Genomic DNA, 72,089 nt, shown 5'->3' with positions numbered 1-72,089 from the left:
TTTTTATTTAATTATATCAAACTTTGCTGAAAAATATAATTTCTCTGGGACTATTTATAACCTATATTTCAGAACTCTGATTGGTATTTTCTATTTTGCCCTTCTAGTTTTATTTTCACACCTTTGAAATCCTCTCTGTGCCCCACAAGTCTGACATTGAGGGATTAGATCAATGGACAACCTTGTCTTCTGGCTTCTGGATGGGGTTGTCCAATGGAAAGTTCCTGCAATAGGTTAGAGGGCAGGATGAAAATGAGACCGGGTGTTCATTCCCTGTGTTACCTAGTCTTCAAAGGTGTCCCCCGACAGGTCTTCCCCTCCTTGTACTTAAATGCCACTCTTCACATCGAGAGATGGAGCTTATTTCTGCTTTCCTTGAATCTGGGCTGGCCTATGATTTTTACAGATAGAATGTAGCAAAAAGACATTCTGGGATGTCCAAGTTCAAGTCCAAGAGAACTGGCAGCTTCCACTTGCTGCCTCCTGGAATAGCCTCTATGCTTTGAGAACCCAAAGTAGACAGAGGAACCACAAAAATGAGAACTGAGACACTCTAGCTACATAAAGCACTAACTGACAACTATGTAAGTGAGTCATTGTGGTAGCCAGTCTCCAGTATTGCTCCCAGTGAAGGCTGCTTCTTATTATTCTCATCCTTGTGTAGTCCCACGTTGTGCTAGTGTTGGTTTGTATGACCAATTGAATGCCACAGAAGGGATGATATGTCACTTCCAATATTACATTATACTCACACTGTGGTTTTCATCTTAGTGGCCCTCTTTCAGACCACTCACTCAGGGAAGTCAGCTGCCCTGTCATGAGGACACTCAGGCAGCCTATGGAGAGGTTTATATGATGAAGAACTGAGAATTGCCTGTGAACACATGAAGTTGATTTATCAGACTTTAGATGACAGCAACTCAACCAACAGCTTGACTGCAACCTTAGGAGAGACCCCAAGTCAGAATCAACCAGCTAAGCTGCTCCCACATCCCTGACCCACAAAAACTGTGATAATAAATTTTTGTTGTTTTAGGCTGCTAAGTTTTGGATTTACACATTATACAGCAATAAATAACTAATGCATCCATCTTAGCCATTTATGTTTAACTGAGGCCCCAGGGGGTTGCACTGCCAGCTGACACGAAGAGCAGAAGAGGCCAGCTGACCCAGTTTAACATATAGAACCATTACAGATGATAAAATGATTATTTTAAACCAGTAAGTTTTGGAATGGTTTGTTTTGCAGCAATAATTAACCAAAACAGAATTTGGTAGCTAGAAGTGAGGTGCTGCTGTAACAAAAATCTAAAACATGTGGCATTGGCTTTGGGACTAGGCAATAGGTGTAGGCCAGAAGGACCTCACAGAGACAGTCAATGGAGGCTGGTAAGACAGTGAGGAAATCGTTATCTGAGCCTGTAGCAAAGGTGAGTTTTTGCCTTGTTATGTAGAGGCAGAATGTTTAACAATGCTATAACTTATGACAATATGAAAGATAGAAAATATTTCTAACAGACTTAAGTGTAAGTTGATTATGTGAACTAATGTGTATTTGGCTAAGGCAGTTTTTAGACAATATTGTGTCAACTGGTTTCTTTTAGGTGTATCTTATCATAAGTAGGATGAAAGGCACTAAGGAAAGAACCATTCAATTTTCAAGCAGGATAGGCTTTTCAGGCTATATGGCATCTGTAGCAACTACTCAACTCTGCAGTTGGAGCACAAAAGTAGACACAGACCACATGTAAGTGAATGGGTATGGCTGTGCTCCAAGAAAAAAATTGACAAAAGCAGGTGACAGTCTGGATTTGACCTGTGGGCCATAGTTGACCAACCCCTGATCTAAAGAAACACTTTCAAATAAGGATTTGCTGAGTTGGGACATAAATTATTCTCATCTCCAAACCCTCCAGCCCACAAAAGAGTTTTCAGAGTAAATCAACATGTGGGGACAAAGATCAGATCCAGGGTGCTGCCGGAAAACCAGCCCCAGCATGAAGATCAGTTGAAGAGTGTAGTTTAAACTCTTTGTTCAGCGTTCAGGAAGATTAAGGATTTGTCCCTTCGATCTTCTCTGCTAGACAACAGGGCTTTTGAGAATCTTAAGGGCTTGCCTTGTTGACCTTCTCAGCTAGACAACAGTTTCTAAGAATCTTAAGGGAGTGCCTCTTAGTCCCTTTGGGCTGGAAAAAAAGGAATTTCAAGAATCTTAAATATATTGTCCTTACAGCACCCTGATTCTAATCAGCACTCTGATTATTAACAGAAATTCTAACAGCTTGGACTAAAAATGACAGAGATAGTTCAAAATGAAAGCAAGGTCAATGTATTATTAATCTCTTATCAGCAGGGCACAGGCTGGGAAAACTCCTTAGGTCCAAACACATTCCACTTCTTATGGAAAATTAAGGATGACACAGGAGGCAGAGCCATGGAGACCCATTCTCAGGGAGTAGAAATGGGCCCCAGTCAAGGGACGTTTTCTGTCCCTGGAGAAAGAGGAAATGGTGACATGTCCTGCTAGATTTCAGAATTGCTATGAACCAGTAACTGCTATGTGTTTCCTGTTTCACCCTTTTAGAGTGAAGGATTCTATTGTGGCTGCCATGGCCTTTCCTCATTATTGTATGTTGGGTATTTACAGGGCAGATAATGATTTTTTTTCTTTCTTTTTTCTTTTTTCTTTGCTGAGGAAGATTTACCTTGAGCTGAGCTAACATCCACTGCCAATCTTCCTCTTTTTGGGATATGTGAGCCACCACTATAGCATGGCCACTAACAGATGAGTGGTGCAGGTCCATATACAGGAAATGAACCTTGGCCACTGAAGGGGAGGGTGCCAAACTTAACCACTAGGCCACCAGGGCTGGCCCCAGATAATGATTTAGTTGTTGATGCTTCATCTTTTGGTTCACAGGTGCTCCTGAGGAGCTTGAAGATTCCACCCCCTCTACACCTGGCTCTGATATACCTGATAAGGGCCTTGGATATGAGCTGATACCATAAAGGAATGGGAATTTGCAGAGGTCTGGGAAGGTGGTGAGTGTACTTTGCATGTGAATTCTAACAGCCAGAGGGCAAACTCTAAAGTGCTTTTCCAAATTCCTCACCTCTCTGTATATGCATGCTACTCCTAAAATGCAGTGGTGGAGTATTTCCCCTTTCCTTGTATATGGGGCTGCTCTTCTGACTAACTTTGATCAATCAAATGGCTGTGAAATTGATGAAATTGTTTAGAACCTAAAAGCCTAGGCTTTAAGAGAATTGTTAGTGTGGCAAATTGAAGAGTAGCTGCTCAGATCCCACTTTAGGGAAGAACTTGCTGTTCAGCAGTGAGGAATGAAGACATCAGACAGACCAGGTTGTTGGCTCCTTTAGCATCTGCCTCAGTGTAGAGACCTGGCTCACCGAGGTCATGCCCTTCCTGAGGACTAAGCACAGGGAGGGTATAAGGAACTGGACATTTTCCCGAGGTGAGACAAGTCTGCAGGTTCACCAACTGCATCACAGTTTGTCTTCTCCTTTTACCTAATCCTGCTTCTTCCACCTTTTTTTCCCCCTCTGGTGTTGATCCCTAATTAATATCCTGTATCTCAAACTTCTTGTCAGAATCTCTTTCTGGAGAATCCAACCTATAACTAGTAGGTTCTACTTCCTGCCCCTTAGACTATAGTAGCCATATTGTGAAAAGCCGATTCTATATGGAAAGGCCACATGGAGAAGAACACTCTGGTTGATGAACCTAGTGGAGTCCCTTGTCAATAGCCAGGACCAACTGGAAACTTTGGGAATGAGCCATCTTGGATCTTCCAGCTCAGTTGAACTTCCAGATGACTGTATACCTTTCTGACATCATGTGGTTCTGAAGAACCACGAAGCTGAACCCAGTCAAACCACGGAAATATGAACAACAGTAAAATAGTTGTTTTAAACCACTAAGTTTTGGGGTGGTATGTTGTGCAGCAATAGTTAACTAGACATTTCCCAGCTCTCTCCTTGCTTGGTAAAAGTTGTGTTCCCCTATTGAGGGCCCATCAGTCTGGCAAATTTCCCCTGCAGCTACTTCCTTTGGACACTGTTGACAGTAACATATTGCCCATCTTGCTACCCCCAGGTGATCGTGCATCTATTGTGAAATTTAGTATTCCTTTGTCTTATTTGCTATAAAAGAAAAAATAGCTCCCAAATGTTATAAAAATCAAGCAAACAATTTCTAAATACAGGAGGTTTAAGCAGAAATCTTTTAGACATTGGTCTTTCTCCTTCTTTCTTGCAGGTACGTATCTTATCTCTGGAAAGAGGTACTTTGGTTTACCCCTGCTTAAAAACAACAGGCAAGGGGCCAGCCCCTTGGCTAAGTTTCTACTCTCCGCTTTGGCAGCCCAGGGTTCACCAGTTCGGATCCTGGGTGCAGACCTACGCGCCACTCATTAAGCCATGCTATGGCAGCATCCCACATGGAAGAACTAGAAGGACTTACAACTAGGATATACAACTATGGACTGGGGCTCTGGGGAGAAAAAAAAAGGGGGAAGATTGGCAACAGATGTTAGCTCAGGGCCAACCTTCCTCAAAAAACAAAACATAAAACCCAAAACCAAACAAACAAACAAAAAACAGCATGCAAGAGATAAGGTCTATTAATCTTATGTCCTTTCCATAAAAGGAAAACAAATGTTAGATGTCTGTATCAGAATGTCTTAGCTCCCAAGTAGGATATTTTCCTGGGGTTCCGACATAACCGGTAGTATTTGACAATTTGATATGCTTTGAACTGGCTTTGAAAAACATGCCCATAAACAAAAGCAACTAACGTTTAACGGTAGTCTTTTAGGGAACTTGTTAGGTGGTTAAATTTAGAGCAGGAAAATCCTTTAAAGATTTTCAATATATTTTTAAATTATTCCTTAAAAGAAAAAAAATTTGCTGTCATATTTAGTTTTCCAACTTTTATTAACAAACTAAGATCAAGTTGTTCTAATTATTACTTTGAGTGAATATCAGCAGTTTGGTATTAAATAAGTTAGTTATTATCTACTATAAATAATAGATCCTTATATTAGTGCCAATCAATGCTAGGTATTTTATAAACTTTTCAGTATCTTTGGTAATGTTTGACTCAGATTTTTTAAATTAAGATTAGGTTTAACACTTTGTCCAGGTTGGCCCAGAACAGACTCAGTTTATGCCCATTGTCTCATTATTACCATTATCATTATTAATATTATTGCCCTCTCTTATTCACAAACTGTACTTGTTTGAATGATAAATTATATGGTTACCTTATCTCAAGTGGTAGTTATATCTAAGATAAAACTATGCACACTTAGAAAAGAATATTAGAAATGTTTAAATATTTTAAAGGTTAATAATTTTTTTTTGCCAAATAATAGGATCAAAGTATCTTTAAGTGTATTTGAAATCTTAAAAAAAGGTTAACATGAATTTTAAAAAGAATCTATATAACTTTAGACCTAATTAGTTGAAAATGCACTTTTTCAAGTTGAAATAAGCTTAATATTAAAATTATATTCCATAAATTGACTTTTACAATTTTTGACCATGGAATATTTTCCTATTACTTGAAGAAGACAAATGAGGTTTGAAACCACAAAGTAAATTAAAGGTTTTCTTGATCAGTAGTTACATAAATTAGAGGGAATGTCAGTTTTATATTAATATTTAATAATATGTTGATTAAACTTTGATTGAAAGCCTGTTTGTTTACATATTACATAAATTGATTTTGAAGTAAAGTTTATAGATTTAGATGATGTTTACATTATGTCAGTTTCCAAGTTTGTGTATGCCACATAAATTTTAGTGCCAATATGACAGCACCTAAATAGGTTTGAATTTGGGAAAACATAGCAAAATAGAATTCTTGATTAGGAAGTCTTTCAAAGTTAAATTTTAACCTTCTTTATTCCATTAGCTTCATTCCTTTGTAATTTAAAATAAAAGAAAGAGATCATGTGTACTGACATGAAAAGAATCTTTATGATGGTCATTCTCTCTTTTGGAACCCTGTTTGCCAGCCCTACCCCCTACTCACAATCATCCTCTGATCTTCTTTGCCTTGTGAGTCGTATCCCTGTGAACTGCACCACTCAGTCTCTCCTGCCCTGCACATCAGATAAAGGACTGGTATCCCAAAGATGCAAAGAATTCTTAAAACTCAACAATAAGAAAGCCAATAACCCATTTAAAAAATGGGCAAAAGGTCTGGACACTTCACCAAAGAATATATACAAATGGCAACGAAGCATATGAAAAGATGCTCCATATCATCTGTCATCAGGGAAATGCAAATTAAAGCAACAATACGATACCAATTCACATCTATTAGAAAGACCAAAATTCAGAACACTGACCACACCAAATACTGGTGAGGATGTGGAGCAGCGTCTCATTCATTGTTGATGGGACTACAAAATGGTATAGCCACTTGGAAATCATTTGACAGGTTTTTAGGGTGGTTTTTAAGCATAGTATTGCTACACCTAGCAATTCTATTCCTAGGTATTTGCCCAACTGGTTTGAAAACTTATGTCCCCCCAAAAATCTTCATGTGAATGTTTATAGTAGCTTTATTCATAACCACCCCAAACTGGAAGCAACAAAGATATCCTTCAATAAGTGAATGGATAAACAAATTGTGATACATTCATACAATGGAATATTATTCCATGGTAAAAGAAATGAGCTATCAACCCAGGAAAAGACATGAAACATCTTTAAATGCATATTGCTAAGTGAAAGAAGACAGTCTGAAAAGGTTACATACCTTATGATTCCCGTTATATGACATTCTGGAAAAGTTAAAACTATCGAGACATAAAAAGTCTAGTGGTTATCAGAGGTTCAGGAGGAGGGGGAGGAGGTTCTAAAGGGGAAAAATAGCTTTTTATTTGTAGGGGTGAAACTATCTTGTGTGATACTGTAATGGTAGATACACAGTATTAGATATTTGTCAAAAACCTATAGAACCTTATAGCACAAAGAGTGAAAGTTAATGTATTCAAATATTGAAAAAATTATCTAGATTGTTGGAGAATCCCAGGATGTAATGCAGATTGTGACAAAAGGATTACAAGTGTATGAAAAAAACCTCAATGAAGGAGGTAGGGATGACAGGTGCTAAGGTAAATAACTTTGGAAATGAGTGAAGCCTATAATGCTTAAGGCAAAAGGAATTGCACATAAACACTGTACTTTAGTTGATAAAGCTGTTTCCCATAGGGGTATGAGTTAACAATGCTGATACTGCTACACGTATATATATTTGAATTGAACAATTAAATAAATGAATAGAAGATGATGAAACCCAGTTTCTCACTGTTCGAGTGGAGGTTAGAGATAAGAAAGGGAAAGAGCTAGAACAATCCATGTGGTAAAGGATAGGCACTGGAGACATCAGTATGAACTCATGTCTAGCTTAATATAGATATAGATATAAATATTACATATAGAAATACTTCTATGTATACACATAGGGGAGTATATGCAATTATATTTTCTTGCTCTCTCAATTGAGAGATCCTAGAAGCAATGACACCTCAGTAGCAACAAGCACATCTAGCATCCAGATTTTGATTTCTAATACCATTCTTAAATAAGAGGAACCAGAGCTTCTTAGATAAATGGTTGATTCTAGGACTGGACCAGGAAATATATTAGATAAGTCATGTAGTGCTAGAAAGGAAGGAAGTGTTATGGACTGAATGTTTGTGTCTCCCCCCCAAAATTCATATATTGAAATCTAATCCTCAATGTGATGGTAATTGTAGGTGGGCCTTTGGGAGGTAATTAGGTCATGAGAGTGAAGCCCTTATGAATGGGATTAGTACACTTATAAGAAGAGGCAAGAGAGGTAGCTCGCTCTCTCTGCCATGTGAGGATACAATAAGTCGTCAGTCTACAACCCAGAAGAGGGTCCTCACCAGGACCTGATCCTACATGGACGGAGTATATTGAAAGGATAACAGGGCCAAATGAAAGAATTGCAAATGGCCAAAGGCGGAAAAAATTTGTGGGACAAAATACAGAAGGGCTGGATTATAACGCAAAGTAAAATCTAAATGCCCATGAGCCCATGTTGATATAAATAAAATGAATAAATAAATGAAGAAGAAGAGACAAATCTCCCTTGTAGAAGAATTATAAATAATTTATGTGGATACACTGTATTCATGGAAGGGGAACGTTAAACCCCCACTCATGAAGTGTGAGGTCTGTATAGTGACTTTCTTCCTAAGAAAACAATATGGAAAGGTGGGAAAACAAGCAATAAGAAAACCTGGCAAGGTTTTCTTCAGGCAGGTGATCAAGGTCAATATCAACTTCAATATTAGGTTATAAATCAAGTTAATAGTACGTAGCCTTGATATGATGTGATAAAATGGCACTCTACCTCTGTGGTTTTGCTCCCTAAAACCCATAGCCCCAATCTATTCATGAAGGAGTAAGCCAGACAAATTCCAAATGAGGAGCATTCAACAAAATACCTGACATATATTTCTCAAAACTGTCAAGGTCATCAAAAACAGGGATCTGAAAAATTGTCGCAGCCAAGAAGAGCCCAAGGAGATAGGACATCTAAATATCATGTAGTGTCCTGTATGGGATCTTGGAATAGAAAGAGAATATAAGGTAATAACTAAGGAAACTCAAATAACATATGGACTTTAGTTAATTATAATTGTTCAACATTGGTTTGTCACTTGTAACAAATGTAGCATACTGATATCAGATGTTAATAGTGGGGGAATTGTGTACAGGGTATAAATGAACTCTGTATTATCATCTCTGTTTTTTCTGTAAATCTAAAACTGTTCTAAAAAAATAAACTCCATTTTGAAAAAAGATTACTATCATAGAGTCTGGCACATAGTAGGTTGATAATGCTAGCTTAAGAAAGGAAGGGGATCAATAACTTTATGCATTCAAGAATTGTATTCTTGAGAACAGAATAAAATATTACACCTTAAAATAACCCAAAGGACTATTTCCTTCAACTTCTGTATAAAGAAGGAAAATGAGAACATGAGATGTTAAGTGACTTGCAGAGCATCATGGAGTTGTCAAAAAGTAGGTGTCTTTCCCAAACAGAATTGCTCAGGTAATGAGATCCCAAATTATTGGAGTATTTATCTGCATATCCATATTACAAACTATCCTTTCTGATTTGAGTAATTTTAACATCTTGAGAGGGAAAAATAAAATTGGGATCCACAGACAATTTAGTTAGGGACCTTTAAGAGAATCTGGTTGTACAACTGCAGATTTTAGAAAAGAAGACCCTCTCCCCCGCCATGTAAATTAACCATTAAACAATTGGAAAAATACATATTCTACATGTTTCCACATTCTGTTTAGACATTGGGAAATTATCATTCAGTGGAGTTACTACAGGGCTCATTAGAAGAATTGAGGAAAAAGCAGTAAAAGCTTTTCTTGAAAAGGGTGTACAGTTAGTGAAATTTTTTTCCTTTATAAATCCAAAGTCTGGAATGATTATGGACCAGGAGAAATTCCAAACACAAGAGTCTCCTCACCAATAAATCCATGGTTGAGCTAAGGAAGGTATCCATAGTGTTGGGGTGCTGATATTTATTTAAATATTTTATATGTTACAGATCTTCATTCAGATTTGAGTCATTAAAATAATTTAGTCATTTTCACAGTTTATAACAGAAAAAGCTCAAGTCTAGAAACTTGTGCTCCATTTTTTCACATCTTTTCCATCCAGTTTAGAAATAGGTCTCAATGCTAAAACGATGCCATCCTAAGTAAATGTCACTCTCCAAACAATGACAAAAATAAAAATTGCAGAGGAACTAACTAATTTTCAGCGTGCTTGCCTAACAAATTGACCCTCTTATGCAACATGAATAGGTTTGATGCATAGGTCATCAACATCTTGTAGAAAATATAATTGGTAGGGATGGTAAATTCTAGTCACCTCATTTTTTTCTGATCGTTGACATCTGCTTACACAGACGATAGCAGTTATTAAGTATTGCATTGAGAGTCATATATACGATACAGCAATGTTAGACATCATTTGGGAATAGAGGAATGCTTTAAAAGAAAGATCAACAAGTCAAAACATTTGCTGTTGAATCAAAGCTTCAATAAATTTAGAAATAGGTCATAAGAAGTCTAAATGTCTAGAGAAAGAAACATATGCCAATTCAGATTTTTAAACTAACAATTTTTTAAACTTTTCTGGTGTAGAAGCTACTTTTATTCTCCAGTTTTGATCATTCAACTTTTTACTTGTACTCTGAACGCATTTATAATATAATCCCAGATACTATTACATTTTACATAGTTTAATTATTAAAGTAACTTTCCGTAGCTCATAAAAGTAATAAGGTTTTTAAAGAATGAAAGTCAGAAGACTGTTCAGCCATACTTATACCATTACATCTCTGCCACACAGATCGTCATCCAGATAAGCAAAAAACAAAATAATCTTTTATAGAAGTTAAATAACTCAATATAAGGGACTCAAATTGTTTTCCAGTTGGTTATCAGGGAAGTTCCCTTCATCTTCTGCTTTTTATGCTATTAGGTTGCTCCATCATATTTAAATACTATCTTCTGTTAAATACCTTTCACAATTAATTCAAAATCTCCTTGTCAAATTACTTATTCTGTAACTCAGTTAATAAAAAAATGTTTCAAATAAATTAATTGTAGCCTTAAAGAACCCATCTAGAAATATTGATCTGCCGTCCTGACATCCCGTGTTGCGGAAGATAAGCAGTTTTCTGCCAGGACTGCTAGCGCCCACTTCTCAGAAGGCGCTGCTGCTGGAGCTCAAGGCGCTGCAGGAGAGGCCGGTCGAGGGTTTCCAGTTAACCCTGGTGGACAAAGGTGACCTGTACAACAGGGAGGTGGCCATCTTCGGGCCTTCCAACACCTACTATGGGGAGGGCTACATCAATGCACGTCTCAAGTTCTCTATCAACTGCCCTTACTCCCGGCTGGCCTTTCGTTCCCGACCACTATCGACTTGTCACAAGACGTGTACATCTCCATCCTCCACCCCTGATCACGGACCCCCAGTGCGGGTAGCTGCCCTGGGAGCCGCAGAATCCCACCCACCAAGTCAGGACTCTCCTCTGAGCGTCATCTCCCTCGTCAAGGAACCTGATACCTTCCTCCCCTACCCCCCTCGACGTGGAAGCCCGTGATGTACCGGAAGTAGGAGGAGAGCGAAGGCTAGGACGGATTAATTTGCGGCCGCTTCTTCTCTCTGCTTTAGTTTCTTTGGAATCTAAATAAAACGACTTTATGAAAAAAAGGTCACCTCCTGCAATGAGGCTTTGGAGAATAGACCAATGGGAGGATACGACCAGTAGTTTTCAGATGTGTTTGGTCAAGGTCAAGGAAATTACCCTTTATTTACCAATAATGTTATTTTATTGTTGTTTAGACCACAGTATACCAAATCAGAGAAATCGTCAGTGTGGTTGCTTAGTTACAATGGATTTTCATTTTCAGTAATTCTTCAGCAAGTAGGATTGGAAACTGTAAAAGTTTTTTTTTTTGTTTTTGGTATTTTTCTCATTAAAACAAAGAGACTGTCAGTATCTCCTTTTGAATTCAAGTCTGATTATTTCTTTACATTTATTCCCCTTTATCCATTTTTATTGTTGCTTTTTCTCCAGTTAACTGCCTTTCCTCATTCTAAAGTTAGCTTTTCTAAACTTGACTATCTCCTGCCAAAATAATTTCTGGCAATCTGCCAATGTTTTCAGCACCGATGGGTGGCAGCTTTCAGGATTTTTCAGTCTGTTGGTTTGTTTCTCTTTGAATTCATCTTCCCTCCCCCCTTCCAATAGTTCCTGTATTGTAAATTTCAGCTTGATTTCTACTGGAGGGAGCCATATTCCCTACTTAGCAGATAAATTAGAGAATTCCTTCATTGCCAGAAGCCAGAAAGATCAAGGCCCAATCACACGAGTCTGATCATCAGCTAAACTTGGGGGCAAACTGAGCAGAAAGGAGCTCGCTGGTTCCATTCAGTTTTATTCTTGCACACTCAGTGAACCAAGAAGATGATTTTATATTTATCCAACTAGGCGTTTTATTATTAGCAAAAGCTCCAATTTAGTCTTGATTTAAGTTTCTTTAATTCACCCACAAACCACAAAATGGAATTTTGCAGCAGTGGTAGCAGCAGCAGCAATGTGGGGTCAGAAATTCCCAGATTGTTTTGCTGATAAAGTCCAAAAACTTGGCACGTGGTGCACTGTACTACTAGATGCCCCAGGACTGCATTAGATTTGCTCAGTATTTTCATAGACTCCCCAGAGATAGCCAAGGTAGGTTGTAGTATCAAAAAGTACTAGCATGTGTAATGTTTAATTTGGTCTTTGCCATTGTCTCATGGGATCTCAACCACTTACTACATCCTTCCTTATTGTTCATTCTAGTCTTGAAGAATACATTTCCATAAGATCCTATATTTCTTCTGTCTGAAGAACATTTTCTTTTGTTCAATACTTAAGAGTAGCATGTCATGGTACAAAAGCCACTGGACTGAGAATTAGGAGACATGGGTTCCTAACCCTGCTATGTCTTGACTCATTTTTTTTTTTTTTTATTAACGTTATGATAGATTACAACCTTGTGAGATTTCAGTTGTACATTTTTGTTAGTCATGTTGTGGGTACACCACCTCCCCCTCTGTGCCCTCCCCCCACCCCCCCTTTTCCCTGGTAACCACCGATCAGATCTCCTTATCAATATACTAACTTCCACCTATGAGTGGTTGACTCATTTGTTTTTTATCATACCTTTGCATTATTTAGGTTGCTTTTGTTGTAAGGGATAGAAACCCATCCTAGCTAATGTAGGCAGAAAATAATTTCTTGGGAGGGTATAGGGAGATATAAGGATAGCTTTCTTAAAAGGAAATCTGAAAAATCTAAAAGATAAGATTCAGGGCAACTTTTGGAATCCTGATAGTAACAGCAAATAGACAGTCTCATCGGGTACTGCTGTTGACCATCTTCATTTCTTCTTCCCCGCCCCCACTGTCTCAAATTCCAGAGAAGATCCATCTTATTGGTCTCAACTGAAGAATATGGAGGCAAACAGAGCCTCTTGATTGATCTAACCGGACTGTATCTAGTGGGAAAAGACCATTTCCTAGAAGCAAAATTCATGTTAATGGAAGAAGAAAAAAAGATGTTAGTAAAAGAACAAAATCCAAAAGGATGTGACAAAAATAACAAATTATTCACTTAATCTTTACGCTTCCAAAGATATATGCTATGTCTTTGCTATAATACTACTGTGAGTTTTGTATGAAATATTAGAGAAGTTACATAACAATTCAACTTCATAATTATCTATAAACTGGGGCCTCTTTCCAACCTGTCTGTCACTGCTTTGAGCCAGTCCCTCGTTCTGTCTTTACTAAGCTGTAGTTGTAGCTTCCCATCCAACCACACGGCATCTAGATTTAGTCGTGGTCCTCCCAACTGCTCCTCCATAACTGTTACAGTTATCTTTCTAGGATACAATTTTGTCTCTTGGAAACTGTCAGTAGCTTCACTATTGTCTATAAGATACTTAATACCTGTTCTTATCGCCATGCTGGGCAGAATTGGATGCGCATTCTACTTAGCTATGATAGCACTTTATACATAGCTTATTTAGAATTCTTGATTCACTGGATAATTATTGTAAAAGAGGGAAAAACGTCTATTTAAAACAATAAACAAATTCTCAGATAAACACACATAATCTGGGCTGTCTTCCTGCTTCTGTTTTCTAAAGGTAATTCATATCTGTTAAAAAAGATCCATGTAGTTTCCTCTCAGTTACTGAGCTAGATAGAGGAAGAATAAAAATTTATATGTGTTTAAAGGGAAAAGACCAAAATTTCAAAACCTCTGTAGCTTCTTCTGTTCTGCTAAGGAGTTCGTACCTGGAGTGAACATTCTTTCATTTAACAGGCCACCTGTTTGTTTCTATGCAAAACAATTGTATGTATGTAAAACTGGCTTGAAGTTAATTTCTCTGCACAGTAAAGTGACAAGTGATAGGAATTTTGAATATTCTAGTGGCAACACAGAGGAGAGAGGTTTAGGGAGCCTGAGAAGTAGTATGAAGAGGAAATATGAGAAAGATTTTGAGAGAAAGGAGGTTAGGCAATATGGAACTCCTTTTCTGTTGGGGAACCTCAATTAAAAAAAAAAAACAGCCAGCGAGATTTCCCCAGGATAGGAATTGCCAAAGGACTTGTAAGAATAGTTGCATCCAGTATTTAATTTTTAAGTCATTTGCTCTTCTGCACATTTATGGTGGGCACTGCGCCTGTCTTTACAGCATCTATTCCACTCTTCCTGATTATGTAGCAGCCATTTGGTTTGGGTGGGATTAACCTTTCTTCCTCCTCCAACAGTGATAGCAAATTGGTCTAAACAATCAGGTAATCCCATAATACCATTTAGACGGTGATTAGTTTGAAAGTAATCTAAGCTTAATCCAGTCAACTCTTTTCCTGACATTTTCTGAGGCACAAGAGTTGGGTTAAGAAAGATCCATTCAGCAGAGTCTCAAGACTTTTTGTCTTATGATTGTGAGAATTGCCCTGCTATCCTACTGCATGTGAAGATAGATAGCTCTAATTTTAATGTCAGTTATCCTTTGACCACATGGGGAGCCATTCTTAGGAAGACTCTGACTATGAATAACAGAGATGGAAAGATGAAAAGAAAATGTTGAGTTTTTTATGACTTGATTGCATCACTAAGATGAAATGATCTGTAAACTGATGCGAAGCCTGCCAAACCTCTGTTCTTTCTAGTTAGATGACTCATGAATCTCATTTATTGAATAAAACCAAATTCTTGACTCTCCTCCTTCCAGGTAGACTTCTGTAGTCTTACTAATTTTATTAAATGGCACTATGAGGGATCAGAATTTGCCACCCCAAAATGTGTCTCTTTGGCTGGATTATTTTTAAGAACAAAAGACTCTGAAAGAAACTTTGACCTTCCCCCAACTGCCTAAAAGAATTTAAGATAGAAGGCCTGTTCCAGGAAGGAGCTAACACCATGAGATAACTATAGTATAATATAAACTAGATGTGATAGACAGGAAGGAACCTAACAAGGGCTTTTTAATCAAAGTCCTCTCTATCTCTCATTGTCTTTGCAAAGCATGGTCCACATTTGTTTATCAAACATTTGCTTGATAAATGTAAGTTGCCTTCCTCCTCTTTGAAATCCCAAACCACTACCCCCAACATCCTCCTTTGTACTCAGCTAAAGATGATGTTTAAGGTAGTGGCTTTTGCTGTTTGGGCGAGTTACTCAGATTTTCTGGGTTTCTCCCATGTATACATCTTATTAAACGTTATCTGATTTTCTCCTGTTATTCTGTCTCATGTCAGTTTCTTAGGCCAGCCAGAAGAACCTAGAGGGTAAGGAGAATAGTTCTTCCTCCCCTAAAGCCCCTCTATCCTCTCACTTGTTCTCCTGTTTCTCTTACATCTAATCCATTAGCAAGTTTTGTCAGCTTTTCCATCAAAGTATATTCAGAATCTCACCACTTATTGTTTCCATTACGACTACCTTAATCTAAACCAACATCATCCTACTGAATTATAACCATAGCCTCCCAAATGCCTCTCTGCTTTCACTCCTGCCATCCTATTCTCTATTCAGTAAACAGAGAGATCCTCTGTAACTGTAAGTCAGACCATGCCACTATTGTCATACACTTCCACTATGAATAAAAGCCCAAGTCTTTCGATTGGCCTAAATAGCTCTCTCTGATATAGACCACCGTTATCTTCCAGGCCTTCTATACTGCTTTCCTGGTCTGTCAGTCTGCTGAGGACATGCTGGTAGCCTTTTTTTCTTCAAACATGCCAGTTTCAGTGTCTCTGCACTTGCTGTTCCCTCTGCCTAGAACTCCATCTCCCAGATGTCCCCATGGCTCACTTCTTCAGTTCCTTCAGCTTTTTCTTTAGCTGCACCTTTTCAATGAGATTTCCCTTGACTCCCCTATCTAAAAGATGCACTATACCTCATGCCCTTCTCTGCCCTAACCTTCTTTCTAGTATAATCACTGTGCACCCATATCTGTTTATTTAACTTGTCTATTATCTGACTCCTCCAAGAAAAATTCATCTCCCCAGGAACAGGGATTTTTGACTGTTTTTTCACTGCTAATTCCCCAGTGCCTGGACCAAGAACTGTTTATTGTATGAATGAATAGTTTAGGATTGTTTGAGTTTTTTTTCTTTTATTGCTTACAACCAGAAGATCTTAAAAGCTACAGCTCTGATTTAATCCCATTCACTATACCTGACTTTTTAGGAAACCAAGTTAAATATTAAAGTCTTACATTTATGGGTGCTTTGGGAAATCTGAGATAAATTATCTCTATTCCCCTGTTAGAGTGATTTGGTCACAAAAGATAAAACGACTGTGCAAATTTATCAAAAGCAGGAAATTAGAGCGAATTTCAGTAGGAGAAATATGAACCTCCAGAGAAGTCAATAGATGGTAAAGAAAGCTATGGTTTCCAAAAAATACATGATAGGAGCTTAAGAGAGTTCGTTTAAATATTAAGGGAAGTGTGGTAGCTCAATGCTGAGGCAGTTGATATTTGGGTTATGTTATTGGCATGTCTGCTTTTCCCTTTGTACTGTGGGATTTTGGGAACAGGATCTTTCCATTTATCATTGCTTCAGTACACAGAGAAGGTGTTCAATAGACAGTTGTTGCATAAATGAAATAGCATTGGAGAAGAGCCCTAGAGTTGGTAAGGTCAGTAACTAGATGTTAGACATGTTATTTAGACTGCCTTTGCTAGGCTTTGGTAGCTTCGTCTATAAAATGAAAGTGCTAGACTATGTAATTAAGTCCTTTCCAAGTATCAAATATTCTGTACTTTTGTCTGCTCCTATGAGTGGAGATATGCACACACTTTCATCTAATGGAAATAAAGATATACTTCTTAAAAATTTCCTTTGCAAATATATTTTGGTTAATATAGCTGCCATCAATTTGGCTTATAAAATAGTGTTTTCAATGATCTTTTAGCATGATAGATTAACTTTTATGTTCCTAAAGCCATTTCCTCTGAATGCTGCTGAATTCACACTTCACTAATGGCAAGGATCCGATTAGAACTAATTTCATAGTGATTCTTTGACATTTTCAAACATAGAAATGTGTGTCTTTTCTGAATAAAAGTCAGAGCATATCATAAATTGTAAAAGTTACTATTAAAGTTCAGTCTAATATTGGATAGTAGTTATGAAACAAAAAATGCCTGAGAGGATAAACTTTTGCAAAATAGGGTTCCCTGTCTCTCCATTTCTTTTACTTTCAGCTCCCATAGTCTCCACGACTGGGTCCACTGGAACTCTGTCTCCAGGCATTGATCCATCTCATCAGCCACTTGGTCAGTTCCTCAGCTTCACTATTTGGTAGAACTTAAAATTAGAGAAGCTGATAATGTTTAACAGAGAGCATAGGCCAACAAGTCAGCCCACTGACAAGGTCAGCAGAGGAGGATACAGAGACTTCCTGTAACTTCCAAGTGACATAGGCACCAGCAGTTTGTCCCCAAGTACCGAAGTAATGTATCTGAAAGGTAACAAGGAAACTTGGCGGAGCGACACAGGATCTTGACATTTGTGGCTGAGCCACTAGGTTCCATTACTAGGAACTAGGACTCAGTTTCAAATCTACTTAAATGGTGGAGTTGGTGCCGCTGGAAGACTTCTGCCCTTGGTTGGGCCTAATTCAGAAACTAAACGATGGTCTTGTTTCACTATTAGGACCCATCAGTGAAAGAAGCCAGAGAAAATAACGGCAGGAGGGAGAAGGAAGGGGCTAAAAATGCCTTCATTTTTAGGGAAAGGAACCAGTTAGGGAGATCCAAGAAGGAAGAGTGAGATATAAGAGAAAAGCCAGATGAGAGTCTCTTGTTGAGGCTAAGGAAAGAAGTGGCTTAATAAAGAGTATAGTCAGTTATACAGTGAATTCTCATCTTATTCACGATTAGATTCTTTATTCATGACATAAGTTGAAAATGGCATGAAATTGAAACTATTTTACAAAAGCCTTTATAGAAGTGCCACATTAGATATTGACACACAGGTTTTCTATAAAAATTCAACACAAGTTTTATTTTCTTCCCCAAATTGGATTGCATACTTCTTTCCTTCCTTCTTTCCTTCTCTCCTTCCTTCCTTCCTTCCTTCCCCAATCCATAAGACATAATTGAATTTTATGTAGGGATCATGTTGAATGTAAAACACAGAGTTTTCAACACTGGACTCACACTCAGTGAGCTAGTAGCTCACAGTATGAAAGACCTACTGGATGGTGGTGGGTTCAAGTATCCCATCTGATGCCTGTTTGAAGCAGAGGTCATTGACTGGAATGGTACATAAATCATCTGCTTATGTTGTCATTTTCTTTCCTTTGTCTTTGGCCAAGTGAGCATAACTGAAGGTTCACAAGTTCAATGCTTTATGACATGACTATTCTTTTATGCTACAAAGATGTCAGGAAGGATAGGTACTGGGAAAAGGCCATTTAGGGGGTTATAAGTAACCTCTAAGTGAAATTTGTAGATGATATTGAGGAATAGGAGCCAAATTTCAGAGCCAGTTAAGGGGAAGTTTCTGGATCTGTTAGGGAAAGAGGCAACTATTGATGGAGATTATCAAAAGCAGTGTTTCTCAAACTTTGGTATGCATAAGAAGCACCTGGACAGTTTGGGTAAAAATGTATAGTCTGGGCCTCATTCCAGAAATTCTGATCCAGTAATATTAACGTGGAGACCAGAAAAGAGAACTTTAAATAAGCAAAATGTGTTTCGGGTGCTGGTGTTCTCAGATCACGTGTTGAAGATCTCAGGTCCTAGAAGGGGAGAGGAGGAGGGAAGACAAAGATCATTTACTGGGTTAGCTTTGATAAAGAAAGGGGTCAGTTTTTTCCTGAGGGGTAAGGGAAGATTAAAAATGAGTATGAAGGGAGAGCTAAATTAAGGTAGAATGAAGATAGTAGTTTTAATTTGAAGGCTGTAAGGTGATCTTTCAAGAGGCAAGGAAAGGGAGAGGAGAGCGGCTTGAAAAGCATGGAAAAGGTTTGAAATAGTTGTTATATCTGGTAACTATGGCAAGGTGCTGAATCTGTTTGGGGCCTTGTGATTTCATTGTTCAAGTGTGAGATAGAGCATCATGAACTTTGAGACCCTTTCCAACTATAGTCATGCATTGCATAATGACGTTTCAGTCATCAGTGGACTGTATACACAACAGTGCTCCCATAAGACTGGTACCAGATAGCCTAGGTGTGTAGTAGGCTATACTGTCTGGGTTTGTGTAAGTATACTCTATGATGTTCACACTATGATGAAATCACCTAACGACTCATTTCTCAGAATGTATCCCTGTCGTTAAACAGCACGTGGCTGTATGAACAATTCTATGATTCTTCTATAGAAGCAGTCTCAGACTTTTGCTAGTGCACTATCTCCAAGGAATATGATGTCCCCCTATCTATAACAGTTATTACTACAACAGGTATTTTCTCCAGGGAGGGCAGGTCCTCCAAAGATAGTATATTTTCATCTTAAGGAAAAATGGTGTCAACTACAATCTCTCTCCTCTCTAACCTCCCTCCTGATCCTAAGAATTCTTTTCATGGGGAATGAACAATAAAGTCAAGACAGCATTGCTAAACAGCAGTGATTAGTGGGTTTAAATTTAGGCAGTATAAATTTTTGGAAAACTGGGCCTTCAAGATTCTTTGACTTTGTCCTATTTCAGGAAGCAAATCAGTTAGCAACTTGGAGGGCAAAGGCAAAGATTTACCTCTAAGTTCTCTTGTTTTCTTTTTCTACTTCTGGTTTTTTCATTATGGGAATTTTTTTTTTTTGTCTGTTTACTTGTCCTTTAACTTGAGTAGTTGGTCTTATTGACATTATTGTGGATGTTGGGGAACTGGTTTTACGGAGTACATACTTTCCTTTTTGAATAGAGACAAAGAGATTCAGGCAACCTTCTGGAGGATAGTTAGGATAAAAAGATTGTAATCCATTTTGCTTTTAGCCGAGATATGGTAGGTAGCCCCTCTCGGATCTGAAGCAGAAGAGCAGGCTGAAATATACAAATACAAAGCTAACGTTTATCGAATGTTTATTGGGAGTCAGGATACTACTATCAAAAGAGAGTACCCAGACGGGCCGGCCCAGTGGCACAGTGGTTAAATTCGCATGTTCTGCTTCAGCGGCCTGGAGTTCGCCAGTTCAGATCCCGGGTGCAGACATGGCACCACTTGGCAAGCCATGCTGTGGTAGGCACCCTGCATACAAAGTAGAAGAAGATAGGCATGGATGTTAGCTCAGGGCCAGTCTTCCTCAGCAAAAAGAGGAGGAGGATTGGCAGCAGACGTTAGCTCAGGGCTAATCTTCCTCAAAAAAAAAAAAAAAAAAAAAGAGAGAGAGTGCCCAGAAAGGTGCCCTTGGGTATAGAAGGTGTGATGGTTAATTTTACATGTTGACTTATCTTGGCTGTAGTACCCAATTTTTGATCAAATACCTGTCTAAATGTTGCCATGCAGGCATTTTTGGAATATGATTAATATTTAAATCAGTAGACTTTGATTAAAGCAGATCACTCTTCAAAATGTGGATGGTCCTTATTCAATCAGTTGAAGACCTTAAAGGAAAAGACTGAGATCCCTCAAAAAAGAATTCTGCTCCTAGACTCTTTGAACTCAAGATAGCGACATCACCTCTTGTCAGAATTTTCAGTCTGACAGCCAGTCCTGTAAATTTCAGACTTGCTAGCCCCCTTAATCACATGAGTCAATTGCTTAAAATCTCTCTCTCACTCACTTTCTGTCTGTATGTATATACTGGGTCTGTTCCTCTGGGAAACCCTAATGCAGAGGACATTGGTGAAACTTGTTCTTCCTAATGCATCAATGGCTTTACTTCTTTGAGATGAAAAGCGTAGTCATGACTGAATGAATAGTAGACTCTCTATCCAGGAAAATGTGTATACAGGCACACACATATATAATTTTGCATACATATACAGGTGCCTAGGGATTAAGTACCCTTGTTCGGGGTTTAGATGTCAAACTGATTTGTTTCTAAGTAAAATGCAATGAGGCCGTCTAGGTTGGAGGTGGCATTGAATTTTACTCAGGTTGTAGGTAGGAATCAAAGGCCAAAAATAAGGTGAGCAGACAAGAACATGATTTGTGTTCTAAGGTTTCTGAAAGGGCTGGGACCACAAAGACAAACGCTTCTGCTGATGTGCTTTTAAAATACATGAAATGTGCACATGTCCAGAGGCAATTTACTTGCCAATACAGGGTATAAAGCCGCAAAGTTAGTGGACAGAGAGGGCTCCTGTACGATAGTTGAACTGACACAATGATCTTACCAAATATACCCAGAAACCCAACTACTGGAGGGAAAACAAGAAATAGGTAGAAAGGAGAGGATTCCAGACAGGCACTGATTTTTAACGGCAAACTATCAACAGAGGATTGTTTAAGTTCCTGGCAGAATCTAGAATATGCTTGTTCTTTACTATTGTATGAAAAATTCTTCCTTTCCAGATGGTTTCATGGATATTTTACAGTGAATTTTACAGAGTTGATGTTCAAAGCGCTACTTTCTCAGGTAATGATCTGTGACCCATAAATATGAGCAAAAAGTGGCTGCCAGGGATTGGTACAAAAAGGACTCCAATTCTGCAAAAGTTGGTAAAAATTTAATAGAAAATAACTTTAACTATAAAATAAAGCAGAACAAAATAACAAGGATGTTCTGTGCTGAATTTAAAACATCAGAGACCATCAGCTAACTTCCTGTGCCAGGTTAAGTCATTTTCTACGTATATCAGAAAAAGCTTGTTCTGTCATCTCTCTGCATACATTTGAAACTTTTCATTTACTCATCGCAGTATAATTTAATGCTACACTGGTATGAAAAAGATTCAGACCCCTGCATTCCAAGAATTGTAAACCGTGACAGGGAGAACACTATTATAGCATGTGCATAGGTTTTTGCACTCAATTTAATGCCAGGTGAGTCTCAGGCATATCTACTGGTGCAGGCTCAGATCATAGGGTAATATTTTGTTATGGAGTGGCAAATAACGACATAACAAATTGTGTGTATGACATGGTGTGATGATTAATTTTATATGTCAACTTGACTGGGCCACAAGGTGCTCGGATATATGATCAAACAAATCCTGGGTGTTTCTGTGAGGTTAGTTGTGGATGAGATTACATTTAAATGGGCAGATTGAGTAAAGCATATCACCCTCCATATTGCGAGCGGGTCTCATTCGGTCAGTTGAAGGCCTGACTCAAACTGCAACATCTGCTTTTCCGGGGTCTCCAGCCTGCCTGCCTTCAGACTGGAACTACACTATCAGCTTTGCTGGGTCTCAAGCTTGCCAACTCTCCCTGCAGATGTTGGACTTGTCACTCTCCATGCTCACGTGAGCCAATTCCTTATACTCTATCTCTATCTGTCTATCTACCTACCTATCAACCTATTGATTCCATTTTTCTGGAGAACTCTTGACTAATACACAGAGTATTAAAATAGTTTCAGCACCTATTTTAAATTTTGGATTCTTCTACGAGTTTTTATAAAAGTAGTATTATAAGGTTTTGTTCTTGCATAACTTTTAAATTTATAACTATTATTTTTTTCAAAAGTATTAAATTACTCAAAGCTAAAATTATTGGTAAAAAATTTGGAAAGAATCTGATGATGAGATTGATCTGTTTTAAGATGAAGTAGCATGTATTATTGACTATAATAGCTGATGTCATTCACATTAACAGAAACGTAAAAAAATAAAACGTTATGGCAGAAATTCTAGAAAATCACTAGCCATTTAAAGACAAGAAAGTTGAAGAGAAGTTATTTTCATTTGGGATCATTTTCATGGGGATAAAAACTACTCAAACCCTCAGTGTATTTATGCAGTGAAATTTTGAAAAGAGTTCTACAGTCTCTGCCAAGTTACAACATCATTTGAAACAAAACAAAGTGAGCATAAAAATAAGGCTTTCAGATTCTTTCAGAATAAATGAAACAGCTTAATGTTATCGAAAATGTATGCAAACACAATTTGAATCTGATGCTGAAAATGCACTTATTAAATGACATTCTATTATATTGCAACAATTATATTAGATTAGCAGGCAGCCAGGAAAATACAATTAGTACATTGTCTGAAAATAAAGCTAAGAGAATACAAGAATGTGCATACAGTTACTTGACTAATGAGTTTATATGCTGACATACATGAAATCTTTACAATTCAACTGGACAAGAGAAAAAATATTTTAGAGCTCCCCATTTGCTTGTTTTTATATTGTATGCTAATATAAGACCATTTATTACTTTGTAAGTAACTTGACATAGAAGAAACTTGTTTTGAAATTTTGAGGGAAAATTTAACAAGAATTTGCATGTTACCCAAATTTTAAAAAAATGGCACAACTGAATATTTCATTATAAAGATTTAAATCTATTTGAGCCCATTTATCCATGCTCTTTCAAAATTAATACAGCTCTGATTATATGTCATAATTTCAGCCAATCCATTTGTAAATATCATCTCACTTAGTATCCTATGAAGTAGGTATGATTAGTATTTCTAATTTAAATCTCAAGAAAGAAGTTTAAAGAGGTCAAGGTCAAATAGCAATTAAATGGAGGAGGCAGAACTCTAATCTCAGATCTTTCAGCCTTCAAACTTTATGCTCTTAACCATTATTATACTATAACTAGTAATAATTCAACTTTGAAATAATTTCCTATGAATCCTCTTTCATGTTTGTGGATCACTCATGATCAGGTATGTCATGAGATTGCAAGGCATGCCATTCAAAGCTATTGCATTCAGAAATCAATGTTTTATGTGAATCAAGATTTTCACATACATGTAAACCAAAGTAACATTTAGAAATTAATTGAATATTGAGGTTGAGGCTATTATGATTCACCCACGACTGTAATTTAAAAATTATAGAAACACTATCCTTGTTCTTATTTAATTACTTTACAATAAATAACTATTTGAAATTTGAACTTACAAAGCATGGTTATACCAAAGTTAACACATGCATTTCGTATTCTCTTCTATGCTGGAGTTCAGTTAAGATTTGATTTGAAAAATCACAGATTTTAGACAAAACACTTACAGTTATGTCCAATTCTGTGTTGTATTGTCTTATTTTCATGACAAAAACTGTATACAATCAAAAGCCGTATCAAGTCCAGGTCTTCAGATTGAATCTGGATTCTTATTATTGAATCATGTTGTTTACAGATAACCTTGTCTCGATGCATCAAAAATATTTAGATAATCAAAATTTTAAAAAGAAACCAAAGTAAAGAAAAGCGGTAGTGTTTTCAAGAAAAAGTGAACTTCCGATCCATCAATAAGAGCATATGAATTATTCATTAGTCAGTGATTTACTAAGTTATCAAAAAGTAAAGATTTTCTTTTTGGTTTTTATTTATTTTAATTTCCTATATAATATATATTGATATAGATACACTGTATACTTTATATACATACTGCATTCAGTTTTACTGAAATCATAGATAGATAAAACTTTACAACATTTTTCTTATTTGATAGAATATTTTTATGAAATTATCTTTACCTGTGTATTATGATGCATGTGTCATTATTTTCCTGTAGGACCAAATCAATCTTTACTTCAAAAGTAGCTTCTTTTCTATAATCTATTTTTTCACAATAATAGTATCTGGAATTTTATACATTTAAAAGAAATTATTTTCTTGTCTTTCAATCAGACAAAGCATAAAAACATTTTATAAACTCTTAAAAGCTGTTTTTTTAAGTCAGTAGCAGATTTTCTAAATAAAACGATTCTCAACCAGTACTATGTATCAAATTCAAACAACAAAATACGTTCAACAATTACTTTTTCATCTTCATAATACTGCATGTCCAATTTCGCATTCAACTATATCAGAATTAACTGTGACCAAAATATGCAGAGCATCAATTTGCAATGGTTTGTAAATGTAGGCCTACATGTTGTGGGATTAATATTTTTCATGCACAGCAAATCAGAACAAACATTTTCTTGAGTCATGTCAGACCTTGACACTGTCATATTCATATGCCCTTCACAATCAAGACCAAGAAATTCAGTTTGTAAAAAGACTGATTTGATAAATGACAGAAGCTGACAAGCTCCAGCTTTAGATATCATTTTAGAGATTCCAAATTTCTGCTCTATGTGAAAAACATGTCTTGAAATATACGAATCAGTGGATCCAAAATTCCATTTTTTAGTGATATGATGGCAGTGTATGCATCTCCTTTGAAATAATAAAGAAAATAAAGACAGTTTCTTCTTTCCATACCTTAATAGTTAGCAATTTAGATGTTTGATAATATTTACTATAGCTTAAACATTTATTAATTATGAAAAATTTAGTAAAGATGCCTGCTTTGAGAAAGAGAAGAGGGGGTGGAAGACGATAGCGTGGGACTAGATAGACTTCTTAACTGGATGACTTTTGACAAGTTTGTTAAACTTCTGAGTAGCAGTTTTTTATCTGAAATATGAAGATAGTAAGAGCCACCTCACCTGCTTTTGTGAGGATTAAATTTTAAATCAATGTAAAAGTACTGGTATGGTCTGGCTGGCAGTAGGTACTCAGTAAACATTCCTTCTCTGCCCTCATTTTGTCAATGTTTTCTTTCAAAAACGTTCTAGAACTGTGCTGTCCACTATGGTAACCACTAGTCACACGAGGCTATGGAGCACTTGACATGCGGCTCCTCTGAATTGACATGTACTGTAAGTATAAAGTGCACACTGGATTTTGAAGACTATTATGAAAAAAAGATAATGCAAAATATTTCATTTAATAATTATTTATACTGATTACGTGTTGAAATGGCACTATTTTAGATATATTAAGGTGCATAAAATATATTATTAAATGAATTTCACTTGCTTCTTTTTATTTTTTTGTGTACCATCTGAAATTTTAAGTTACAGAGGAACTTGTGTCTCACATTATGTCTGTATTGAATAATGCTGATCCAGAAATGAGAAGATTCAAGAAATTCAAGGTTCTAAGAAAATTCCTGATCCGTATAAGAAAAGAAAAAGGTTTAACTATGTTTTCATACTTTAGAGTCCTTGTAGAGGGGAAGCATATTTTATTACAATCTTGTAAAGAACAAATCACACCAGCTAGCAAAGATTTTTGATTAGGCTCCTTCGATTTACAAGGTGAAAAGGAGGTTTTTTTGATTTATCCAGCATAATTTTAAAAATTGGAATAAAGTAGAAAACATCATACTGTAATCCCTGTTCTCTCTGCTTTGCACATAATGACTGCGTTGGGCAACACTTGAGCACAGATTCTTTACAGCTGAGGCAGCCAAGTTTCTCCCTGAACTAAGATTTATTGAGGTCTTGACCAGCCACAGTCCTTCACCTAGAGAGGGCCTTAGCCAATTTCTCAGAAGGTAGAGAGAGTGACAAGAGAAACTGCTAGTATTAGTTAGTCTGACCAACTTCTCCACACTGTAATAAAGCATCCTTTCTAAAAGGCAAACCTGATCATGTCTTTTTCCTTAAAATCTTTAATTACTCCTCATAGGTTTTAAGAAAAGGTTAGAAGGCTACTTTCTTGATCAGAAGTTTCCATTCTTACATGCAAAGCTGTTTTCTCTCTTTGTCCCTATAAATGTGTGGCACACTGCAGGGGTGAGTTTCCTCTCGGCTGCACGTCTGCCATAGGGCATGCAGTCTAGCCACACACTCTTCTGGCCTACACACTCTTCTCCTGGGATGAAGAGAGCTCGGGAAAAATGTTTGCTTTGCTGTTCCTCTGTTGGTAAGTTTTTCTCCAAAAAACACCCTTACTCTTTGCATCAGTCCCTCTAGAGTTAATATTACAGTGGAGAGACAGATAATAAATAAGGTAAGTATCTTAAATATATAGACTATTAGTGTCAACTGCTAAGGAAAAACAAGTATTGAAGGGGAATGAGATGTATACATTATAGCAGTTTGGATTTTGGATGGGGTGACCACGGAACACCTCAAAGAGAAAGTGACATTTGAGAAAAGAAATGAAGGAAGTGCTATTATCCTGTGACTCCATCCTGTGCCCTTGTCCTTAGGAATATCTTTTGCCAGAGATTCAACCCTTTCCCCATAGACACAGTATGGGTAAATATGGGAAATGGCTGAAATTTGAGTAAATATGGGCAAATGCTAAGCAGGGCAGAAGACTTGTGAATGAGGCTTGCCAGGAGGTCAAGGGAAATGCAAATGACCCCCTTGAGACAAAGGGAACACCTTTCATTCTCCGTGTATTTTGTCTTCCAGCATGACTGCTGTATCTGGCTCAGAATTTTTCAAAACATGGGTCTACTCTAGGTTCAATAGATGGCTCTGAGATTAGTTTAGTAGGTAGTAACCAACAGTAAAAAAAGGAATGGAAAATGATATCATTTGCTGCAGTACGGATAGGAATTATTTCAAACACACACACACACATTCAGCTATGTGTTTCCTGGGCAATGATATAAAATGTATTTCTTACTCTAGGTCATGGATAAAGAGTTTGAAAAATACTGTGCTAAGTATAAGAAAACTTCTTAAATGGTGTCTCCTAAAGAGGGGTTAAGACAATGGACGAGGCAAGAAGGAAGGTGTCATTGACTCTCATCTCCAGGACAAAGGAAAGCATAGGGTTAAGTGAAGACAATCAGGCATTCATTTACCTCCATCTGTTGAAAGAGAGATTAAAAACACTACAGTTGTGTTTCTTGTTTTGTTTTGTTTTTTGATGTCCCTTATGTGTGCATATGGCATGTGTGTACAATTGTGTGTATTTCTCTGTATGTTAGCGGTTTACTATAGTGGTCACCAGGAAGACCCTGGGGAGAAAAGATAAAGAACCTGTACACTTATTTTCCAAGGAAGTCAAGAAAGTTGGGAAGACTGCTACCCCACAGCTGACACGAACAGAATCCCAAGAGCTGGAAGGATGGTGGAAACTACAAGTGGAGAAGGTTGGGTCTGTGGGAGCCTCTGCAAAGAGAAGGAAATGAAGAACACAGGGAGCTAGTAGAGACCTGTGGAAATGTGTAAGAGCTGAGCTGTAGAGAGGCTCAAACAGGTCCCCAAATCCAGGCCACATTGGCATTTTCTAAGATTCAGTCTTGACCCTTCGCTTGGTCTCTCTACACTCCCTCCCACATTAAATGTATCTCTTCTGATTCTTCAGTTATACCTTTAATGCAGATGATTCTTAAATCTATGTCCATAAGCATAGTTTTTCCTGAATTCCTATCTAGTATCTTCAGATGCCTGCCGAGTGAGTCTTCTTTGAATATCTCCCTCATTGTGTTTTCTGGCTGCCAGCTTAAATTGCATTTGGGACTATCCATATACATCTGGAGAGCTGGTGTGTCAAGCTCACTAGGTATATCTGTGAAAGAGAAAGTAAAGTACGTTTTAGTCTTTCCTAAAGATGTAAATAATGGAAAGTCAAACTCCACCAGGTTGGTTATAAAAATAGGAAGATAAAGACCTCTACAGCATAGATGGTGAGCTACACTAATACACATCAAGAAGGCAGCCTGCAATAGAAGGAGACTTCCACTACGCCCAGCAGAGGAGAGGAAGGGAAGGGAATCTTGAGGCGATTTCCTGATAAAGAAAGGAAGCCTTGTTTCCTTAATTCAATGGAGTGTGTGTGTGTGTGTGTGGGAGCATGTTTGTCTTTTCTCTAAAGCAGTTGCTATTTTTTTGTTGTTTCTGTGACCTTTGTTTTACTAGCAAATTGATGTCCTTTGGAGAAACATAAACTACTTTTAGATTAACACAGTTTCAAAGATATTGAAATCTTTCTCATTTGCCTAACTTTTGTCTTTCCCATTTGGATCTGATGATGCCCTTCAATTGGGAGAAAGTTACACTCAGAGTATTATTATTATTATTATTATTGTTGGTGAGGAAGATTTGCCCTGAACCAGCATTTGTGCCAGTTCTCTGTTTTGTATGAGGGTCACTGCCACAGCATGGCTGACAAGTGGTGTAGGTCTGTGCCTGGGATCTGAACCTGTGTACCCAGGCCATGGAAGTGGAGGGTGCTGAACTTAACCAGTACACCACAGGGCTGGCCCATAGAATCCTTTGGTTTTTGGGGTGTTTTTTTTTTTTGATGTGGAAGATTGGCCTTGAATTAACATCTGTGTCAACCTTCCTCTATTTTGTATGTGGGACCCCATCACAGCATGGCTTGATGAGTGGTATATAGGTCCATGCCTGGGACCTAATCCCACAAGTCTTGGACCGCTGAAGTGGAGCACTCAAACTTAACCACTAGACCATTGGGCCAGCCCCTGGAATCCTTTGAGTTTTAAATAAAAATAAATTATAACAGTTTTTTCCCTTCTCTAGTATTTTGCTTATCTTTCTGATTATTGACGATGCCTCAAGAAATAGTTCAGTGGTATAGAAATTTTACTTGAAAGTTACTTTTATAACCTGGGATATAATTCATCTGGGACAAAAGATGTAAAGTCATTTAGGGGAAGAATTGCTTTCTTACAATCTCACAGTTCCTGGGCTTCAATTTCCTCTTACCAACATTATTTTTGCTATCCTTGACAGAGAAGATGGAAATAAAATAAAAGTTGAGTGGTGTGACTTTTTCTTTGTCATGTGTTGTAAAAATGTTTCTCTGAAGCAACATGCTCATTTTCTCTGAAAGTTACAACCCTATTTTGCGTGTCTTTAGCGTTTTTGCTAAAATCTTGCTGGATTCTGGTTATTGGCCTTTGAAAAATCATTCTTATACTTCTCAGCCACTCAAATATTTGTTGTTCGTTATACCCCTTTCTTCTCTCTTTTGTGCATGTTCTCATTTATAGATGAATTCGACAATCTTTTGTGCCTATCACAGTCCAATGATTATTGTGGCTATGAAATGTGAATTATGATCATCAATTCTGGGCTCCTAGGTTGTTATGGAAAAATAAGAGACAATGAGAGAAAGAGAGAGGTAGCTTTGTCCTTAAAATCTGTGATTTCAATCTATTTCTGAATGTCTCTCTTCATCCTAAATTTTCTTCACTTAAGAGATTATATTCTTGGGCCAGCTCCAGTGGCCTAGTGGTTAAGTTTAGCGCACTCTGCTTTGGTGGCCCAGATTTGGTTCCTGGGCACTGACCCACATCGCTTTGTTAGTGGCCATGCTGTGCTGATGACCCACACACTAAAAAATAGAAGATGGGTAGGAATGTTAGCTCAGGGTGAATCTTCTTCAGGAAAAAAATAATTGTATTCTCTATGGAAATACAATTTCGCCATTGTAAAAGCAACTAGAAAGTTTTTGTGTTTTTTTCATATTTTGTACTTTTTCAATAATGCAGATTATGATTATAGTTCTAAAATTGAACTTATTTGGTTCATTATCCAATGAAATGGAACTATGAAATTCCCAATGGTGTAGCGACAATATTTATATGATAGTAATGAAATTGAAAAACTACACAGAATTCCACATTGCTCAGGAGGATCTGGACTAACAAAAATGGAGGCACACTGAAGAGGATTTAGATATAGCAGCTGTTATTGCCTTTATAGAGGTAAGAAGTCAAGGCTTAGAAAATTTAGAGACTGGTTTGTGCATGAGAGTAGGGCAGCCTTTAAACTCTTCAGGAATTTGTTTCCTGGAAGGCAACAGTCACCCTTGGGAAAGTTTCTTAATTCCAAGCCATTTGTGCATGTTTTGTCTTCCCACAGTTTCCAAGGATTTACTCTACTTGTTTAGTTTTCTCTAGATGTCACTACATATGTTTTTACTGGGGTTCTTCCCATTGGGAGATACAGAGTTCTAGAGTCACGCCTGCGGTTAAGTGAATGGCACTTGGGTAAGTCACATAAACTTTTCAAATATTCTTGTGGACTTGGAGGATCAAACGTGTCAGTAAGAATATTAAGATGTATAAAGGACTTTAAACACACGTAAGCTATTTTTATTGGATTATGCAGGGAATATAGGTTCTATCTGAACCAAGTTGCTAGCATACAAAAATGCTGAAGAGGATTTTTAAACTAAAAATAAGTGAAAAACCAATGTGTTCAGAAGGCCTGAAACTTACATCAGCTCAGGTAGCCAAGAAGCAAGTTAACAGAATGAAAAAAATAAAAGGAGGTGGTGATTAAATAAAATACCTGCTGATTTAGAATAATTGATAGATATTGAAAATGATTAACCCTATATTTAAAAAAATACTATAGGAAGTTTGCTTTTTTTTCTCTATTTTTACCTTGATCTTTCTTTGTAAATAATGGTAAGTTGCTTAACATAGAGAAAATGACAACTACTGCTCACTGGGGATCATAGAGAAAGGACAAAATGTACTTTTATTTGTATTATGACTTAAATCACATAAGAATCTAAAGCTCCACAGATGAATATACTGTATATGAAATGGCCGCACCTCTGAAATATTAGCTGTCATTAACTTCCTTTCTAACAGAATAGTAGTCTTTCAGTTGTCTCCCATTGTGAAATAGTATCTTTGGCCTACCATTCTTTGGTCCAGAAGTTAAACTAATGTATTACAGGTAAATTGTGGAACTAAGTCAAGATTAATATTTAACGCCTACTAAACACACTTAGTATAATATGTAGCACTATTTACAGGATCATAAAAATGACTTTTTATCTACAGTTTAACAAAATTTCATATGAGACAACACACTCTTCTGCAGTAGGAATAGACAAAATATAAAACCCCAAAGACATTAAATCTACTCAGATTTTTTTAAAGCTCATTAATGTACTCTTAAGCTAGTGTTGGAGGAGAGCTAAAATTCAGCTTTAAAGAAAGTGCTCTGTTCTAAGTTTTAGCCTTAAGTTCATTAAATCTCCTTAATGCATCTAAGTCCTCTCTATCAAGCAGAAATTAGTGAAAAGAGTTTTAAATCACATTCATTCTCTCAAAATTGTTTAAAATATGCTTATGTATCATTACTGAGTACACTCCAGTATTTTTATTGTAATAAGTAATTCGAAAAATTCCCAGTAGAAATCATCTGAAAACATTCTTGCTGAAAACAGAACTTACCATGAGCTTGAAAACGTACTTTTGCTTTTCAAATTCTTAGTCCTGTATTTTTGCTTTAGGTTTTTAATCAGATCTATTTCAACAGATCAAAACTTACCCCAGCTCTGCCCAAGGTTATGCAGTTTAGCAGAGGACAGCATTTTGTACTCAGCAAGTTTTACAGGGTAGAATGAAAACATGTTCGTAGATTAATGATGTAGTATTCTTTATGATTAAATTTTCAAATGAAGAGTTGCAGCATCAAGTAGTGGAAATAACACTGGGGCTGCAGTTAGGAGAACCGAGTTGGAGCTCATTTATGAGTTGAGTAACCTTGCGAAGTCATTTGTTCTCCGTGAGGCTGTTTTTCTCAGTCTGAAAGGATGATAAAAGCCAACTCGTAGCATCATTGAGAGGCAACTTTGCAAAAGTCCGCAGATCAATGTCAGGTTTCTACTAGTTAGTCAATAAATACTTGTTTGTTTTTTATTTTTGTAAGAAACAGTAAGGGTTTTATACTCTAGTAAGATACATTCAAAGCCTTATCACCTGGTTTTTATATTTAGTTATTTGGATACATTAAGAGGTCTAATTTGCTCATTAAATTACAGTATGAGTTTAGTTTTGGAAGAACTACTGCATTTATTTGACAGAATGATCCTGATTTTATTGTCTTACTTGGTGAGAAGGAAGATGTATGGCCACTTTATATATACACAGCCAGGTTTAGTACATAAAGAAAAATCCACAGCTTTATAGAACCTCTAAAATTTTAGATGCTTATCGTTTCAGCTGAGGGAAAAAAAATTTTAACCTGGAATTTTTTTTTTCTTTCCAGCAAATCTAAGGCTGTTCAGCAACTCTATAACTGTAAATACCTACCTTTGGGGTTGCTTGGGGAATTGGTAGAAATCATATGGAAAAATCTAGCTTGGAAGTGACCTCTAGATTTCCTTTCCCAGCTGCTGGAGGAAGAATGTATTTGGGAAGCAGTGTATTTAAGCTTCAGGAGATCAGGGTGTGTGTACTGGCCAAGACGCTGTTGGTTGCGACTTGATGAGGTGACTTATTTGTGGAGTGGGAGCGACAACTGTGTTGGAAGCTAGGTGATGTCTGCCCGAAGCACTGTGCTATAATGGTGGACACATGTGCAAGAAGATTAACGGGAAACCAGGCTTAACAGACTGTTGAAGTGCTAAAGAGCGAACTCAAAGACCTTGTCCATCTGCATTGACCTTCGGGTTGAAACTAGGTAGAGCCCAGTGCGCTACATGCTATTTGCCCTGGAGTGCTCCTCAGTCACACAGAAATATGATTTTCTTTTCTGATTTGAATCAAATCTTCAACATGAAATGTTAACAAAAACATCTAGCCTAGGGTTTAAAAATGTATTCACCACAGAAAGACTTGGAAATATTTAATGCTTCAAATAATTTTCTCTAGCCTCTGAGATATCTTGCACTAAAAATGTCTTTCTGCTGGAGTATTTTCTAAAATATTAGTTTCCACTTTTACTTTTTGCTCCCAGGACAACTATTCCTCTGAACCAAAACAGCTCCTTTATTTTATTTTTTCCTTTTTTATTTTTTTCTGGTTCTGAAATAACCCATCCTGAAGACATAAACAACTTGCCTTGATGGCTAGCCAAGACTCTGTCCTGCCCCGGACCTCCTCCTACTCTTTCATTTCTTACCCCAAGGAGCAGTAAACATGAATCTTGACCCACCAATGCAGCCTCAGAACGGAGAAGAGATACACCACAGCTAAAGAGTAGGTACCAATAAAAACAATGCCTCAATTCGATGATATTAAATATGCTGGGAAGACAGTCTCCAAGAGAAAGGATAAATAACCTACATAATGAAGAATTAGTTAGCAGTGTTATGTAAATATTGTAGCAGCATCAATGAGGAGGTAAGCAGAAGTATTTTAAGACACTATATTATACAATACACTGTGCACTGTTTCCTGGTGATAAGGTTTTTAAAGCATCTTTATAAGCTCTTCTTCTCTGTTGTGACAGGATTATTTTTGCACCTTTGGAAAGCAACTGAAAAAGGAAGCTTGGAAAAAATCCTGCCTAACAAAGCAGCCATACTCAAGTAACTTAAATTATAAGAAATAACTGATTCAAGATACAAGAATAGATTTAAGATATAAGGTTAAAACATAAGTGTAAATGGTATCCTCAGTTTTTTACAATGCTGTATATTCTTGTCAGTGCAGTGAAATGCTAAAATGGCCAAGGATGAAATTGTTTTGATTATTATTCTACTGAATTTTAAGTATCCACTGAAGCAGTTATTTCACATAATAACACCCAGAAACAATAACACACATGATGGATGAACTTGGGTGAATGGATAATGTAATGTACAAATTATCCAAAAGGAAATCACATTAGTTTAGAGAAATGTTTTAGCTACTGGCATCAATAAATTGATCCCCCCCCACTACTCTTCAGAAAAAGTTACATTTTCACCTTGTTGCACCTCTGAAAACCTCAATTTTAGAATGACAAAATATTTAAATATTTTGGACATGTCTAGATGTTAAATATTTCTCCAGAGAGTACTGACTCTTGATTTGACAGTGGTTCACAAATCACAGAAACTCCAAAATTCTAAATCTCATTTTAGGTATTGGTGTAAGAAATGTTAATGTTTTGATTTAGTGAAATGGTAAAAAGGTAGATACTAGAAAAAATAAAGAAATGGAAATGTTTTAGATAATAAACAAATGAATAATTAGGTATAATTAATCAACCTCTTTATACAACCAACTCGTGAAGGTCTAGCTATGTTGGAACCATTTGTGGACTTTCTACAGAGAATGTTTAATTGAAAGATGCCTTCTCCCTATATTCTTCCTATTGCCATCAGTTGCTATATACTCAAGAAAGGCAAACACATTATAATATTAGTGATATTTTAGTCAAGAGCCCACCAGAGACGGGATATATCTGGGAACAGAAACCAGAAGCCCGAATGTACTGAATCAAAGTAGTAAACACAGATACAAGGAAAATCTTTAGGTTGAAGTCAGATTAAAAAAAGAGAAAGTCAAAATATAGAAATGCAGGCACAGGCTAGGATCTAGGAGTTGCATCCAGGTAACCAGCAGGCAGATGAGAACAGAATGCATTTAACAGTGGCAATCAGGCGTCCAGAAATGAATCAAATCTCTGGGGGCCTAGGAGATCAAGGTCAAGGTTAAGGGCTTAGAGAAAAAATATTCTTTCATATTGGAAAAATCCCGTTTCAGATGTTATTTATAATCCCAGACCCAAGAGCTGTGGAATTTGATTCCGTTTATGAATGGCCAAGTCGTGTCAAGTCAGTCTCTCTGTGTGTGCTCCCTAGTTGGTTGCAGTTGGTCTTCTGTCTTATTCCATTGAGACTAAAAGCACTGTAAAGGACTGTACACGATGAGGAGCATTAGCCTTCTCAAATCTCCTGTCTCCTCCCACCACCAAGCCGTTTACCAAACCTAATTACAATGTAAATATGTGAATGGTTAATGAGCTGCAGGAAAATTAGAAGGGAAAGAGATTGATGGATATTTGTGAGCTGGGCCAGAGGTGGCATAGTTGGAACCTGAGATGCCACTGAGCCCTCTGAGGCTACGCTTTTACTGAGGAAGCATATGGAAATGGAACAGGGAACAAGGTCTTCAAGCTTGTTTTCCTGAGTTCTGAACTGGGATTTGGGAGGCATTTTTCAGGAGCTCTGGTCTTCAAATCTTTGGGAAATTGAATTTAAGGCTAACTTTACTTTACAGTTTCTCTTGTCTTGTTCCCTGGGATCTCGTTGAACAGAGCAGACGCGATCAGAAGAAGCCTGTTGCAATCAACATTTCTATGAAAGAAAAGCTCCAGGGAACTCAGTCGGAAAATGGCTCCTCTAAAGATGAGGGTTTTGTTAAAGTCCAAATATTTATCATAGTGTTGAGTTTTGAATTGTCACACAAGGCAAGGAATGTTAACTAATTTGGGCAAACTTTCACACCTCCAAAACATCCAATTGTGGAAAACAAGATTTTAAAAACCTGAATTATCCATGAAATATTAAATATTATTATTTACTATTTCACGTTAGGTTTCATCTCAGAAATAAGATAAAACCATTTTGTTTTATTTTTATGGAGAACATTTTAATACAACTTACTGTTAATACTTTGGAATCTAATCCATGGTCATTTGTCCTAGAAACCAATCAGTCAAAGCTTTACAGCCTGAAAAGTGAAAAACAAATTTTTTTTAAACCTAAACAGGCTGGTGCAGAATGAACCTCATCTTGATAGGAGAGTATAGTTAATAATAAAGGATAATATCAGCCACATTTAGTTTTCGAGAAAATTCTTCCTAAAGTATGGAGCATCATCTGATTGGCTAACTTGTTCTACATCTTCATGATCAGATTCCAGATTATCCTAAAATATAACTCCTTTCTGGATTTCCCAGTAAAACTATAATTTTAGTTCTGGGACTTTCGTCTTTGAAACAGCATTTTTTTCTATTGAATATAGTAATCAAAATTAACCAAATTAAATATATGAATCAAACTGTTGTCTTCCTAATTTCCCTTCCCACTTTTTTTTTCCCTTCTCAGCTCTCTTCATTTGGGGTCACTTTCCCTTCTGTTCGAATGAGGTTATGATAGAGGCCCCACAGATTATGGGCTAGAAACGGGCACATGATGCTAGCTGGGTCAATCGGGTTACTTGATTAGGATTTTATGTAGAGGCTCTGGCAAATAAATGCTCTCTCCTTCCTCTGGTGTTGCTAACCCAGGATTTGTGCGCCTGGAGTCAACCGCAGGCCATGCCCATCTCCCACTACTTAGAAGCATCAAATGCTCAATCGGAAAAAATGAGGAGGAAAAAAACAGCGATAAAGAAAGATGGGGAGAGCAAAAGAAGGAGTAAGAGAAAAACGGAGGAAGAAAGAAGGCAGCAAGGTTGGGGGCATAGGAAGAAGGAAGCGGGAGACCTAATCCAGTATCTGGATCTCCATCTGTTCTGTTCAGGAAACTGTATAAATCTCCCAACTCCTTTTATTTTCCTTAGACTAGTTGGAGTTGGGATTCTGTCATTTGAAATTGAAAATGTCCCGACTAATATACTGTTTATTTATTTATTTATTTATTGCTGAGGAAGATTAGCCCTGAGGTAACATCTGTGCCAATCTTCCTTGATATATGGGTCACTACCACAGTATGGCTGACAGATGATATAGGTCCATACCTGGAATCCAAACCCACCAACCGAGGCCCCCAAAGCAGAGCATGCTGAACTTAACCACCATGCCTTGGGGCTGGCCCCTGAAATACTATTTAAATGGATTTTTCCTTGGTACGAAATGTGTCTACGTTTCTCCAACTTTCCAAGATTTGGCAATTAATTTAAACTCTTAAGTGAACTGGTTGGCTTAACTTTAAGATCTGTGCTTTTCAGAAATTAATTTCAACAGGTAATAATGTTGATAACATCCCAAATTTCACTCCTTTAAGGTCATTATTATGGAACTTTTGGAATTGAACTAATTTAAATACATAAAACCAATGATCTCCATTCAAATGGTTTCTATGGCCTCCAACATTCATATAAGGATTTGTTTGTTTTAATATTGAACATTGCAAAGAATAAATTAAAAACAAAATGTGTTTAGGATTCTAAATATGGTGTTATTTAAAAGGCTATCTACCCTAAAAAATATCCCCGACTGTCTATCTTATGTTACAGCTCAATTTTAATTTTTATTATTTAAATGTGCTTCTAGCAAATGAAACTATACATATTTGTTTGGAAAGCAGGTACTTTTTTAAAAAATAGATTTTACTTTTTAGAGCACTTTTAGGTTCACAGAAAAATTGAGCAGAAGCAGAAATTTCCCATATACCCCCTGCCCCCACATATACCCAGCCTCCCTCACTATCAAAATCTTGCTCCAGAGGGGTACATTTGCTGTGTTTGATGAACCTACATTGATACATCATTATTACACAAAGTCCATAGTTTACATTAGAGTTCACTCTTGGTGTTGTACATTCTATGGGTTTGGGCAAATGTATAATGACACGTATTCTCCATTATAGACTCCTACAGAGTAGTTACATTGCCCTAAAAGTCCTCTGTGCTCTGTCTATTCCCCCCTCCCTTCCTTCCAATCCCTGGCAACTATTGATCCTTTCACTGTCTCCACAGTCTGCCTTTTCCAGAATATCATAGAATTGGAATCATAGAATAGACAGCCTTTTCAGTTGGCTGATTTCACTGGGTAATATGCATTTAGGTTTCCTACGTATCTTTTCATGACTTTAGTTCATTTCTTTTTAGTGCAGAATAATATTCCATTGTCTGAATGTAACACCGTTTATTTATCCATTCACTTACTGAAGGTCATCTTGATTATTTCCAAGTTTTGGCAATTAAGAATAAAGCTGTTATAAACATTCATGAGCAGGTTTTTGTGTGGACACGAATTTTCAACTCTTCAGTAAATACCAAGGAACACAACTGCTGGATTGTGTGGTAAGAGTATGTTTAGTTGTGTAAGAAACTGCCAAGCTGTCTTGCAAAGTGGCTGGACCATTTTGCATTCCCACCAGCAGTGAATCAGAGCTCCTGTTACTCTGCATCTTACCAGCATTTGGTGTTGTGTTTTGATTTTGGTGTGTGTAGTGATATCTCATTGTTGTTTTAATTTGCAATTCCTTAATGACATATGATGTTGAGCATCTTTTCATATGCTTATTTGCCATCTGTATATCTTCTTTGGTGAAGTGTCTGTTCAGATCTTTTGCCTGTTTTTTTAATTGGGTTGTTCGTCTTATTGTTGAGTTCAAGTACTTCTCAGCAGGAAAATATAGTAATTCATTCTTGGAATGTGTTATTTCTAAAATAGAGCTACAAAAAAGTTCAATATACTCTAATTAAGGACAGTGACCTTACATATTTTCCAGATCTTGGGAATATTTTTTTCCTCCTAAGGGTTTTATGTGAATTTGTCCTTTTAAGCAATAATCACTCTAATACTAATTGCTCATTTAGGTGCTTTATTGTTTTCAAAGCAGGTCCACATAAGGTGGCCATGAAATTAAATTAGATAGCCTGTTTTCATGAGCAGTTATTCTCCCCATTTTTAAAATAGAGAAGCTAAGCTTCAAAGGTTATATTGTTTACCCAAAGCTCCAAAGTTGGTTTGCAGAGATGGGACCTCAACTCTTACCTCTGACTCAAAGCGCAGCTGCTGGAAGAGGTTTGGAGAAGTCTGTATTTTTCTTTTCAAGGCAGGAGAGACTATATTTTCCGAGGAAGATGAAAGTTTTATGTTTGTGCTATTAGCAGACTGTCTTCACGAAAAATGTAATGGCGAATTTAAAGATCACCAAAACAGTACTCACTGTTTACTAAACATGCGATTTTATTTTCTATCCTGAGGGTTGTCTTGTTTTGCAGATGAGGCCTGTGATGATCTGTGCACAAGAGTATCTACCTCGGGATGCCAATCATTTAACCAATTCTTTCCCAGCTCCTTTGAAAAGTCTGCTTTATCACAAACTTTATTTGTAAAAAGATTTGAGTTTCTACAGTGGCGCATCAATCTGTTTATTGACTCCTAGGCCAACATCACATTGTTCTAATTATTATAACTTCAAAATGCATGTTAAAAGAACGATATGAGTCTATGTCATATAGAAATATGACATCAATATTCTGTAGAATAAAGAGGTAATATTCAAATCCTTCTGGTATTTACCTCCATAGAAATGTGTTTCTATGGCTATTTCTTTCCTATAAAGTTTTAGATAGTATCTTTTGACTCCCTGCTATGTATTGATTGCACTACGTAAGCAAAATGGCAATACTAACATTTCAATATTTATTTTGCTTAACATTTTATTCTATGAATTCTGGGCACATTTGAAAATGAAAAATAAAACTGATAAAGTGTTCAGACTTCATAAAATAAAATTAAATCAGTGAAAGTAAAACACTTTAAATGCAAAAATTCAGAAATATTTTATAAAATGTGTCTCTGTTCACTGGGTCCCTATGACTTTCTTTGATGTCAGCTCTCTCTTCCCCTCCGCCTTCAATGACATCATCAGAGTTAATTCTGATGCTGCTGGAATTTTGGGGAGACCCTCAGCAGCTGCGACTGTGTTTGGCTGCCCTGAGAGGAACTTTGCAGGTCTTTACCTCAAGGAAAACCCACTGCCTTATCCAGTAGCTGTAAAAGGCAGTCGTTTTGATTTCTCTTTCAGATAACCCAGGAGGCTTGGTGTTACCTGTGGTCTAAACCCTTTTCTTCTCACTAGGAGATTAGTTCTTTTCAGAAGGTTTCACCCAGCATGTCCATGCACAGCCTTTTTAGTTAAGAAAAATGGGAGGGGTCACGTGAGTGACAGTCAAACTGAACAGTCAAACTGGACTGGCATGGCTAAGACAGTGTCAGGGATGGTGGATGGGAAGGCGGAGAAAAGGGCAGGAGGAAGGACTGCTCAGAAAGCTGGTGAATAAAGCTGCTGATCAATGTGTGAAATAATGTATCTTGGTGCTTGAGAATGGCACAGTGTATGGAAATGCAAAAATTGATTTTGCTATTACTACCGCCATGAAGATGAAGAATGAGTTTTCTTATAAACCTTCCTTTTACCATACTTTTCCCCTCATTCTCAATTCAGAATTTTTGTAGAGTTGGCAGTCAGAATTTACATGATTATGCCCATAAATATTATTCATGGCTAAGCCACATAGTGTACTGTACATTTATTTTCTTGTGCAACTTTTTTTCCCTAGGGTTAATGTTTTCCATTGCTGTTTTTTATTTCTATTTCTGTTGCTCCTTCAAGGCCAGCAGGAGAGGGAGAGCAAATTCCTAGCATAAGAGAGTCTTATAAAATCTAATGACAGGAGTGACATCCTAACATCTTTGCCATACACTATTGGTAAGAAGCAGTTTACAAGTCCCACCCAAACTCCAGGAGAGGGAATTACACACGAGTGTAAGTACCAGGAGGCCAGAATTGTGGGGGCCAATCTCTTTGTTTTATTCCTTTCCTAGTACACATTCAGTCCTATACTGGCCAACAGAGTCAAGAACACTTCTTTTATCCTGTTAAATATGTCAGTCCTCCTTCTCCATTCTTTTTTGAGAAATGCTTTCTGGAGCCTTCTAACCTCTTGCTGCAGTTTGGACTGTTGCTTTCCGGCCCTGCTGCACAGCTGTTATCCTAGGATTTTCATTTACCATCACACAGGATTCCCTTTGCTTGATTCCTGGTTTGCATCAGCATTTTCCTGGAGCCTATGCCTTTTTCCTTCTATTTTTCTACTGTATTTTAGAAATCTTGTTTGGGGAAATTATCATACTAGGAATTTTGATTTCAACTCTGTCTCTGTCTCTCTCTCTTCCCCTTGCCATTGTATTCCCTAAAGCCTGTTAAGCATTGGAGATTTGTTCCTTCTGAGACAGTGGAAATATAGACAAATTTTGTGCAGCAAAATGCATTGAGCTGCATAGAAAAGGCAAAAAAAAAAAAAAAAAAAGAATGGATAGGTGAATAAACACAGCTATTCTTACATCTGCATAACTTTTTTTTTTACAGCTTACATCTTTACGTAGCTAAACATGACAAGTTTGACTTCCCATTTGATATGATATTTTGGCTAGGTAACGAATTATCGGTCGGAAGTAAATTTGCATTAGAATTTTGAAGGCGTTGCTCCAGTGTCTTCCATTTTTCGTATTGCTGCTGCTGAGAGTGATTTCATTCTGAAGTGTGAGTCCTTGTGTATGACCTTGTTGTCTCTACAAGCTTTCAGTATCCTTTCTCTATCCTTTTATTTTGAAATTTTATGACATCGTGCTTTATGAATCTTTTTTCATTGTTTTTTCTTTCTTGTTTATTTTTTAACTCAGACACTTAGTTTTTTCAGTTCTAAATCATTTTCTTGTATTGTTTCTTTGAAAATTCTTTTCCCTTTGTTTTATCTGTTCTCTCTTTGTGGAACTCCTGAAATGGTCTTCTGATTTTCTTATAATTTCTTTCTTATTTTCCATTTCTTTGTCTTTTTGTTTAATTTTCCAGGACATTAGCTTGACATTACCTTCCAGCTCTTCTATTAAATTTTTAAAATTTCTGCTATAAAGGTGGTAATTTCTGGCAGTTCTTATTTTATCGATCTCTTATATTTTCTTTTCTCGTATCATCCTGATATGATTTTCTTTCTCTTTTTTTCTTTTTAAAGTGTGCTTTTTTTGGTGAGGAAGATTGGCCCTGAGCTAACATTTGTTACCAATCTTCCTATGCTTTTTTTTCCTCCCCAAAGCCCCAGGACATAGTTGTATATCCTCGTTCTAGGCCATTCTAGTTCTTCCATGTGGGATGCCGCCACAGCATGGCTTGATCAGTGGTGTGTAGGTCTGCGCCCAGGATCCGAACTGACAAACCCCGGGCCACTGAAGTGAAGTGTGCGAACTTAACCACTCAGCCATGGGGCTGAACACCTGAGATTATTTCTCGATTCAGTATTTTTATGCTCTCTCTGATATCATTGATTGCTTATACTTTTGAAATTTATTTCTTCCTTAAAGTTTCTTTAGTCCTTTCTCTGTTTTTAGTCTGTTTTTCATGTTAGAGGCTTTCCTTGAATATCTAAAGATACCAAGTTGATAGTTTTAATGTGAGACTGCAGCACCAAAAAGCCATTTGACGTCATCAGAGTTAATTCTGATGTGGCTAGAATTTGGGGAGACTCTCACCAGCATGTGTGGTTGAGGCTCGTCATTACGTACCACAATACAGGGTTATTGGGTGAGAAGTAGACTCTCATATTGGGGGATCTTTAAATGTTAGGATTTATATGTCTTTTCTCTTGGGATGATTAGTTTTCAGAGACAAAGCCTCCATTCCCCTTTCTGGGGGTTTGTCTGGCTGTCAGTAAGGGACCCTAGGATGGGGTCTCTTTGTTTAGAATGCAGGATTTCATGATTTCCTTTACTTTGAATATGGCCACATATTGGCCTGCAATTTTGCTTGATGTGCCTAGGTCCATAGCTCCATTGTTCAGACTCTCTGTACATTAACCTGATGTATTCCCCCCTAGGCGAGGGAGAAGCAGTTTCTGAAAGATGGAGAAGATCTCGTTTCAAACTTCTGAAGCAAATTATCCACTCAACCTCTTGTTTTCTGCCTCACCCTTCACTGTGGCTTTCAGAGATATCTGGTGCTTCAAAATCGAGTTTTTCCAGGATTTTGCCTAGATTTTCTATCAAAGTGAGAATTAAGTTGATTCTCATTGGTCTCATCCTTCTGCAGACAGTTTTCATCTTTTATATTTTCCATCTATGACTAAATCTTAGCTTTTAATATGTGGTTAATAAATCAAGGGTTCCCTATCTCTCACCGTAGACTCCCTTGAAGATTAAAAAAATAAGGCAGAGTAGACTCTTGTATTTTAGCCACTTGTCCCATTTAAAGTCCTCTGGATGTGTTTGGATTCATTTTAGGATCTGGACAAATGATTGTCCAGATTTAACACTATTTAATTGGACAAGAATAATTTTTTATGCAATTTCCAAATGTTTTCCTTAAGAATTCTTAAACAATGCTTGTCCTGAACAAACTCTTTAGCTGAAATACTTCAATAGATTTATGGCGCTAGATGATACTCTTTGAGAATACACTTTTCTCATCATGTGCCATCATGTCACAAACTGTAATTTTATTTTTAATTCTTAAAATTTGCTACCTGGTTGCTTAATACTTAAATTTCCCCAGAAAAAAGACCTTAGACAAGTAGTTGTTTTTCACTCAGTGGAGTAAGAAAAAGGAGTAACATAATAATCCAGTGTCTGTCGCTTAAAATCTAGGATCTATAGCTGTTGATCAACTTGAACTGTTAGCTGTAGGCGTCCATGAACTCAGGAATCAGCATTTCTCGTCTATCTAACCCATAGGAATCCTTTCCAAAAATAATTTGCTGCAGCACAGGTGAGCTTCCTCAGAGGATCCAGCCAAAGTTGGTTTCTTCTTGTCTAGTTAAAGTCTTGGGTATGCTCCCTTCAGAGCAGTCTTGTTAATCGTTTATGTCATGGAGTTTTTAATTCCTGGGATGGTGACATTGAGCTCACAGACATAGTGTTCATTCCACTGTTGCTTCGGCTCACATGTCTAAGGTTTTACTGTGTTCAATATGTGTATATAGGGGCTGGCCTGTGGCGTAGCAGTTAAGTTCACCCGCGCTCTGCTTTGGCGGTCCAGGGTCTGCTGGTTCAGATCCCATGCATGGACCTACGCACTCCTCATCAAGCCATGCAGTGGCAGGCATGTCACATATGAAATAGAGGAAGATGGGCACAGATGTTAGCTCAGGGCCAATATTCCTCTGCAAGAAAAGAGGAGGATTAGTGGTGGCTGTTAGCTTGGGGATCATCTTCCTCAAAAAATAAAAAAAAAGGCATATATAAATTTTGAACCACTGTCTTAATGCTTACCTTGCTTAGTTGGCCTTATGGCTAATCTACAAAATCTATGGTTTAAAAAAATCTATAGTATTATTTCAATAATCATTAAATCATTAATAATTTGTACTCTCCTGTTTTTATTATTAATAATTGCCAGACTTATTTAAATATAAAGTTTTGTGACATATTTAGCTCTTACTTTATGTTCATTTTCTAATATCCAAGTAAGGTGGCAGAGTAATATCCCATTGGGAACTTGAAGTAGATAGGGAGTCAATACAATTCAAGATTTCACTTGGAGTAGATAGAGAGTCAATAAAATTCAAGATTTCCATTGGTCTTGCAGAGATAAATAAGATTAAATTAGACACAGCCAATGAAATGCAAAAATGTCGAAAAGACTCTAGGACAGACATTGCTAGTTGCCTACCCAATAGCTACTCTCCCATCGCTTAATAACCAAATCCAACATGATTAAATACTTATCTTTCAGCCTTGCTTGCTGTTAGGGTTGATGATGTGACACAGTTCTGGCCAATGAGATGCATTCAGAAGTTTCTGTGTGTGGGAGAAGAGGCTTCTGAGGAAGTGGCATCAAAGGGACAGGCCTCCTTGCTTCTTTGGTGGCTTTTGTCTTTTGCCCTTTATTTTTCCACTTTCTTCCTGCCTAGAACTCAGATATCTGTGGAGGTGGAGTAGCCATCTTTTGATATGAGAAAAGACCCTAGGGCCATGAACACTTTTCTTCTTTAATTATTAATGTCTTTCAACACTTCTCTAAATGCGTTACAGAAGAGCTATCACGTCCATTCCTGAAATAGCACTGTTGTCAAAGTAGCTTGCGCAGAACACTCATATAACCCTCATTAATCCATGTTTTTAAACACTTCTCTAAATGCTTTACAGATTGGCAAACACATTCTTTCACTTAAAAAAAAAACGTTTTTTCTCTTCACAGAACACAGGAATTCTCTTATAAGCATCGTTATTACGAGTCATGGATACTTTCTGGAGCAGCTGAATCCACCTTGGGTTTCCTTTTTATGTACCTCGGTTACATGAGAAAGACCATTCCCTATTTTCGTAAATCATCCTAGTCAGATTTTCATCGAATACTACTGAATGTCATTCCCAACTGAGATGTCCCCCATAGTCTCTGAGGAGACTCGTTTGCGTGTTGCTTACCTTCTACACTGCTGAATGACAAAGATTTCTGTGTCAAACTACATCTCAGTGAAAATTGTTTAGTAATATCTGTATCTCTTGAAGGAACAGTAGTTTTGATCCCTTTCATCTTACTGAAACCTTGGAATTAGTTGAGAGTCCTAAGTGACTATATGAGAAAAGTGAGCTTCCTGCCATAATGTTTTCTGTTCTCTGTAGCGTGTGGATAATCAGAGCTGTAGATGGAGATTTCTTCTTGCACGGAAGAAAATCTTAGGTGACATTTGTGGAAGAGGACGTACATGTCTCACTACTTGCTAAATTAGGACAACCACCCAGTCATCACTCTCCAGTTCTTGGAACTCTCTTCCGATGGTAGACCTCAAGATCATTCATTTCAACTGTGGCATATGATGTTTAAAAATCAGCTAATTATGCATCTGTATAAGGTATGTAACAATTTAATATTGTGGTCATTCCCATAAGATGTATTGTCTCTCTTAAGTACACTTGAAGTAAAAGTCTAAGAGACATTGAAGATGATATTTTTCAGAGTATGGTATACATGAATAATAGTCCAGTTGTACCAAGCTTAGCCCTGTGAATGCATTCCAGGAAATAGCAGGGCTAAATGAATCAGTGCTGTCACAGTCAGCTTGGCTTGGTCCCTATGGAATTGCATCCCCAACATCATTTATTCAAATCAATCAACATACAATTAGGGCTTTATTGGTTGATGACTTTATGTTTCTGTATCCTTTAGAATTGTTCTAATGGTGGATTTCGCTAGGACTGGCATATAATTTACCTCAATCTGAGAACTCACTTGCTAGACTCACAGTAAAACTGGCATTTTAATGCAACCCACACTGTAACCTATGATTGCTTATTCTTTGTAAAATAATCAAAGCGTCTTCAGATAATAAGGCATAATAGCACTAAAAGGGACCTTTGTGGAGTAAACAAAATAAAGAGATTAGAAAATGCCATGAAAATGGAGGAAAGTGCAGTAAAGGAGCTAAGCATTTATTTACATGAGAGCAAAATCTGTCGTACTGGCTGATCAGTGCTATGAAGAATCATAACTATGTGGCTGTGCTAAATAAAGTATTGCTGTAGTCATTCAAATTCACTTAATACTTTTAAAAGCATTTTCTCATCCATTTTGCCTTCTAAGGCCCTTTAAAAAAATTCCAAACGTGTGCACTTCAATTTAATTTATGTTCAGTGTATCTGACTGTATTTTCACGCGTTAAATTAATTTTAACTTTAAAAACAGACTCAATGTCTGTTCCAGCCATGACAGAATAACTGGTGGCAGAATGACTCTCCTGCTGTAAACAACTACAGAACTGAACAAAATATGTAATGCACCTATTTTCTGAGACTGGACTATAGGCAGTGCAGAACTTTGAAAGCAGGGAAAGCTGTGAGGTGTGCCCCAGGTTCGCTGTGTCTTTCTGCCTGGAGCACTTTCAGTATTGCCGAGCAGGGACGGGAAGCTTACGCAGAACCACAGGGTCACTGAGCTGGGCAGATAGAGATCAGAGTTGGGATTGCTCAAGTGGCTGGAATTTTTCAGAAGAGGAGCTTGATGGAGTGGAGCTCCAGAAGTCTGCATGGGGGTCTTGGTGGAGACATTGCTGCCCCTGTGCAGGGCAAGACCATGAGGCGTAGCAGACAGCACCTGCTACAGGGCTGACAGCTGAAGGGAGGTACCGGAGGTCATGCAGTGCTGGGATGTTAGTGTTCAGGACCAGGCAGGGCAGAGAGGCCTTGATGAACACCTCATCCATTTAGCTGGTACTCCAGAAAGTTCACGTTTTAGGAGTAACCACTAGAAAATGAAGTAAGGATCACATTCCAAGGTCAAGGACAAAGCCGAAATGGACCCTCTTTAAGGAAGCGTGAAACAAACCCTGTAGGATCAAGAAGATCTGCTAGTAGTTTAACTGTCAGCCAAAGCAGAACTCAACACCTTTAAGGAAGACAATATAATGCAGATAATTCAGCCCAAACTCATGAGGCTGATCGGAGTGAGGAAGGTGGCTGCGGAAGGAGCTGTCAGGGCTTGAGCAAGGGAGTGCCCCGGGTGAAGCCTTGGTTCAGAGGAAGAAGACAATTGACGGGCATGACACCACAGGGGTAAGATCCCTCAGGAGGAAGGTGACTGCTTAGGGAAGCAGCCCACAGCAGCCATCCTGGACCGCAGGGGACTGAAGAGACCTGACAGCTAGGGGCAACGTGTGATCCTTTGTTGGACCATTTCACAGCAGATATTACTGGGACAGTTGATGAAACTTGAATGGGGCTTCTGGGTGAAGAACATATGACAGTTCTTGCAACTTTTCTGTAAATTTAATTTTTTTAAATTAAAAAAGTGAAGATAGGAAAATCGACATTTTTTGAAAAAATGAAGCCTCATCTTTTTTGATAGTATTAGATCTAATGCAGAGCAATGGAATAAATTATGCCAACTCTCCAGTTTTCTTCCTGCTCTATGGCATCATGTTATACAATAACATAATGCATCTTGTGCCTTTATTCTGGATGAGCATGAATTTAATCCTTAGGTCTTAGAAATATATCAGTGTTGTACAGGTGTGGGAATCCTGACTAATACATAGATATAAATATTCGTTCTAAATAATAGTTAATAAAACCAATAATTTATTGAGGGCTAGAACTTGGAAGCAAATAAACCTGTAACCAAAATGAAGGCCCATTTAATGACCACCACAGTGGAAAGTGTACACGTATCCCCCAAATTTACAGTGGATTGATACCCAGGTACATACTGATGCATTGTAAGCAAAGCTGGGAAATGCCAAGGAGCTTTTTCTTAGAGGTTTCTAAGCCCTTGGGAGATGTTCCAAAACTGGACTCAAGTCACTGGCAGGAAGTACAAGCTCTGGAAAACTACTTGCTGCTGCTCCAAGGGCCATTTTAGGTTATTGGGGCTTATCCAGAATATTCTCCTGAAGTGACCTATGAGATGCATGGAGCCCTATAGTGCCTTTCAGAGAATTTGTGCAGCTTTCTCCTGCACAGATCTCCTCATGCCATTTGACAATGTGGAGGCAATGGCGGTGGCTGTGGTGGTGTGTTTGTGTGCGGGGGGCGGGTGGTGGCAGGGACTTTGTAAGATGTGGGGGAACAGTGTAATTTGATTAGAATCATTGAAGAATGATCTACTTTGCTGGCATCAGTGGATAGAAGCTGAGTATTCAGGATCGTCACGTCTTCCCATGTTGATTTCTTAATCTCTCTGTGTGCTGAAACCTACTACAGTGTTCAAAACATCATATGCAGACTGTTGCTAAACTGCTCAAGGGGCAAAGTAACTACGGAAACTTTCTGGGGAAACAGGACACATTTTGATGATAATATTTAGAAAGAGGTAGAGGAAAATAGGTTCAAACAGTAAATGGTGCTAAAAATCTTGTTTCAATTTTCTTGAACATGTACATTGTTTTCATTTTAAGTCTAACATTCACACCATGAATTCTTAAAATAATTATAAACTTCATTTGGTATATCTGTATGTAATTCATGCCTATCATGGAGGCAATACTTATATTTGTGAAAGGATGAGTCTATAATATGTAAGCAAACAATGATGCCCCAATTTTACTAATGGGCTTCAAGTTGTTTTTTGATTATTTTTCTTTACTTTAACTTCATGAGCAATAAATTGCATTCCTCACTATCACTAGTTCACGATACATTTATATTATCTTTATTGCCCTTATGTTAAAAAAGTCCAAATTCAAATTGTTTTGGGGTAAAGAGTTTGGCTTCAATGTCCTACTTGTTCTCTAAATCACTCCAATTTACGTTTATGGCTGGGATTCTCTGATTCTTGTCTTTCTCTATGCTAAATCAAGAGCTTATGTTGTCTCAATAAATAGTCTAAATATTCTAGGCCTTACAGTTTGTGACCATAAGGAGAGACAGCACTTTCTTTTTATACCTGAAGTGTAATGAGTTGCATCCCCATTGTATTGACTGCCTGCAAATAGCATCCTCAAAATGTCTCCGGTTTATTTCTGAGATTCCCTCAGAGGCAGTCTCTCATAGGCCCCAAACTAGCTATCTATCAGTTGAATTGATCACGACACAGCGTGTCCTCCTTGTTCTCTGCTCCTGCTTCTTCAGTTTTCACTTGTTCACTTCTGATTTCTGCAGAGTTGCTTATAGTGATTTCACTGCTGTGGATACCCACCATAAGAGCACCAGAACACTGGAGTAAAGGCTAAAGATACTGTTTCGGTATTGTATTCCAAACTTCTAGTCCGCAGGACAGCTGAGCACTTCGTGGTTCCATGTGAAGTATGGTGTGATGGTTAATTCTGTGTGTCAGCTTCACTGGGACCCGAGATTCTCAGATTTCTGGTTAAACATTATTTCTGAGTATGTCTGTGAGGGTGTTTCTGGAAGGGATTAACATTTGAATTGGTGGCCTTACAGTAAAGCAGATTGTCCCCAATGTGGGTGAGCTTCCTTCAATCCATTGAAGGCCTGAATAGAACAAAAAGGCAGAAGAAGGTCAAATTTACTACTTGAATACCTGACCGCTTGAGCTAGGGAGTTGATCTTCTCCTGCCCTTGATGCTCCTGGTTCTCAGATCCTCAGATCCAGGGTGGAATCTACACCATTGGCTCTCTGGCTCTTAGGCCTTTGAACTACACCACCAGCTTTCCTGTCTCTCCAACTTCCAGATGGCAGACTGTGGGACTTCTCAGCCTCTATAATCCAATGAACCAATTCCTTATAATAAATTTCATTATATATCTATATCTATATCTATATATATGTATCTCTTCTTGTTTCTATTACTTTGGAGAACCCTGACTAATACATATAAGGAATGGTTTCTTTCCCTACTCTATGCCCCACCCTGTTACCTGGGTCCAAAGCAGCTTTACTTGTGTTCTGCACTTGAAAATATTGTCATATTCTGCCTCAATCTCTCTGTTCATAGAAGTTCCAAAATAATTCCAAAGAATAGGTTGGGGATAGATGCCATGTCATCCCCTCTCTCATCCTCCTTTGTTCTCCTAATGCACTGACTCCAGTTAAATTTCCTCCATTTTTTTACAGTTATAAAGTGAAAATTCTATGCTCATCAACGGATACAAATGGATACTAGTAACTGGGAGCATAAGTTTTCTTTTATACTAGTAGCTTCCAGCTATTAGCGTAACTTCTACCTTCTAGATATTCAACCAGCTACTCAACTCTGGATCAACTAGCTAAAAAATGACCTGTTACAAAATGTTTTCAAAGTCTGATTTAGCAGTACACAATCTGAAGCAAAGTTTTATGTATAGACCAAGATAAAAGAACTCTAATTTGTCATTCCTAGAGACAATGTAATGCCCTGACAGTAGAACCAGAAAGAACATAGGGTTCCTATCTTTCTGTGTAGGACTGTACCACAACAGGAGTCATGAGAGTAAAGTAAATAAGGAGTACAATAGTTCCTATCTCATCTCACTCTAAAAGTCTCCTATGGACTTGCCATACTTCCCTCTGGCTGGGTCAAAAATGTCTACCATTAACGAATGAAAGGACCTTGCTGTCTTAGAGCTCCATCTCCATTCTGGATGGCAGCTGCTTCCCATATTTTGAAGATCATGGTACTGTGCAAGTTGCTGTCTTTTTTTTTTATTATTATTAATGCATTGGGCCAGGAGAAAGTAGCTTCTTTTGAAATGTATAAATCTCATTTTTTTCTTTAAATGTGGATTCTTTTTCTGAACAAGTTCCCATCTTTTGTGACTCACAGTCCGTATTCAGGAGCTACCTTCACAATATTAGAGCAGAGAGGATCTCCTGGCTAGTCCCTACAGTTAAACTTTCCTTTAGATATCAAATTTGGAAACTGGAAGCTTCTGGTTGCATTAGAAGTATTTCCAGTTCACAGAGAAAAGAGCAGTTATAGCTGATTCTGGCAACTTAATATCAGAAAGTTGTAGAGGAATGGAAAATGGGATGTCTACTAAACAAGACTAATGAATTAAAAGTTTATTCATGAAAGAATCTGTATTGGCTGAGCATTTCTTTTTGAGGAATTTGTTTACTTATAGGATAACAATTGTTATGTTGCTACTATGTACTGGGTGCTGTCCAAGGTTCTAAGGATAAAGATGACGAAGGGAAAAAACCTGAAGTTGCCGATTTTAGCAAATTTATGGCAACAATGTGGAAGATGGAAAAGAAGGAGATGATGAGAAAGGTGGAGAGACCGAACTGGTCATTGTAATATCCAGGCAAACAGTGATGAAGATAGGGATGGAAAGTAAAAGACAGAAGAGAATAGATTTGGAAGAAACCTCAAAGAAAGAATTGAAATACTCCATTGGGTATGAAGAATGAGGGAGGTGGAGGAATATAAGATGGCTCCTAGGATTTTAATTTCCTGACTGAGTAGATGGTGGTGTCATTCCTTGAATAGTGCCTTAGGAGGTAGAGCAGGTCTCCATAATGATTGTGGTTAAGGTGATTAAAAAATGTGGAATAGTTTAATTATAGGTGTTGTGAGAACGAATACTTTTGTGGTTGTGTGTGTGTATTTGTGTGAATGTGAATGGCAGACACGGTGGCCTAATTTCCTGTTATTTAATGTCAGTTTAAATATCTGAAGCATTTGTCTAAAGCTCAGTAAAATCTAGCTGTTCATAGAATATTTTCCTGATAGTGTTAAACTGAAAATGGTAAGCGGTGAGTGGAAGGAGTCAACTAGGAAAGAAATTTCAAACTAGGTTAGCAACACAGCATGACCTCTCGCTTGAGTCTAAACAGTGTTGCCCGTAGGACTAGGCAGGCATATCGAAAGCTTTTATAGAGAGGAACAGATGTGTGGAGACTGAGACACATACATGTGACCAAATTTTGTTTGTGTCATATGCATTACTAATCTCAAGCTCCAAGTGCTCATATCTGAGTTCTAGATGTTTAAGTAAAGCCTAAAGACTGTAGCCACTCAACACTCTGGTGAATATTGAGAGCACATGTATAACTTAAAGCAAAGATGTAAGGAATTCATTCATTTTGGCAGAGAGCACAACCCTGCCCTGGATTGCTTTTGGTGCTTGCTTGCTGTGCCAGAAGCTTCTGCGGTGAGCGGGGGAGTAGTTTCAGAAGGTTTGGCAGTGACAAAACCCCAATTGGTGCAGATATTATTTCCCTTGAGATTGGAAGAAGACACCTTGGCATATACTGGCAGCCATCACATACAGTGTGGGCAGTGGCAAAATGACGTGGACAGGCATAAGGACGACACTGTCCCACCATTACCACTGATCACTGCAGGAGTCTGAGCCAATGAGGGAAAAATGGCCAATACTGCATGCTGTTTGAGAAGAGACTGTTACTGAGCACATGCTGTCTCTTTCCTAATGATTCTTTCCTGATGATTCTTTGACACAGGGATGAAGTTTGTGGTTTTACGTAGTTTTCTATGGATAAAATTTCACTTACGACATTGCTAAGCTCAAGAAGCCACATAAAATTGGAGACATTTGGCACCATCTTATTCTCTGGAAATTATTGAGCTATTTTGTGATTGAAGCCATAGAAGAAAATTGAAACAATTTCTTTAACAAATGACATCACACACATCAGACTTGCTGACATTTCTTCTAATACCCTCAAGCAGGGGGAATTCACGACTGTGTCATTTTCCTTCCAGTGTGCAGCTAGGTGACACTACTGTTATTTTTCTGTGCTGACAAACCCTGTTTTTTTTTTTTCTTTGATTTATGTGCACACTAAAACTATCAAAAAGAATGTTCTAATTTCTGAATCACTTTTAGAAATGTCAGTGGCCACAGAGACTTTCAAAATGGTAAGAATTTTCTTCACTGAGAAAGCCTTTGACTGGGGAAAAAAAAAACTCAGTTTATTGTGCCCCAATGAAGCATAAACAGGCTTGACTATCCATCTGGGTTTCCTGCTTTGGAGAAGTCACATCGTAATGAGTTCTCATTGCTTTGGACACGAAGATGCACTTGTGTCAGAGACCCAGCCAGCAATCATGAAAAGAATTTTGTTTACTGTTATGAAAGATACCAATTTTCTCAGAGCCAGGTTTTTTAATCATTCTCTTTTCAAGAAGTTTTGTCACAGATTTAAGCGTAGCATAAAGTTTTTGAGTGCCGACAAGTTTACCACCGTTTTAAGTGTTTGACTAAACTTTAAGCAGAAGTTTCACTTCCTTTGTGAGAATAGGAAAGCCCAGTCACAGAAAAGCTTGTGAGAGAGAAATGCATTTATGGATTGGCTCACTTGGCAGATGTTTTGGTCCAGTGAATAAGGCAAATCTTCTGATTTAAGGATCTTTCATTGCCTGTGAATGCTGTTGAAAAGAAGGAACTCTTTTGGCCAAGGTTTCTTCTTGCGAGAGGAGGATGGCTGTTGACAAATATAAGAACTTTCTAGTTCCAGGAGAAGTGCTTCTGGAGCCTGGAGTTAAGAGTGACAGTCTTGTCACTTTTTCCATTGGCAGAAATCTTTGTATGTATCAAAGGACTGAAAAACTTTTCTGAAAGTTACCCCCGCTCCTATGACCTTAACATCGAAATATGGATTTATTTTATTTTCTTGCTGAAATAGACAGGACCAGTGATGCAGTACTTGCCAAAGGTGACCTTATTGACTGGAGGAAATGATGTGACTAGAATTTCTCCAAAGGGTCTTGGAGAATGTTTTGTTCCTTCACACAATCCTATCCTTGACTGGGAAAGATGATAACGGTTATTCTAATTCTCTGTAATATGGCAACACCATCTTATACAGTGAGCTACATTTTTTTCACTACCTCTTGCCCCCAAACCACAACAAAGTCACAAATCTATTGAATATCCAAGATACTGCTATGTTAAAGTAAACTAAAACTTTTTTTTGAGGAAGATTAGCTCTGAGCTAAAATCTGCTACCCATCCTTCTCTTTTTACTGAGGAAGACTGGCCCTGAGCTAACATCTGTGCCCATCTTCCTCTACTTTATATGTGGGATGCCTGCCACAGCATGGCTTGATGAGCAGTGCGTGGGTCCACACTCGGATCTGAACCAGCGAACCCAGGGCCGCTGAAGCTGAACATGAGCACTTAACCTCTGCACCACTGGGCCAGCCCCTAAACTAAAACTTTTGAATCAGATTTCTTGCTGAAATATACTATTGAGCCAGATTAGTTTTCTTTTTATTTCCTCAATACACTTCATTTCTATTTTATTTCAAAAACTGACAATTTTTTCGTAAAAAGTGAGAGTGAAAAAATTATTCGTAAAGTGTTTTTTAAAAAATATTCTGCCTATGTGAAGAAAATCAGTTCCTAATGAGACAAAATAAAATTTATGCAAAAGTTGTGTATATGTTCTCATGTTCACTCTGTTGAAGAAGGGACTCTGGCATTCATAAATTTTACAGACGAATCTGGTGACCCTTACAAAAATGAAAAACTACTAAATGATCTCTAAGAAATTTCCAGCTTTAATATTCTGTAATTTTGTTTTCGAATATAGAGTCAGAACTAGATTTCAGTAGGAACTTAATCTTTATTTGATCTAATACCAAAACAAACAAGTATTGTGTTGCTAGGACCGCTGTAACAAAATACTGCAGACTGAGGGGCTTACACTACAGACATTTATTCTCTCACGGTTTGGAGGCTAGAAGTCCAAGATTAAAATGTCAGCAGGTTTGGTTTCATTCTGAGGCCTCTTTTTTTGGCTTGCAGGTGGCCTTCTCCTGGTTAGATCTTCACATGATCTTTCCTCTCTACTTGCATGCTCCTGGTGTCTCTCTGTGTCTAAATTTCCTCTTCTTATGACACCGGTAAGATTGGATTAAGACTCCCCGTAAAGGGGCCAGCTCGGTGGTGCAGCAATTAAGTTCGCACATTCCGCTTCTTGGCGGCCCAGGGTTCGCCTGTTGGGATCCCGGGTGCAGACATGGCACTGCTTGGCGCAGCATGCTGTGGTAGGCATCCCCTATATAAAGTAGAGGAAGATGGGCATGGATGTTAGCTCAGGGCCAGGCTCACTCAGGAAAAAAAAGAGGAGGACTGGCAGTAGTTAGCTCAGGGCTAAACTTCCTCAAAAAAAAAAAGAAAAAAAGACCCACCCTATAGACCTCGTTTTAATCATCTCTTTAAAGACCCTATCTCCAAATACAGTCACATTCTGAGGTAGGGGTTAGGACTTTAGCATACGAATTTTGTGGGGACAAAATTCAGCCTGTAACAAGTATCTTCTCAGTGTAAGGAGGGTATGGCTTTGGTGGAGAGAGGAAAGAATTGAGATCAGTCTCCAATCATGGGCTTCCTTAGATAGGAAAGAAGAGAAGCTCCTACATGATATCAATAAAAGTGCTAGAGATGTAAAATGAGGTCCAAGAAAGTGAATAGGAGTGAAGAAAATAGACTTGCAAGAAGAGTTTAATTAGCCATGTAAAATGATGAGGTCAGGTAAACTAAGTGTAAAAATTGTCCACTCTCTGAGAAATGTCATAATAAAAAGCACATTTTCAAGTAGTATGAAAAGTTATTTCAAAACAACCTAGTTTTCCCTTTTTTGGTCTAATATTATGGAGGGAATTTATAACCACACTCAAACTTCTTAACTTTCTCACTTTCTGTCTCATCTACTTCTCTCGGTATAATTGATCTTTTGGCACCCTTTAAAAAAGATGTTCTCCCAAATTCCCTCCACTAGCTCTTTGCCTTTTATCCTAAACTCTTGCCCCTTTCTTCCAAACTCTCCATCATAAAATCCCAAAGAAACCCTGCTGGCAAGAGAGAACCATCTTTAGAGGGAAGGTAAGAGAAACAGAAAGGACAAAACCAGAAACCTTTGGTCTGGCAGGGGGAATGCCTGATAATACTCATACATTAATCGTTTTGCATTTTTCATATGAGAAATATAGATTTTGGAAGTTTTGAATTTGTTACTGATCTTCCCAAGAATGGCTTTATTGAATGGGATCAGAGGCTGCGTGAGAATAGGTAGAACCATGTTGGAACTGACGCACGGAAGAAGAGCACAAATTACTGTTTTAAGATAACTCCAAAGGGATGCACCAATAGAATGATAGCAAGAGGGAAGCTAGAGATACATGCAGGGTTGTAGTTTTTTATGACTGGAAAACTTTGAGCAGGTTTGCCTTCTGAAGAAAAGAGTCCATTGAGAAGAAGAGGATACAGGTTTGGGTAGGAAAGAGAAGACTTGATGGATCACCGTCCCTGGGAAGGGGACTAAGTAAGACGTAGCTGATCTGGGAAGATCTGAAATACAAGTGCATTTTTAAGCTGGACATTGAGACACTTAATGCCTGGTTGAATGTATTTTTCAGGGAAGTAGGAAGAAAGTTTTCTCCAGAGATAGGAGGAGTAGAAGTCTCAGGAAGAATTGTAAAATTTGGAATATTTGGGCAGACCAATATAAGAAGGAGTCAAAATGTTTTGGCTTTGAAGAATTTTAGTTTTGAAAGTAGAAGAGGAAATGACTCCAGCAGTCTTAGTGAAAGAGCTGCTTGTCTGGTCCTATAATTAGCAGAGGAGGGTTGTCAAATGAGAACTATGAAGAAGATGAACCACATTTTCATCAGGAAGATGTATTTTCAATATATAACTTCTTAAATTAAACTGTTTCAATTTGAAAAGCAAGGAGGTATCCTAAGGCTCAAGAGATCTTTTTTCTCCTTTTTTCTTTGTTGAAAACTACCAAACATAGTAACATTAGCTGCCATAACAATTGTGAGAACTTCTCATTTCCTTCAAGTGTAGGCAAATGGAAGATTTGTGCTGTATTTTATTTTTATGGTCCTACTTTCAGGCAGTGTCAGCTGTTTTTAGATTGACAATAAAAATCCTTATTGCTGGGAGAATTATATTTCACAAGTTTCTTCTCTCAGTTTTTCGTTTTCCTTCATAGAGCTGTTTGGCATGAACAGAGAGGGAGAGAGAGAGAGAGGGAGGGAGGGAGGCAGAGAGAGAGAGAGAGAGGAAGAATGAATTTAAACAGCTCCACTAAAGTTTAAGCATCCAGTGTCATCAGTGGAGAGTGGAATGCAGGCTGCAGATGCAGACAAATTAACTTTTGATTCTTTTTATTGATTCCCCAGCGTTGCAAGAAATATGGCTAAAGAATTGTTTATTTTCTAATATCAGAGTAATGCTATTCTGTAAAATTCTCAAGCCCAGAGATATGATATTTTGATATATGATTTCTTTATTTTTTGGCACAAAGGATAGTTTCAGATATATAATAAATGTCTTTACCCACTTTTAGGCTTTTTGGAATCTCAGGCAATACACTTGAAATTATCAGTGTGTTGCAGCATTCTTCCATTAATTGATCTACGCATCAGCACGTGTTTCTTGAATGCCTGCTATATACCAGGTTTTATGCTGGGGTCTTAAAGATAGAGAGAGGAATGCATCAATCTGGTTCCTATTCTGGTGGTGCTGAAAATCTAGCCACCATTTCCTCCAAAGGATAGCTATGCATATAACATGTGTGTACTCAGATTTGATATGTACAGTTAGCCTGGGGAAGCAAATCAAAAGAATCCTTTCTGTGTCACCACAGAATCAGTGCAATGTCCCAGGTGAAGGATTAGGGCTATAATAATTAAAAGACCTATACTTATAAAATTGCATGCAATGAGCAAGATGCTATTCTTGGTAGATGATATACATTGAGTGCCTCGTGAGCACTCTGAGATAGATATTGCTGTTCTCATTTTACAAATGAGTTAAATAAGTTGCCAAAAGTAATTTCCAAGTGGTAAAGAGATTTCACCCCAAGTACTCTGAGTCCAGACACTGTGCTCTTTACTGCTTCTCTCTATATTACTTTGACATATTAAACGCATAAAATTATAGAATGAAAAAATTTACAAGTAGCGGGGCAGTGGTTCTCAACTGGAGGAGATTTTGTTCTCCATAGGCATGTGGCAATGTTTGGCGACATCTTTGCTTGTCGTAACTGGAAGAATGCTACTGTATCTAGTGGCTAGAGGCCAAGAATGCTTACAAACATCCTACAATGCACAAGACAGCCCCTCTAACAAAGAATTATGTGGTTCAAAATGTACATAGTGTTAAGGTTGAGAAACCCTGCCTAAGCGAGTGCAACTTGGGAAATAGGCCCCAGAGAGGGAACGTGACCTTCCAGAATTTCCAGATTATTTTGAGGTCTCCTGATTACCAAGCCAGTTCTCCTTTGTCTCTTTGTTGCTGGTTTTGTTGCATTACAATCCATCTCGAGGTTCCTGGGTGCTGGGTTCTTGACGGATGTTCAGTGGGTGCTGCGCTTCCTTTAATACAGGGAGAAGGCTGGGCTAGTTGTCAGTAGAATCTAAAAGGTCACCCCTTCCTTCTACCTGTCTCCTTTTCTATTTCCTTCTGGTCATCCGCAATTCTCTCTTTGCATACATGCTTTGCTTTCCCATTGCCTTTGGCTGCTCAATGCCCTATGCGTATGTCCTCCTTTCTATGTAGCGCCTCCAATCCCAAATTACCTTTTCTTTCCTCAGTCCCTTTCATTAAAAATCTCTCAGGGAAGTTTAGCTAAAAATGAGGGAGAAATCTGAGTAATCATTATTAACCTAAGTTGAAGTGCTTGGTAACCATGCCATACGTCACCCCCTTATCCTTTCCTGGAATGTTTACTTTCAACCTAATAATTGTTTGCATTGGTGTGGGGGAGACATTGTCACTTAGAAGCCTTCTTGCTGTGCCTTGAATTATACTATGTGATTATTCACCCGTAGGTAAGGTCTCCTTTGGAAGGGAGCACTGGTTGCCTTGTTAGTCCTCACAGGTCTGAGGGAGGAAGCATCCTCTGCTTTCCTTTCCAGTCTCTCCCCAAGCCAAAAATGTTTTGTGCCCCAGGAAAATACTCCGATCAGTGTGTACGATCTGGTTTAGAGTGTACCAGTGACCTGTTACAGACTGAATGTTTGTGTCCACCCCCGACATTCCTATGTGGCAGCCCTTTCTCCAGTGTGATGGTATTTGGTGGTGGTACCTTTGGGAGGTAATTAGAGAGAGATGAAGTCTTGAGTGTAGGGTCCCCATGATGGAATTAGTGTCCTTATAAGAAAGGGACTAGACCGGAGCTTGCTCTCTCTTTGCCGTGTGAGGACACAATGAGAACATGGCTGTCTGCAAACCAGGCAAAGTTCTCTCACCAGAAAATGAATCTGCCGGTACTTTGATCTTGGACTTAGCAGCCTACGGAAATGTGAGAAACAGACATCTCTTCTTTAAGCCACTCAGTTTATGGCATTTTGTTACAGCAGCCTGAGCTGACTAAGACGTGATCCAAGAGGGTTATTCACCTTAAGGACCAACTAGTACTCCCTCCAAGAGAAACCAGGAGACTGAGTCGCAGGCGTTCCCTGGATCAAGGTAACTTTGGAAGGACTTCTAAAAGTCTTCTTTACTCTTCCCGGTGAGATGCAAATGATTTATTTCATTTCTTAATTGGTTTGTTTGTTTGTTTGTTCCTGAGGTCGTCCTGCGACTAATTAGGTGGACATTAGCCTGACTTTCTGATGCCCTGGGCTAAATGTCCAAGTGAGGTGCAACCCTGGCACAGAAACCTCTTGTATTCAGCCCACTAGATCAAGAAGTTAAATTCTGTGACATCTGGGCAGAATTAGAGTAAGTGGGCCGTCAGCAGTGCAAAACTGAGAAGACAGAAATTTCCTTTTACCTTTCTCGCCCCAACTATGCCTAAATATCTGGTTGCATTACTAGTACTTTATTTTAGTTTTGTTTAATTTAATTATAAATTTCAACTTTATTAATATAAGTAATTGTCATAATATTTGGCTGGGATGCCATGATCATCTAAATTCTCACAGGTAAAAGTGTTAGAGGGAAAATGACATTAATGCACTATTTTCTTTCAAAATTCAGTATCTGCATTTGGAACTTCAGTCGCTTTCCTCTAGGCAGACAGAATATTTGTGTTCTATGCTGCTGGTATGGAGGCAGAGAAGGTATAAAGATAAGAAAGGACTGTCTACAAAAGGAAAAGAGTGATACCAATAAACAGTAGCAGGCTGAAGTTCCTGCTTTTGGTGCTTAATAAATATTTGTCCTTGAATGAGATGCGTGAACAGTAGATGTAACGCTTTCTATACACTTTGAATGCCGTTTCAATTACAATTACAATTTTACAAGGTGCTTTATTTAGTTGTGAGCTTGAGCAAATCGGACTTGAGCCTCAGTTACTTCATCTTTAAAACGAGGAATTTGTTGGGGCCGGCCCTGTGGTGCAGCGGTTAAGTTTGCACATTCCCACTTTGGCGACCTGGGGTTTGCAGGTTCGGATCCTGGATATGGACCTACCCGCCGCTTGTCAAGCCCTGCTGTGGCAGGCATCCCACATATAAAGTGGAGGAAGATGGGCATGGATGTTAGCTCAGGGTCAGTCTTCCTCAGCAAAAAGAGGAGGATTGGCAGCAGATGTTAGCTCAGAGCTAATCTTCCTTAAAAAGAAAAAAAAGATAAAATGAGGAGTTTGAACAAGATGAAACTAAGGTCTCTTCCAGGAGAAAATTATATGTTCTAGCAGTCTATAATGTTTTTCTTTTTGTTGAAAATTTACGTAATATATTACATTATTTGAGGTTCCTCTGCTGGCAATCAGCTATGTGAGGTTTTGCTCACATAATAGGCATGAAGAGTGAACTCGGCAATCATCATATAAAAATATGCAAAGTTGGATTAGTGAGGATCTCTAGGATTTATGTTATGATTATTTTACTCTCTTTTTCAACTGTTTTTTCTTAGCCATTTTCTCAAATGGAAGAGTTTTATAGCTCAGTGTAATCCTGCATATTAATGTATGTTAATGGGACACAAACTCAAACCTTTCTATATCATTGCCTGAGTACTGACTGAGGCAGCAGGTTAACCTGAGCTTTAGCACTCGTTCTGTTGTTAACTAACCGTGAGACTTGGAGCATGTCATTTCATCTCTCTGCTTCTTGATTCCGTGTATCCAATACAATACCTGATTTCTTTTTATTTTTTACTTTATCTGTTTAGAAAGGCAAATATATGCTCATTGTAGAAAGTGCAAATAATATTAAAACATATAATAAAGGAAGAAAGAAAACAAAATTTCTCACACATACACTTACAAACACATATGTTATATGTATAAAGAAACAAAATATATCCATGTGTGTATATATATAGTTTTATTTTTCTTAAAAATATCTCTGAGAGATATGTCAATGGATAAGGCATCTCCATTGTTAAAGGATACTATCTCGTTTAACGATCTCTGTTTGACTAATGAAACTTTTTTATTTGCTATTATAGACAACATACTGTGACTATATCTTTACATCTTTTTTATAATCTCTACTTACAATGAACTCCTAGGAATAGGATTGTTGGGTCAAAGGATATTTATATTTAAATTTCACTCATGTTGTCATATTGTTCTTCCCAAAGATGTTCGCATTTCAGGCTACCACCAGCTCTGCCTTCGAGTACCTTTTCCCCCACATCCTTGCCTACACTAGAAATTGGCGATATTTTCACCTTTGTCAGTCTGACTGTGACAAATGATATCTCATCATGACCTGTTATTACACTTATTTGAAGTATAAGATTATATTTTGAAAATATAAGGCGATATATTTATGATAATTACTATTTTCGACTGCAGCAGATAATGAGACTAATCTGAGGTTAAAGCGTTTGGGATAGAATTGCTTTTTTGTTTCTTTGCAGACTGCTTTCAAAGGCATATATTCTAGCAGTTTCCTTTCCATTCTCTTCAGGGATTCAAAAGTGCATTTGCTTCCTTCTGTACGTGGCACACAAGTTCAAGGTCTTTTCCAAAATGTATTTTCACATCACCTCATGGTGTTATTGTGCCACGTGATTAGGTTGTATTCCTGTAGAGATAATGTGACACAATCTTTACCCTGATCTGTAGAAAAAACAGATATTGCTTGTTTAACTACCTATTTTTTATTTGTTAGCCTATAAAAGCATAAAATAAAGTGTTCATTTCGACTTTAACAATATCTAATTAGTGACATTTCCTTCACCAAAGTTTCTTTCTTTTTTATTGGCTCTAGTCAGACTGTTTTATATGTCCTACAAAATGTCTCATCTTTTTTATTTCTTTTAAACTTCATTATCTTTTTGATGACACAGTAATTTTCTTTCCATCTTTTATCTCCCTTTAGCTGACATCCTCACTTTGTCTTTCTTTACAACTATGCAAGCTCTTATCCATTTGTTTTGGTAACTTTTAATGGAAAATTCACTTTCTATGAAGTATATGCTATTATTTTTAGAAGTACCTAATTAAGTTCTCTAAAGGTTAGGTGAGCAGATTAAACGAAAAAATGTATGAATGTGGCACGACAGCTTCCTCGTGGGAATCTACCAGAGAGGATTTGGGGTGAACAGTGACAAATTATACTAAACCGACATCCTACTTTTCCTTAATTTCTTCTCAAAAAAGGTTCAGGGAATCTGTTATCTGCTTTTTAAATCTGAGAGTCAGAAATAGTCATGCATACAGAAGTAAAGCCGGCAGTATAACTAACCAGAAAATGAGAAGAGAGGAATAAAAATTGAAAAACGGTAGCCAGAATTCAGAACTCAGGACAGCATATTGACTTCACAAACAATAGTAAAACATCCTCGCAAATAATTTTTCAGAAATTTGAGGCCCATTAGAAATATATTTGATCTGTACAATTAGTTATTCAGGCTCACTAAGCACCTTGCTATTCTGGAAAGTATATTGGATTGGGACATAGGAAAATAACATAAATCATCACTCATCTGCGTTGTTTCCTTCAGAGGTGCAGATCCGTGACAGTCATCTTTCTCACTGTTTGATCCTTCTCTTTCCTTCTATGCGGGTTTGTGCCATTTTGATAAGAGAAAGCAATCAAATTCGTTGGTTCAATTTGCAAATATGATCATATATCTCCCAGAAATACACAATTCTTATTAAAATTAAACAAAAAGAAAATAGAAAGGAGAAGAGGAATAGGTGCAGCGTCCCCTTTGTTTACGGCGCCACTATTTAATATACTTTGGAAGCGTTGGACCTTTTGGAATACAGATGGTCACCTAACTAAGTGAAGAGGGAGGGGAAAGCACGATTGAAGCAGAAATGGTTCAAAACCTAACAGGGAAATGTTTACCATCACCACTAATGAGGAAACGTGGGAGAGGAATTATAGCATGGTTGTTAAGAGTTTGGATTCTAAGGTCGGAAAGACCTTGCTTTGAACATAGCTCTTGCATTAACTAGCTGAGTTTACCTGTCTGAATCCCAACATCCTCACCTGTAAAATGCAGATAATAATAGCACTTATGGGGATATTGAGATAATAAAATGAAATAGCACACGTACATTGCTTAGCATGGTAACTGATACATAATAGTACTACCAATCACAAACATTCATTTGTTGATCACTAGATATCAGTCTCTCTTCTAAGGGCTTTCCATGTACTAAATCAGTAAGTGCTTAATTTAATGTCAGCTCTTCTCGTCCTTATACTTACTATTAGGAAATAACTACATATAATTATACATATAATAACTTATTAGAGTAGCTCCCAAACTTTCATGTTTTTATATATATTAAAGGTATATTTAATTTTTATGTATATATACACATATATGAATCAAATGTATATGTATGTGTATGTATATATCTATACTACATGTGTATTTGCAAAAAATTAAAAGCAAAGATCTGAAGTTCCCTGAAATAATATAGAGGTAATCATACATAAGCTCCTTAGTGTATTTGTTTTCATATTTGAATATCTTTGTATAACATTTAACATCTGTAAGTAGTCTTGAAGCAAGTTTTTGTGTGTGTGTGTGAGGAAGATTGGCCCTGAGCTTACAACTGTGCCAATCTTGCTCTATTTCATGTGGGATGCAACCACAGCATGGCTTGATGAGCAGTGCTAGGTCCGTGCCCAGGATCCAAACCTGTGAACCCTGGGCTACTGGAGCAGAATGCATGAACTTAACCACCTTGCCACTGGACCAGCCCCTTGAAGCAAGTTATCTTTAAATGCTGTGCTTGTATGCTTGCAATTTTTGCTATCTTATCAAATATAATTTCCCTCTAAGTGTCTTTTAGGACAAGTCCTATTTTAAGATTTTGTTTTCAAATCAAGACACAGAAGTACTCTTGAAAGGAAATCTAATGTTTATATAAGTACTTAATTTATTACAATATTATCTCAATTATACTCTTTCTATGATCTAGGTATTATTATTATTCATATTTATAAGAGGAAAAACTGAGGCTTAGATATCACAAATAATTTGTTACAATATGAGATGGTCAAGTGGTAAAGTCAGGATTTGAACAAAGAATTGTTTAATTTGGGGGCCAGCCCAGTGGCTGAGTGGTTAAGTTCGCACACTCTGCTTCAGAGGCCCAGGGTTTTGTCGGTTCAGATCCTGGGTGCAGACATGGCACTGCTCATCAAGCCATGCTGAGGTGGCATCCCACATAGCACAACCAAAAGGACCTACAACTAGAATATACAACTTTGTACTGGGAGGGCTTTGGGGAGAAGAAGAAGAGAGGGAAAAAAAAGAAGATTAGCAACAGATGTTAGCTCAGGTGCCAATCTTAAAAAGAAAAAATTAAAAAAGGAATCGTTTAATTTTAAATCTCATTATTTTATCACTACCAATGCTCCTTTAATATTTCCATTGAAACATCTCCAGAGCAGAAAACACAATACCTTGGAGTTCCAGGAGCGCTGTCTGAACAAATATTGTCTGGAGTCACTTGTATGTCTTTAAATCATGCAAATTTTGTATTCTATCCATAACACTTCCATGTTAATTTTAAATGAAAACAATTACTTTCCTTACCTACTGTTATAGGTTGAATTGTGTCCCCGCAAAATTCAAATGTTGAAGTCGTAATCTCCAGTATCTCAGAATGCGGCTGTATTTGGGGAGAGGTCTTTAAAGAGGTAATTAGGTTAAATGAGGTCATTGAGGTGTGCTCTAATTTAATGTGACTTGATGTCCTTATAGCAAGAGGAGGTTAGGACACAGAGATACACAGAGGGAAGACCATGTGGAGATATTGGAAGAAGATACTGGCCATCTGCAAGCCAAGGACAGAGACATTCAGAAGAAAGCAACCTTGCTGACACCTTTTCTCAGACTTCCAGCCTCCAGAATTGTGAGGAAATAAGTTTCTGTTGTTTATGCGACCCAGTCTGTGGTATTTTGCCATGGCAGCCCTTGCAAAGTATATGTCTATCATTTGGTAAAAATGATACTCAAGAAAGATATGCTGCATTTATAGTAGCTTTCTGTATCTTCAATTGCATCACCACATTCTCCCAAGAGATTGAGAAAGAAAGAACTATACCCTGTTGCCTTCATTGGAATCAAGACTCAGTGTGGAAACAAAGGGATAACAATACTTTGAGGCACTGTTCAAAATACGCATTAGTTTAACTATCTATACTGTCTTGCCATTGATAGTACTTCATTCCTGGCTCAAAAATTCAGGCTATCATCATCAGGACTCTGAATTTATTTTTAAGCAGATACCTTGATGTCAGTCTAAAACTCAAGCATATACCTAGTGCTGCCGTCAGCCTCTTTAGATTAAATCAAAACCATAAAACCTAGGTGAGAGAGGACAATGCAATATCTGTAGTACAGAAAGAAATCTTATGCTTGCGTATAGAATACCAGAAACTTTATTCACTTAAATTTAAAAACAGCTCATGCAAACATCTGTATGATTATTTTAATTACTGCCAAATGATCAGAACAGAACACTTCATCTAATAAATAAATTTTTTTTTTCTGGGCTAACTTCAATGACCATATGTGCTGACCTCATGTCAAAGAATACTGACCATCTTGGTGGCAAATAAAAAGAAATTCAGTAAATGGAAAGATATTGAATATAAGAAACAGCATTAAATTAAAATAATATTCATGTAAAAATGAATCCGATGTTAGAGCAACAAATATGAGAGATATTCCGTTTGGATATTTTTAGTAAGTAATCATGGAATATAGACGTAAACTGGTCAGCACTTCTCCACCTCAGCGTGGAAAACCTAACTTTCCCACAGACTTGGGAAATTAGTCAGAATATAAATATGACAATTCATTTATTGACTTTGCCTCCTAGGAAATATCAAGAAGAATTGTCTGATATGAATGGAGACCTTGGGCTTGCTAAAATCAATATTTATCTCTTAGGTTAATCAATTTATTGATATTCATCTCAATGAGAAGTCAGTATGTGTGTAATATCACTGGACTAAATTTCAACATACAAATATTATAGTCTTGAATTTAGTCTTGCTTCCCTGAGAATCCTTTCTCCCCCCTGATTTTTTATGGTTTATATAAGGTCCAAAAGGAAAGAGTTTACATCCATTAAATATTTTAGGTTTTTTGTTTCTCATACCATTTAGCAAAAGCCAAAATACAACCTATAACTTGTTTACAATGACAACATCCACAGTAAACTCAGCAACTGAAGTTCTCATAGTGAAATTTTCATAGGGTGTGTAGAAATTGTTAAAAGCTATGAATTGTAATTAAAGATTTTCCAAAGAAATGATGTCTTGATTTTAAAACAAGTAGGTGCAAAGAAGGGTGGTCAGTAGAGGTAAAAACTCCTAAAGTACTCATTTATCTGGCACTAGTTAACTGATGATTGCTGTAATACAGAAAAGTGCACATCACATAGGAATATGGAATTCAAGCTAATGTTTATTAAAAGCTAAAGAAAAGGAGCAAATCTCCAGTACATCGACTTCACACATTTGTTGTTTGAGCTAATCATTTTTACTTTGAAGCTAATGTCCACCTTCATTAGTAAAAATGGTGCCTTTCTTTAAATATATTTGATTTGTTTCCCCAAGTATACTTTTGTATATATTTTTATTTTTATGGTAGGGAACCAAGTATATTTAATATTTTTATATACTCTTCTTGCAGTCAATATGTGTCTTGCTTAAACTACACATGATAATAACTCATAAGTGACATAGTCATAGCTGATTCATTAATTACCTACATTTATTTTTCTTTGCCGTGGATAGTGGCCTCGGTTTAATTGTTAGCTGTAACATACTCACCAAGATTTTGCTGTTCTACTCTTTTCAACGGAATGATATTATCTGCTAGAAAATCAAAATAAAAGGTTTATAAAAGCAAAATCACTGTCAAGAGATCTGATATACTTGTACGCTGGTTTTCCTGAATGTCAAGTCCTTCAGGCAAGGCCCGAGAATTTGGCATTTACTTGCGTATTTCAAGTCATATGGCAGTGAAGACAAGCGCCAAGCAGAGTCAGGTCCTACAGTTTCTATTCTTTTTCTGCTCGAAGCTCTGAGTCTGAACCATGGCTATTCCCTTGCTTTCCCCAACTCCTGCATTTTGGCAGTGTGATTAAGGAAAAGGAAATCGATCCTCTTGACTTAACCATCTGACTCATATTTCTTCTTTTATTTTACTGATTTTCATGACTAGTTTTGCCAAAACTTGCTTTCTTTTGCTGTTTCTACTTCACCTCAAATTCTGAAACCAGTATGATCTCACCGTCTTTTCCATTGACTCTCTTTGAATGTTTTAGTGTTGATGTTTTCATCGGTCTTATAGGCTAATTATAATTCCCTTCCCATGTTATATCAGGAGGAAGAGCTGAGAACCTTTTCCTGACACTTCAGACAACTTTATGGCAATGTCTACAGGCCTGATATTATGCAAATTAACTATAATTATTGTCCTTTTGATTCTTATATAAAGTCGTTTTTCCTTAAGGTTATACATTTTGTTAATTTAGCTTTAGATTGTATCTTCTACACAAACTAGTTTGATTAAGTTTAGTTAAAATATGTAACACTCATTTAAAGCTCTGTTTTAATATTTTGTTGACATTTTAAATGGAATTTACTACCTTTTAGTTGATTAACTTGTTTTCCCATAGAAACAATCTTAGACTTCAAGCATCAATTTTTCTGTTTTTCATCACATAAATTCTAAGTATATTATGTGTGGTAAAGCACTTAAAATGTTAATTGGTTGAATTGACTTGGAATAAATAAATTTTGATGGTTATTTTTGGAAAGTTAAGTAATATCTGTTGTCTTTAAAATTTGGTGATGTTTATATCTCCACTTAACTGTCATTTCTTCAGAGAGTCCTTCCATTACCTCCACATTGAAGTAATTGTTCATATCATTCTATTTTCTTGCTCCCTGCTATTTTCCTTCAATGAAATCATCACAATTTGTAACCGCATATTTATTTATATTTTTATTTGTTCAACATTTGCCTTCTGAACTAGTTTTCAAGCTCAAAGAGCTCAGGAATCATGTCTATTTTGTTCATCAGTGTAAAACTCAGGGCATAATAGAGTATCTGGAACTAAGTGAATATTCAATACAAATTTGTTGAGGAGCTAAATAGCAATTGTAGTGAAGTGGAAGAAAGAAGAAGGATGAGGAGAAGGGGACAGAGAAAGAGGAGAAAGGGGAGAAGAAGGAGGAGGAAGAAAGCGCCAACTAATTCTTACGGGTTTTTATTATGCACTAGCTATTCCATCCTCACGAGAAACAGGTCTCATTGAAGAAAAAGAGGCGTGGAAAGTTAAGTAACATGCTTGTGACTCTGGTCACACCCACGGTGACAGAGTTGGATTTTGAATCCAGGCAGCATGACCCCAGTCTTGCCGGTTGTGCCCTACTCTGAATAGAAAGATTGTGGCATTGTCCCTAGCTGCTCATCTCACTGACACCATCTTTTTCTAAGGTAGCTGGTGTCTGTGAAAGTAGCTTTATGTAAAAGTAGTGGCATGATTTTGTGTAGCTCGCTGAGTCATGTGTAGCAATTGGATTTTTCAGGCATTGAATAGATTCACTTTATTGGCTTAATGAAAAGGTGTTTCCTAAGGAAACCTAATTGCAGTGGCAGTTCTTCTTGGGGGTCCATTTATCTTCTGGATCTGTGAGTTATACCCTTACCTACCCAGTTATGTCAGATGATATTCCACTCAAAGCTTTCTGACATTTCAAAATTGTTGTGTGAACCACTGATAGCATCTCAAATTATTAAATCTACCTGTCACCTTAAGCCATAGGGTTGCTCCATGTTTTGGTAGTACAACAGGCCAACACACTGCCCTCAACTTCCTTCCTTCCCAATAAACTGATTTATTTCTGGACTTCCAAAATATTTGTCCTTTCTTTAAAGAAAAATTGCTCCTAGTTTCCAAGGCTAGTCCTTTTATCCTTGATTGAATTCATTGTTGTTATTGATTGAATTCATCATTATCCTCAGTTCCATAATTCTTGTCCCATAATTTATCACTCAATTTATATCTAATTTCTTTATCTTCGTTTGATTTTCTCCAGTCAACATATGCTATCATCTCCCATATTTCAAATGTAAACAGAATAAAACAACTCTTTTCCAGATCTAGCTTCTCTGCCAAATTGCTACCTCATATCTCTTCTTAACTTTATTAAGTTTTTTGGAAAACTCTTTAAATGGCTGTCTCCATTTCTTTACCACCTACTAAAATATTTCTTTATGGCTTCTATCTTTCACACTTTTCTGAAACTACTGTTTCAGAGGTCATCAGTGTTGTACTGTTCGCCGCTTCTAGTCATTCTTCTTAGTCCTTAACTTCCTCAACTTTTCTGCTATATTTGACCACTATTGGCTACTGTTCATTCTTTAACCTTTTGGCTCCATTGGTTCCCTGACATTATTCCTTACTTAGTTTTATTGTATTTCTTGTATTCTGATTAAACAGGTAAAGAAAATTATGTTTTCTTATTCTTGATTTTAAAGCAGTTTATAATCTTTCTTCTCATTCCTTGTTTGTCAATATCGCTGTTTCTGCTTCCTTTGATTAACCCTCAAATATGTAATCTTTTCCTATATTTCTGGTCTAGGTCTTTTTATTGATTAACATAAATTTTTCCTGGGAAATATCCTGCCATGGCTTTTGGGTGATAACTGTTCAGTTGACATGCTTTTCCTGAAATTCTAACTCTAAATCCCAAGAATTTCCAGGACATCTCAAAGCCAAATTAGTTTCAATTCAGTAGACCTGGTACTTCGTCTTTCCAGTCACTCACAGGAAGAACCTCAGTTATCTTTGTGTCTTTCATTACCCTCACCCCAGCCACTGATAAATTACTAAGTTCTGTTTGTTCTTCCTGCACAACGGTGCTTCATCGGTTTAGCATCTATTATCATTGTCCCTCTCATACGGCAGGCAGTGACACCATACCCAGAATAATTCCGGTAGCTTTCCAGTTGGTGTTTCTGTCTTTAGCCTTTCAGTATACTGCTCCACCTTTTATGCTCATTCCAGAATTAGCTTCTTAAAATGTGGGTCAGAGGGTGTATCACTTTGTAAATAAAAAACTTAGACTGTCTGTGGCTTATAGAATACAGTCAGATTTCCTAAAATGGCGTTCATAGACTGAGGCTGTGACTGACTTCAGTCTGCCTGTTCGGAGCACCTCCCAATGTCGTCTTCCTTTAAGCTTAAATTTTAACCATTTTTATAATTATACCATGTAGTTTCATGCCCTCATGCTTTTGGTCTTGATGAACTTGGAATACTTTTTCCCTGCTTTCTTCCCACCAAAAACCCATTAATCCTCAAAGGGTTAGATTAGTTTATTCCACCTTTCATCAGGATTGGTTGTCCATCTCCATTATTATTTTGTAAACACTTCGAAAGCAGAAATAATTTCATTACCAATTGTATTATTCAGTTCATCCCCTACCACATAAGTAACACCCATATTCCTTCTTTCTCTCTTTCTTGTTGGTACCTAGACAGTGTTCATTAAAATTTCTGTAGTGTTACTATGAAACTGAGACTTCATAGACTCATGAAAGTCAGTTTGTCACTTTAATGTCCCACTTTTCCATTCAGGAGTTATTTTATATAGAACAAAGTATAGTTTTGCAAAAAAGATAGAGTTAGTCATTAAGAGAGGCTCTCTTCAACAACTCGCTTTTCAAGATCCTGTAGAAAGCGCTCGATATTTAAGTATAAACTGGCCTTCATGATCAGGGGTCTTCACCTACATAGATCCTTCACCAAGACCATTTCTTTCAGAATGTGCAGCCTGCAGCAGATAATTCTTGATGAACTTAGCTACTTGAATCATCAAAACTTAGCAAGCGGGTGCCATTGCTGTTCATTCTTTGCTAGTGAATAGTGAAAGT

The sequence above is a fragment of the Equus quagga genome, chromosome 2 (genome assembly GCF_021613505.1).
Source record: "Equus quagga isolate Etosha38 chromosome 2, UCLA_HA_Equagga_1.0, whole genome shotgun sequence".
NCBI lineage: Eukaryota > Metazoa > Chordata > Mammalia > Perissodactyla > Equidae > Equus > Equus quagga.
Note: the sequence above shows the minus strand (reverse complement) of the source record.